Consider the following 72,089-nt stretch of genomic DNA (forward strand, 5'->3'; position numbering starts at 1 on the left):
TGTCATTATTGGATTTAGAGCGAGCTAAAGTTCTTATATAGACCTTCATGATCACTGCAAGTTGATTTTCGATCACCGTTGACACTCAAGGCCATTTTAGTAATTTTAAAATTTAAGTATAATTCGATAATTTATGATTTAGAGGATAATTTGATAGTTTATGATTTCAAGATTTTGGGGGTATTCTAATAATTTATGAATTTAGGTGTATTTTGGTAGTTTATGATTTGGACCTGATTATATTTTATGATTTCTTTTTTATTTTAGGCCGAGATAGCAATGCATTTTTGTTACTTGAGGATGTAAGGAGGTAAGTGAACTAGACTTCCAAGTGAATCATAATAAATAGTATATATATGTTTGATATGTTTGAAAAGTCTATTTTTAATATGCATTGATATAGATTTATATGTTTCTTCCTATGTGTTTAAGTCATGTGTTGTTATGTTTGAGTATGTTTATGGACATGGGCATATGCGTATGTGGAAGTTCAATGGCATAAGCATGAAAATGCATTATGTTTTGTATGAAATGAAAAAATAGATTTTAGCAAAAGCAATTTGAAGAAAGAAAGTTTGTTATTAGTTTTGCTTCGTTTCTTGAATTCGTTACTCGTTTAGTGGAGGCCACTCTGGAGTTATGTTATGTTGTATGGGTGAGGGATGTGTTTTTTTTTTTGTGTTAGAAACCACCAAGAAGGTAGGAGGTTAGGCAGAACCCCTACCTATAATATAAATTAGTAAATAAGAAAATAAATAAGGTGGGGACATGAACTAAACCTGCTAAAGTAAATGTAAGTATAAAAGAATAAAAAAAGAAGCATAAAACTAGCAAATGGAGTAATAAGCCATAAGAACTAACGTTTAACATCAGTAATAGCCTACACATTTGAATGGAGAATAATAGAAGACTTGCAGGAAGATCCCGGGAACATAAGAAACTTCTACTAATTTGATGGGTACAGGTCCCGGAAACACATGCCTAACCAAAATAGGAGAGGAAGAAATCAAAGCACACACCCGACTTAACGAATAAGCATAATGATAGTGGTCCCAGTCAAAGCGTAAGTGATTGAATATATTTCTGCTTAGGGTGAGAAATAAGACCATAGGATATATGATTTTTGGACAATAGACAATGCCTTTATTCATGCGTGTTGGAGCTTATTTATACTTGAAACAACTTAGCCAAACAATCTAACCATCACTCGAGATTGTAGGCAGGTCCTGAGCTAACAACTTGACTTATTCTCTTAGCTTAGCTAAACAACAGAATATGAATTAAACCAAATAACAAATCTCCATTAAATCAGTAAGTGTCATGAGCCATGTGATCGTTCGACTTCCAGCATCCATGCATAATTCAGACGTACCCAGCATACTTGTTGCTAGGCCTTGGAACCCTTGACGACCTCCGCGGACCTCTTTTTAGCCAACAAATATCAACAGTTCTGTCCGGTTCCAAAATAAGTATACAACTCTAGTCCTACATGTTTAGTCCTTGTAATGGAGTTTAAATCCTCCACATGGAACTCAATAAGTACTCCTCCAACATTAATTATTAACTTATCTAACCTAGAGGCCAAAAGCTCCATGTTAAGGGAGAAAACTCTAATTAGGTTCGAGTACACCTTATCCTCTACACTCAAAGCATCCTTCCATGGTTCAACATTTCCTTTAGATTACTTTCATAAACAACCAATTCCTCAAAATCATCTAATTCAACAAAAAAAAGAATCAGTTACCTTTCGATTTATAAAACGAGGGAAGTAGTGGGGAAGTGAATCTTCTCAAACTTATGAGTCTCCCTATGAGGTATTGGGTTCCTCCTTGGGGCAGATTTTCTCTTACTTCCAACCCTTGATGTGAAAATTGGGATTTATGAGAAATGATGAAAATAGAAAAAATTGAACCAAATAAAATGAAGATGAAGAGTAAAGGAAGTGATTTGGGTGATCATTTTGGCCAAAACTTGAAGAAAATCTTACCAGAATTAAAGAAAATCGTTCAGCTAACACTATGGTTTCAAAATGGGATTTTTGGATTTTAAGCTTGAAAGTAGGTTTTGATTGGTTAAAATTGTTCTGAAATGATAAGGAATGATTCTAAGGCTTCAATTCAGGAGGCAAATGCAAGAAAATATAGAAATTTTAGAGAGAGAGAGAGTTAAGTTGAGGGTAGAGAGTAAACGGTGAAGGGGCAAGCTGGAAATGAAGAAGAAACCCTTGGAATAGTGTCCATAACTGTGAGCCATATTCTGAAATCGACGAACCGTTATTTTCCAAAAACAAAATAACACGAAGTCGGTTCACCGTTTAGTGCAAACAATTAACCGTTAACTTAAACTGCCTCCCTATTTTTAATCAATAAACCATTAGTTCTAAACAGTTAACTGTTATCAAGTAATTTTCATTTCTCATGCTTCTGTTTTGAAACAGTAAACCGTTTATTTTCAAACAGCTATCTGTTCCATTTATTTAAACTATGATTTCACACATATGTTTTGATTTCTGGCCTATAATAGATTTACTCTAAAGTTATTCGAAGAACTTAAAATGTCTCAAAGACCATTTTTAATACATGAAGGCTAAATACAATCATCAAAGCAAATCATTCAATATTAATACCTATGCACTATAATAATAATACAATAGATAGTTTAATATCATATAAAGATATACTAATATGAAAACTTCATCATCCCAAGTTCATGTCGGATTTTGACAAACTGATCCTCACTAAGGAGTTTTATGAAGTTATTTGCAAGTTGTTTTTCAGTTGATATAAATTCTAATGTAATGTCCACTTTTTGAACATGACCTCTTAATAATGATATCTTATCTCGATGTTGGATGGGGTTCTTTGACAGGTTTATGGCACTAAGATTGTCACACATGATAAGTATATGATCAAGATTAATACCATAGTCTCAAAGGGTTTGTTTCATCCAAAGGGCTTGTGCACAACAACTACTGTTGGCAATATATTCAGCCTTGGTGGTTGAAAGTGCAATCGAATTTTGTTTCTTACTAAACCAAGAAACAAGTGAATGTCTTAGAAAATGACTTGTTCCACTAGTACTTTTCCTATCGACCTTGTAACCAGTAAAATTGGCATCTGAATAACTAGTTAAGTCTATATAAGTTCCTCTAGGATACCAAAGACTAAGAACTATGGTTCCACTTAAGTAACAAAAAATCCTTTTAACCATAAACAAATAAGATTCCTTGGCATATGATTGAAATCTTGCACATAAACATACACTGAAAATGATATCGGGTCTACTTGTAGTCAAGTAAAGCAAGGATTCGATCATCTTGATATGTTTTGACCTCAACTTTCTTACCTTTTTTCATCCTTGTCAACCTTGATTATTGAGCTCATTGAAGTGCTTTTAGTTTTTCCATCTTCAATTTTGAATCTTTTAAATAGATGTTTCAGATACTTGGCTTGATTAATGAAGATTCACCCATCATTTTGTTTGATTTGAAGTCTAAGAAAGTACTTCAGCTCTCCCATCATGCTCATTTCAAATTCTTTACTCATACGAGATTGAACCTCTCTAGACAAGGGCTCACTAGTAGAACCAAAGAGAATATCATCAACATAAATTTAAACATTGAGTATATCTTGATTCTTATGCTTAAAAAATAGAGTAGTATATGATTTTCCCATGGAAAAGCCATTATCTAATAAGAAATTTCTAAATTTATCATACCATGCTCTAGGTGCTTGTTTTAAACCATACAATATTTTTCACAATTTATAAAAGTAATTTGGAAATTTTTCATTTTCAAGACTAGGGGGTTGCTTCACATAAACTTCCTCCATAATGTGACCATTTAGAAATGCACACTTTACATCCATTTTATATAAAATGAAATCTTTATGATATGTAAATGCTATGAGCATCCTAATAGATTCTAATCTAACTAGTGGTGCAAAAGTTTCACCAAAATCAATTCCTTCTTCTTTGTTCTATCCTTGAACCATTAATCTAGCTTTATTCTTTAAAACCACACTGAATTCATCCATCTTATTCCTAAATACTCATTTAGTGCTTATGATGGATTGATGTTTTGGTTTAGGAACTAATTTCCACACATTATTTCTCTCAAATTGATTTAACTCTTGCATTGCCATAATCCAAGATTCATCATTTTCCGCATCCGAAAAGAATTTTGGTCCAATTTGAGATATGAATGCAGCATGCTCACAAGTATTTCTAATAGATGATGTAGTGGTTACATATCAAGAAGGATCTTCTAAGATTAATTCTTTAGGGTGAGAAGAAACATACCTCTACTCCTTAGGGAGTGTTTGAGAAGTACTTTCATTTTTCTCCATATTTGTTTGTTCATCTTCTTGTTGCTCCTCTTGATCTTTGCTTGGTTGATCATCTTGCTTATCTTTTAAGGACTTCTCTTTGTAACTCTTCATCTGCATCATCATTAACAACTTTTTTCATAGAGGAAGGGTTAAACTCATCAAATGTAACATGCATAGACTCTTTAACAACCAAGATCCTTTTATTATACACTTTATAAGCTTTGCTTGTATTTGAGTAAACCAAGAAAGATACCAACATTAGATTTTGGATCAAATTTACCAAGATTGTCTTTTGTATTCAATATAAAGCATTTGCATCCAAAAACTTTGAAATAACCAATGTTGGTTTTTCTATCTTTTCAAAGCTTATAGAGAGTTTTATTAAGATAAAGTCTAATCGAAACATGATTCAAAACATAGCATGCGGTATCAACAGCTTCGGCCTAAAACTATTTTGGGAATGCATTTACATTTAACATTGTCCTAGCCATTTCTTGAATAGACTTATTCTTTCTCTTTACTACTTCATTTCGTTGTGGAGTCCTTGGTGATAAAAATTGATGCACAATGCCAAAGTTATTGCAAAAACTTTCGAATGCATGATTTTCAAATTCTCTACTATGATCACTCCTAATGCAAGAAATAGCATAACATTTTCATATTGAACCTTTTTTACAAAAGATTTTAAAAGCATCAAAGGCATTATCCTTATTGGCTAATAATAATAACCATGTGTATCTAGAATAGTCATCAACAATTACAAATGCATAATACTTACCACTTAGGCTAGCATATTAGAAGATCCAAATAAATCCATGTGAATAAGTTGAAGTGGAAACATGATTTTTATGTTTGAAAGAAGTTTTGATTTTTTTTCCAAATTGACATGCTTTACAAATTGTATCTTTTTCAAAACCAATTTTTGAAAGAACTTTAACCAAATCATTTTTGAAATTTTTTTAAATCAAGTCCATACTTGCATGTCCTAATCTTCTATGCAATAACCATCTATCATCATGCAATGCAGAAAAACACTTATCATGAGACAATGCACAATCTACATTAATAATATACACATCTATGCATCTTTTTTCCAATAAATAGAACTCTACCAGCATTCTTAATAACACACAATTAAGCAAGTTATGTAATAATAGTTGAAGAATTTATACCGACATTTTCAACTCTAAGAATCTTCCCTTTTGAGTTATCTCCAAACGATACATCCTCACCATTTTCAACTTTGGTAAAACTTAAAAACCATGAATAATCACTAGTCATGTGTCTTGAGTATCCACTATCTGAGTACCATTTATTCCTTTTTCCTTTCATCTTTGATTCATCATCATGTTCATTGCATGATTCTTCTCCAATTGCTATAAGTGCCAGGTTTTGCCTTTGCCTTGCTGCTCAAATGATATTGTTTTACAATTACTTGGGCACTTTATGATAAAAATATTTTATTGAATCTGGGGAATAAATCACTTTGAAGCATATCTTCCGATTTCATATTATGTAGGTCATTTTTGTTTCTTAGGTTTTGCCTTTGCCTTGCTGATCATTCTGACAATCTGATTTTCACATATTGATTATACAGCTTCAATATAGTTCATAAAGGCATGTTTGGTTATAGTATTAAGAGGGTATTAAAATACTGTTCACATTAGTTTAATACCAATATCATGTTTGGCAAAATTTTGCAAGGGATTAAGGGGTATGCTAATGCAGCAAACTACCGCATTAGCTAAACCCGACTGGGGGTCAGGAAAAGCTAATGCGGCAGTTTGCCGCATTAGCTTTTGTGCTTTTGCATTTGCTGCTTCTTTTTTTACTTTTGCTTTTGCTTTTTTTTAATAATAATAAATAATATAACTTTTTAATATAATATAATATAAAATGTTATTTTCTTTCATTTTTATATCATAATTATTAATATAAATTAATAATTTATTATTCATATTTTAATTTTTATTATATTAAAAATATTACTAAATAATGTATTATTTAATTATATAATAATTAATATATCAAATTGATTAATAAGTACTTAAATAATATATAAAAATAAGAATATAACTTGATATTACATTATTTAATTATATTATAGTAATTAATATATAAAATTTAATATAACTAATAAAAATATTTATATACGAATAAATTTAAATAATATTAATTCAAAATAAATGTTATGCTGTCGATTATAAGGCTATAAGCTCTAATCTTTATGGAAAATTTATTTTTTTAATATTTATACTAAAAAATAATGTTAAATTTCTAAAATTTAAGACTTCTATATTTTGTATTTTTCTAGGTACTAATAAATATTATTTTCTATATATATAATTTAAGTTAATCACAAAAAAATTAATACAGTACAGTGTAGCACCAAACATTGTACAATATTATTATAATACAGTGCTAATACAATACAGCATAATACAATACACCAGCATTAAAATAATGCAATACAGCATAATACAATACAATATGCCAAATGCACCCTAAGGGCACTTGTCTCCTGTTAATTATTTTTCCCTAATAGCTATTCACTGTTGGTAGCTGTATAGCTTTGTCGTAAGGCAAGTTAAATTGCATAGATGACTTTCGCATGTCTGGTCGCACAATTAATATGTCTTAGCACACACTTTATATATGCAGGACTACTTGAGTGGCTCATATATGCATTCTTTTAAGAGAGTTGGAAACCATCCACATATGGCAATTATGCATGCTTGAATGCACTTTTGTGCAATTGGTAATTATTCTTGGTTGAATGCACTTTTGCATAATTGGTAATTATTTGTGCTAGAATGCACTTCGTTCTAATGATGATAATTTGTGTTTCATCTACACGTTATTTTGATGGTGATAGTTCATGCTTAATCTACATGACATTATCTGATGGTGATAACTCACGCCCAACCAGAACATAATTCTGATTGCAATAATTCATGCCTAGTCAACATAATATTTTGACGGTGATTAGTCTACTTCATCTTGCTCAGATACGAGCAATTCGTGTTTGCACTTTTACCCAAATGTATGTTTAAGTTGGGGCAATAAGCCAATCTTCCCATTTTTATGTAGATGACTCACAATCATCTACATGTTGTCTAGACAATAGTAACCAATGATTGTCAATGAGCAGTTGAATGGGTGATTATGGTCCATGAATCTTTATCCTCTGCTTGGAGGATATAATTGTTCGCACCTCATAGGATAGGATAATTCACAATGGTCGGAGGGTAGTATAATCCGTGCATTAAAGCGAAAAATAATTCGTGTTTAAAAGGCAACATAATTTGTGCCTCAAAGGGCAACATGATTCGTGCCTCATTGAGCAACATAATTTGTGCCTCATAGGGCAACATAATTCATGCCTCATAAAGCAATATGATTTTTGCCTTAATATGCAATATAATTCATTACTTAGAGTGAAATATAATTCGTGCCTTACAAGGCAGCATAATACATACATCGTATGATAGTTTTAATCCATGCCACAAAGGGCCATGTAATTTGTGGCCACGAAGGGCCATGTAATTTGTGCCTCATAGGGCAATATAATTCGTTCTTCGTAAGTCCATTTTAATTAATGCCATGGAGGGCCATGTAATTTGTGCCTTGTTGGGTAGTAAGGCAATTTTAATCCATACCACAAAGGGCCATGAAATTTATGCCTTGTAGGGCAATAATTACCCATCATATGTGTTAGGATCCTTTAAATGTGAGGACTTCTCGAGATCATTCAATTCCACTTGATTTAAGGTAGTAAATATTAGGATTCTTATTTTTCTAGGTTTCCTAAGTACATTGATTTTACTGCACTTCCAATCTTTAATTGCTGAGCAACGAAAAGGACAATTTTTGAAGTAAAAGAAGGGCTATAAAATAAATTCATAACTATAGCTACATTCCTTGCGTTGAGAGCTTTAAAACGGTATATTGAGGGCCCAAGTCTGACATGATATGCCCAAGTTACGGTCCGTTTAAGCTCAATGGCTCTGCAAGGCAAGGCCCATGCGGCTACGGGTTTTAATTTTAGGTTTTTTTTTGTATTTTTAAGTTAAATTAGGGTTAGCCACCTTTTATAAATACTCTTTTATGTTTTTTGAATGCACCTTTGATGATCTTGAGTTTGATATCAATGGAGAGGATTTTTTGAACTTGTTCTTGAAAGAACATTTGACTTATCAAAGGAGTTGCTAACCTTTGTGGTGTCTTGTTTAGCAATCCGGGTTCTTGAAACTTAGCTTCTCAAGGATTTGGATCTTTTATCCGAATTCTAATCATATCAACTTTCTTAGGTTCTTATCAATCTAGTTGTGGGTTTGTCATAATCGCCTCACATGGCTACAGAGTCATTCGGGAATCTCGGGTTTTTCTGCTTTCAATAAAGGACATGGGTCCTACCTTGTCTAAAGTGTGTTTTAGCTTTTATGCTTTTTAAAGTAAATTATTATGGTTTGCTTTTGCTTTTGCTTTTTCTTTATAAAAAGATAAGGGTCTTGTCTTATCTTTATCTTTTAGCTTTCCAGCTCTATTTAAGAGCTCTTCCGTCCTTATAAAATTCAGATTGCCATCAATAATATTTCTAAGTTTTTCCTAAACTTCTATGGCTTCCTAAGTCTCTCTTCTTCTTCTTCTAGGTAACGAAGAAAATACTTGAGTTATTAAACTAAGAGCGTTGATCTCTATTTTCTACACTGAGTATGCTCTACACTTGCCTTGCTTTAAGGATCCTGTGTATCAGAAAAGTCATGATTTATTTATAAAACCGATTTAAAATAAAATTATTTTCTCACAACGTTCACCCTCTTTAAAGGTCAGAGGTGACCTGTTTTCGGGTGGTATCGTGATCAATGGTTTTTGCTTTTTTTGGTTTTACATCTCAGGGACTACAGGTATATCGGCTGGAAACCAGAACTTGCGGACTACTGGTCCAAAGGATAGTCTAGCACTATCATAGTTCAGGTGTAACAACGTCACGTACCTGTATACACCCAAGGGGTTTTCATCATTTGTCATCAATTCTCTCATGAAGTTGCAGTATGAAACTCATAATTTGCTGTGTTTGAGGTCATGATCTTCCCATGTGGGCTTGCATGACGCTAGATCTTTCTTAAATGTAAATGCTTATGTAAGAACAAATGATTCCTTTAATAGAGAATACAAACTCTCTCAAAAGTAATTTGTGTTTAACGAAGTTAGCAAACACAATGATTAATTTCACATTTCCAAGTAAATAAGAAACAAATGCACATATAACACTCCCTAAACCAAGTTTTATTCTTCCCTTTCAGATGAGATTAACTAGCTTAGGTGGTGATTGTTCCAACATAGTGTATAACATAGAAAAGATAAATATTTCAAAATAGGTAGTAAGCATATTGATTTCTCAAGCTTCAACTTATAACAAAGTCAATCATACTAGAACTCATATAGTTTAATTGCGTCGATTCTCACGTTGCCTTTTTTCCATGCTTGATCATAACATTGTTGAATATAGGTTTTATGATATGATCAATTTGGAAGTTCCATACATGGGTCATGTAAAACTTATTGCAATATCTTTCTTTTGATCTCCCCTTTGTTTGGCTTGGTGTAGGGTGGAAACTGTGATAATTATAATAAGATGAAATTTGATGATGGAATTCTCCTTAACGAGACATAAAAAACTCATCTAACATAGTTTCAGCTTTGTAACGAAGGTAGCCATTTTGGACTTCTAATTTTGAGTTATAGGTGGAGCCATATTGTTACTCTCATCTACGCTCTGATTACTATGGTTGACTATTCAACGCTTGGCAAAAATAAAGTTGCGCTTTCTAGTTTCTTTATTATTCTTTTCTTTTTCTATGTAGGAAGTATCTTATCTTTGTGGAGCACTACGCTGACCCTTGCTTAGATAAAGGATGTTATTCGTACCTGTACGTTTTTGCCATTTAACAGTGGTAGAGCATTCTATCAAGCAAATGTTAGTTGTATATAAAACATATAATTTGATAATACTTGCTCTTGTGTATCTGATGCAAATCTGACTTTTCTTCCCTAAATTGGCGCTTAAAATCGAGCTTAGTGAATATCAAGACAGGTTAACGTGAAAAAAAATAAAGTTTTAACATTCCTTCTTCAGTGGTCTTATGTTAGACTAACACTGACAATGATGTATGCTACAATTAAAGATTTTAAAATTTCCAATCATGAGATTAATGCTCTCATAAATAGCTAACCATGCTATGTTTCCTAAGTTGTTAGGAGTTGAGTTTTTACCCTGCTTTAGCCAGCGGTTGTAATACCCCTATTCCCTTAACATATATGATTTTTTTTTTATAAGAGCATTTATGAATTAGTCACAATTGAAATTGTAAGTAGCTTCACATTGACATTTTGTTGTCCTTGAGTAGATAGTTTTTTCTTCCAAAACTTGAGCTTAACAATGCAAATGAAAAAAAAAATTGGTCATAATGATTTCTCAACTACACTATTGGTTAACAATTTTAATCCTTTTCAGCCATAGTTTTCATACTTTGCTTCCATAGCTTATCTCATAGCAAGCATAGACTTATCATATCTTTACCCCTTAAGGTGTCAAAATGTCACATTTCAGTTGGTAATAAGAGAACTTTCTACCTGCTCGAAGTGCCATTACATTCATCTCATAAATATGACCTTCAGGCTGAACTTCTAGCTTTAAGGTGGCATGCAATGAAATTTGCTTCAGTTATTATGATTACTCATGCAATGTAATTTACTAACAAGAAGCTATATACAAGTGTGCTATAATCTTAGCACTAATATATAAGCCTCCTTAAACTAGGTTAGCTTCACATAGCGTATGTTTATATGAAAATGTAATCATTATCAATTCAAAAGATTTAAGCACTAATAGATTCAAGAAAAACCTGGTGACCATTAAAATGGTCGCAATACTTAGCTTTTAAAGGAAAAGCTTGGGCAGCAAAATTTCATGGTTGGTGTAATTTTACTCTCCCAACGAAGCTAGAGTCATTAAAGCCTATGTTTTTATTTGGTTTTAGGTACGTCTTCCAATTTCTTGGATATTTATTTTTAAATCCTTTATTGTCTTCAAGCTTTTGCTTTTCTCGATTTGATTGTTTATTTTCCATCATTTCATGCAACAAAGTTCGACTAGAAAATGATATTTTTCCAGCCCTCTAGATAGACATTCTCTTCTTTTTAATCTTGCTAAAATTTTGTGAATTTTAGGACGACTTGTGTCTTAGAAGACATGTTCAAGTTAGAAGTGAATTGCTATGGCGAACTCGACAACGATGTGACTTGTCTTGTATCATTGTAATCAATGATTGTGTTGGCAAAAAGGCTCTTGTTCTCACACCAACTGGTGATGCTTGATTTTTTTTCCAGCCTGTACACATTGTAACAAACAAAAAGTGGAAAAATTGGCCTGGGAAAAGGGATTTCCGGCCATCTCACTCCAATGCTTAAGTCAGTGGGTGGAGAATTTAAGTTGAATCATAAAATTAAAGTTCTAGTGAACTTACCTCTCTTTGAGAGAGTAATTGGGTATTTATAGTATACCACATTTTTGGGTGTGTGGGTCAGCTTATTTTGGTGAATGCAAGGAGCTATTAACTTCATCTCCTGTATTTTGGGAGAGCATAGGATGGTGGCGTACCTGGCATAATTTGACACTTGAGGTCATTTTGAGGAGAAGATGAAGCACAATTTTTAAGATTGAGGATCATGCCCCTACTCTCGTGTGCTTGGTGGTCTGGTAGTCAATTTCTTCATTCATTTTTATCGTGCTTCTATGAATCTCTTCTATTAATAAGCCTTATCCCCACATTTTTGCCTTGCTAGCTTACTATCTTTGACCAATTCATGACCTCCATCAAGAGTTCCTTGTTTCTTACCTTTAGAGGTCCTTAATTCCCACCTAATAATTTTTGCTCTTACCTTTAAGGGATCCTAATTTCCCCATTGGAGACCCTAACCCCCTTAAGGTAGTACAAATGACTAATTTTCATATCAACAAATATTATACCAAAAGTCCACAAGCTGAATCCATATTGATATCCTGCTACAACTCATCTCAAGGTTCTTTTAATTGTTAGTAATAGAGGTGGCCAATAGGCTGGGCAGCACGCGGCATGACATGGATACAATATGTGTCTATTCAGCAAGATTAGAGATGGGCTAAAGCACAACACATGAAAAGACCCGTAATAAACACGTTTCATTTTTTAATGATTTTACAAAATGATTAAATTTTATGATTTTACAAATAACTTGAAATTGAATCTTTTAATATATTTTATTAGCGCAATTTTTTAAAATTCATTTAATTCTTAGTTTCAAAAAAAATACTCTAATTAATTTATATTTATAATTTATTAAATAATTAATTGATATCGTGATTTTATAAATACATATTAATGTTATTATGGACAATGATCTATAACTCTATGTAAGTTAACAATTAAGTTAACTCTTAAGAAAAAGTTATTATTAGGAAAATTATCCATCGACCATCTGTTTTTTCAGGCTTTTTTAAAAATACACAATTCTTTTTTTTCTTGCTAGAATCCACCTAAAGTTACATTTCTTTTCACTTGTCCACTTCTGTTTGGAGACCGTTAAGAAAACTAATGGAATATTGTGTACATGACTTTTTTACCCTCAAATGTAAAAGATAAATTATCCACTGACCACTGTTTTTTGTATTTTTTCAAAAATACACAATTCTTAATTTTTTTTTTGTTGAACTCCACTTGAAGTTAAATTGTTTTGCACTTGTCCACCACTGTGTTGTTGTGAAATGACAATTTTACCCTTGTGATGTCAGCAAAGTTCTAACGGTGTTATAACGAGAGTGGACTAATGAAAAAAATGTTAACTTTAGGTGGAGTGGTGCAAAAGGAAAAAAAAGATTTCCCGTATTTTTGAAAAACAGTGAAAAAACAGGTGGTCAGTAGATAATTTCCTTTATTATTATTGTTGTTGTTGTTAAGTATTAATAAAGAATTTCAATATCGTAGGGTCTAAGTTAGTAACTAATATTTCATTCTCTTATATTATCATTTACCATTATTGAATATGGACTTGAGTTTTGAATTTTTGATCCTATTGAATTTGATTAAAGGCACATGGACCCAATAGGCTTGAAAAAAGCACTGCTTGCCCTTTTAAAAAAAATTTAAAAAAACATTTATCATGCTTTTTTCTTAGGCACCGCATGACATAGCCCACAACACAACATGCGTGCTAGGTTGGGCCTAAGCAAAAAAATGAGGCACAACACACATGAGCACGAGCTCACAGGGGCCTTCTTTTGATAGTTGGCACAACCCATTAGCCATCTCTAGTTAGTAGTATGTAAATCTTATTAATAACATGATAGGATTTTATACAATTGAGTGTTTATTAACACTTTTATTGATTATTCTAGTTGAAGAAGCTGCTTTGGAGGGAAAGTTACCATGTGCCTATTGTGAAGCATGGTTGGGTTACTTTAATTGGTTTGGTATACAGTGCAGTTGTGGAAGCTAGATCACCCTAACTTTCAAGCTTCATAAAAGTAGTGTGGATAAGAGCACTATTAAAGTAAAATAAAAAGGGAACTCATTAGGTTGCCCTTAAAGATTAACTACGAACACTTGTGATGTTTACAAATATACTAATTATACGGTCATCTAAATATTAGAAAAGGAACTCACACAAGTAGCTACAAATTAAGAGAACATTAAGTATTTCCCTCTTTATGTGATTAAAATAGGATGTGTACCACAAATAAATGAGCATAAATTAAATCAACACAATTCAAAACAATAAATCAACCATAAAAGATAGATTTTTACATGAAAAATCCAAATCGGGAAAAATCATAAGATTATATTTTGATATAATCATCCACTATATAATAATGGGATTACAAAACAAATTCTCTCGAGGTAATCCCATCGACTAACAATATCAGGACTCTTGTAGAATAGCCTATCAATGAGAGGATAAAACAAAAATCAACACTAGTAGGAATGTAGAGGGTAATGTCAGGAACTTACCCTTTAAATTTGAGAGAAAACAGAGTTGAAATCATCTTTCGATCGTTCAATCAAACATTAAAACTCTTATTCCCAGCACCAAAATAACACCTACTTTTCTCTCTTCACTCTCTCATCTTGTTTATGGTGTTTCAATATGTGCCACCGCTTGTTTTTATTTTTCTTCATATATTATATTGGCTAATTTCATCCAAGTCCAAAGCTCAATGATAATTGCATATCAAGCAAACCTTTTGGACTTTGAGCTTTGGGCCGCCCAAACGAGATGGACTCGTCACTAATATCTAGAAAGAAAGGAGTACTCATACAAGTTCCATATGTACTTGGTTTTGGCATTGTAACTTTTATAGGGCTGTGCTTTGAATTGTGGGGATTTTGGAGTATAATGATAATGGAGGTTTTTTGTATTGAGTTCCTTCAAAGCTATCGCTTTGAGGGATTTTAAAGCTAAAATTTGACTGATCCCATCCTCTCAATGATTTCTATTGAGGCAGCTTCCAAATTTGCTATTTTTCTTAGATTATTCCATCCTCTCAACCCACATTACTAATGATTATGTTACAACTATTATATCACTTTATTATTTGTATCAATGTTTTAGTATGTAGAAACTTATATATTATCATCCTAAGATGCCTTTTAAATGAATCGTGTACGTTGTGATATTTTTAAGTGGTTATTTGATTGAGTTATTTTCTTCGATCTATATTTCACATGGTATATATTTGGGGCATTTTAAAATAATACATGTTATATTGCCAAAAATTTTAGAGTCTGTTAGCTATTTATATTTAAAAAATTGGTGCAAAAATTATAGTGTGCAATTTTAATATAGTGCAATTCAGTGCAACATGAAACAATTAAAAATTAATAGTGCAGTGTATCACCATCTCGTCTAATCCTAATGATTGTATAGAATTATTATAATATAATGCTAACGCCATATAGCATAAAAGAATGTACTTGCATTAAATAATGGAACATAATACATTACAGTGTGCCGAAAGCAGCCTTATGATTTGTTTGTCAAATTGTATAATTGAAATGTCTAAAGCCCAATTAAATCTGTTAAGAACAAGGCCTAAGATCTAATATGATAATTGATCTGATTTAGAGAAATTTCAACTTAATATTAAAAATCATCACAATGAAATTTATTATTTAAAAAACAAAAATATATATTCTTTGATCTTCACGATTTGGCTCTATTCTCTCAAAGCTTTAGTTTCTTAAGGGGCCTATAAGGAGAAATACTAAAAAAATTTCAAAAACCAGTAAAGGAAAGATTGTAAATTTTTCCTTTTTTTATATTTTATAGGTCGGCCATTCATTTGATAATTTGGTTACTACACTGTAGTTTATGATTATGACTAAGAAGATATTTGAATGAGTTTTGTGGTTGTTTAATGATGAGTTCTATAAGTTGCTTCAAGGAGCTAAACAAATCTCCTCAGCCAAAATAGCACCCTGCACCACCAGCTTGTTTACAGGCTGCAGAATCATACTTTAGATTTGCCAACTCCTCAAACTGCAAATTCTAAAGCTCTTATGATTATTGCGAGATTCCAACCATCATTCAAATACCAAGGCAGATTCCTCGCCAATAATTAATCAAATTGATGCCTTTAGAATGGTTGTTCAATTATGAACAATTTCATCAAAATTTTGAACCTCTCCACACTTCTGAAAGTCAATTTCAGAAAAATCTAGATGGAACTGTTTGGCTCACTTTTAAACTTCCACCTAGTTCTTCTTCGGAGCCACCAAGGTTATCTTTCACTTATTCTTCAATGATCACCTTTGTCCACACAGAATAAGAAAACCTACCCATTTCAACATTTACTACTCAAGGTTCTTCCATATACCCAGCAAAACTTAATGGACATTTCCTTTGGGATGTCCCAGCCTCTGGCAAATGTGATGTAGGCTGTCCTTGTTGGGATGACATAGAAGAAAATGATGAACCTCAAAGACGCAAGCGCAAGTCCAAAAAGATCATATATCCAGCTTGCAAATACCATGTTGCTCATCTAGAAGATCCACCTGAGCTTGATTCCCAAGCACCTTTGCCCATTTATCACAAAGGTCTTGCTTGGATCCAAAAACTTGAGCCTACATTTTTTACCTGCAAGACTCAATCATCTTGCAAATCCCAAAATGAAGCTCCTCCTCTCATACAATCTTGTATGATGTTTTCTCCCTCGACATCTACAGAATACCAAGCCCAATTTCCACCCTTAGAAAAATAGACTGACCAACAAAAGAATTTCATTTCTAAACCCTTTATTCCCTCCGCAGTTACCCCTGCTGGTCACTTAGAAGAACTCGTTCTTTTGAAGTGGTATTAAACTGGCAAACCCAAAATGTTGTTGCACAAAACCAAGCAATCACTACCTTACGCCACAAGGTAGATCACATCACCCATAAATCAAACCAGGTTGAAAAAAAGGTTGACACCATCTCAGAAAGATTAAATCAGATCTATCAGAATCTTCACAACAGAGTTAATCAACTTGACGTTGAACTCCGAGCCATGCTTACTCAAAGAATCTATAGTCCTGATTTTGATCAAAAGGAAGTTGAAATCAAAGCCCTGAAAGCTGAAATTGCCAGAATTGATTCAGAAAAGGTTCAACCCATTCTTTTCACCAGTTCTACTCCACTTCCTGTTCTTAACCCTACTTATCACCCTTTCCTTCCACCAACTTCCTCCAGAACGTATGATCCTTTTGAACTTTTTGGAATGACTCATACCCTTTTTCCCTCAAAACCTCCATCAAAACCAAAGAAAACACCCAAATTTATACCTCCGCAAAACCCTCAATCAACCAGATTTGAACCATCACCGTCTCCATCACCACCCTCTTTGCCAATGACTACCTCACTATCAATTCCACCTCCAGTTTCTTTAGAAAAACAACCCATGTACCAGTTTTCTGCTCATCAAATTTCCCATCCTTCATTTTTGCCTTCTTCCACTGAAGCTTCTGCTTTAGACTTATATTCATCCATAATTGATTCGGACACATCTGGTATTGACTTAGACACTTCTGATTCAATCTAGCATATATTTCCAAGCTTTTTATGGATGAACCCACTGAGACTACTGATCCTACCACTGAAGTTATTGATAGTGATGATGAGCCACAAATTGCACATGAAACTGGCGAGTCCTCTCACTCCGTTCCTCCCCAACCAAAAGTTCCCAAACCTTCAAATGGTCCCTGGTTTACTTTTGATGATATCCTTATCACGAAGTGGAGATAAATATTACAAGAATTGTCTGCCTGGATTGATGTCCAAATGCTAGCCTCTGGAGCTACAACCCAGTCTGTTATATGAGAATTCAGTACGCAATTTACTGGTTCTCTCCGAGATTGGTTTGACAGTTTAGGACAATACAGACAGCTGTAATTCATTTAGATTCCAGAAGTCTCTCAAGCTTTGGCCCTCCTTCACAATCAATTTATTGGAGAGCTTAGCGCGACTTTTGAAGCCGCCAGAAAAGATTTCTTAATATGAAGTGTTGGTCTCTCAACACAAAAGATCTTCATTATCATTACAAGCAGATGTCTTTGCTTTATTACAAGCTGAATGGATTCAATGATGCTACGCTCAGACATGTTTTCCTGGCTTCTCTTCCAGAAGAGTTACAACTAGAAATCCACCGACAGTTAGCAGCGCATAAGCTCAACATTGATGCTTTATCATTGGGGAAGATATTTCAGATCGCTATGGAATGTCTCGATAAGCTATGTGAACAAAAGAAATTCTTCCAAGAGCTTATCAAGGATAAAAAAACCTTTCAGATTTGCTTGCAAAAAGCCTTATCTGGCTATTAAATGCAAAGATCCAAAAAAGTGTGACTATTCCCTTAAAAATAAGTCTCATTTAAGAAAATCCAAGTTTTCATCCTCATCAGGGAAGCGACGCTGTAAACAATTCTGATTCTTCAGAAGAAAATAGTCCCACTCCAAGTATGCTTCTAGCCACAAGAAAAGCAGATACTTCATCTGTAAAAAGAAATGCCACTTTGCCAAAGATTGCCCTGTGAAACCTTGAAAGGCCGTTAAACTCATCCAACATTTGGCATCCATAACAGAGTTTTGTCTGTCCATAGACCAAGTTGAACACTTCTTTTCAGAATAAGAAGAGCCTAATGACCACACAGTCTTTGCCTTGCCAAATTCTAGTTATTCGGACAATTCAGATTTTGAGCTTATCTATACTGTCCAACCTCCATCCATTCTCATCCATGATTCTACTATTCCAATCCCTTCTGTCAAGATTCAAATCCTTCCTTGTAAATACCATAATCCTACCACAGCCATTGGGTTTCTTGATACTGGCTCCCAGTGAAGCATGATTAATCCTGATATTTTTCTTCCTGAATGTTGGAAACCTCAGGAAGAACATTTCAAAGCAGCCAATGGAAAGATCTTTCCAACTACATTGGCTACTAAACATCCAATAGGAATCCAGTTATTTCCTAATTGTGTTGTTTGATTAAAGCTAATTGGTTCCTCATTACCAAGCAAAGATTTTCTTGTAGGTTTTGACATTTTACATCAAGCAAAAAATGTCCATATCACCCCCTCTAGTCTTCGTTACAAATCCATGATCAAGCCATTTACCAGCATTCTAAAAATCTATTCCCTATTCAATCCACCACCCACATACCAAGTTATTACCGACCAAATCTTCAAATTTTGTCCAGAAAATCATAGCCTCTTTACCCATCCAAAACCTTTGTGGAAAAACCCGGATTTCTTCATATCCTTACCTTTTAAGTTAAATGAAGACAACAACCCTACCAAAGCCACACACACAGGAATGACTCCTCAAGACCTTATCTTGGCCCAACAAGAATGTGCCCAATTGCTCAAACAAGGCCTCATTGAGCCCACAAATTCTCCATGGGCTTGTCAAGCCTTTTATGTTGAAAAAAGGTCAGAAATCCTCCGCGGCAAAAAACGCCTAGTCATTGACTATCAGCCACTTAACAATTTTCTCCAAGACCAAAAGTTCCCTTTACCTAACAGGCACACCCTTTTCATTTACCTCAAGAATGCTCACATCTTTTCCAAAATCGATTTAAAATCTGAATTTTGGCAACTTGGCATTCATCCCTCTGAAAGATACAAGATTGCTTTTTGTATACCAAACGCCCATTATCATTGGACCGTCCTTTCTTTTGGCCTCAAAATTGCCTCTTCTATCTTCTAAAAGGCCATGACCACTATCTTTCAACCCATTCTTCACCATACCCTTGTTTACATTGACGATTTGCTCCTTTTTTCAGGTACTCATGATGAACATCACACGCTACTCCAGCAGTTTTTTCAAATCATTCAAGAACATGGCATCATGATCTCTGACAAGAAAAGTACAATTGCGATAAACTCTGTTGACTTTTTTGGTGTGAAAATCCAAGATGAATATTATCAGCCTGGACCCCATATTGCACAAGAGTTACTCCACTTTCCTGAAAGTAACTTTACCAAAAAGCAAGTTCAACAAGTCCTTGGAATTGTCAATTACATTCGTGATTTCCTGCCACATGTCAATCACCACACAAGCAAGTTGTCCGCCCTTCTCAAAAAGATCCCACCATCTTGGTCAGACACCCACACAGATGTTGTAAAGCAATTAAAGTAGATTTCCCAGAATCCACCACCTTTAAAGCTTATCACAGACGGTAAAATGATTTTACAGACAGATGCCAGTGATGAATCATGGGGGCCATCCTCCTTGAAGAATGCAATGGAAAAGAACACTTTATTGCCTACGCAAGTGGACAATTTCCTGATGCACAAAAGCATTATCACATAGTCTACAAAGAAATCCTAGCCATAAAAAATGGTATCAAGAAATTTGAATTCCATTTGATTGGCCATCGATTCTTGATTCGACTGGATAATTCAGCTTTTCCCAATATCTTGAACTTTAAGCAAAAGGTTGTTCCAGAAAAAACCTTACTTCGGCTTAAAGAATGGTTCTCAAGATATGATTATCATGTGCAGCATATAAAATGAGATCATAACCTCATCCCAGAGTTACTATTCAGACCCCCAAAACCTCCCCACTTCTTTTGTATCACTTCTCATATTTCCTTCCCGATTATTGCCTTGGCTAGTTCACTTCCTAAAACAGCCCTCACCTAGAAGTCTTTCCCTCTCATAATGACTTTTTCATCACCTCACCAAATCCAAGACTTTGCCTGAAAATCCTCTTTAGGTTTTTTATGAATATCTACATGATGAGTAAAGAACCTATGTTTTTTCCAAGTTTTCATCCTGATCATATTTTCCTTTGGTATACATGGTGTCTTACAGGATTAGTAATCACACCTCATAGAGATATTACCGAAGATGAACTTTGGTATACATGGTGTCTTACTATTCTGTATGCCACAAAAAATGGTTTTCCCAGTCTTACCCCCTCTCACTAAGCTCAATGATCCAAAATTTTCCACTTCTCTCACCTGGACTCTGTTTGAATGGTTTTCGCCATTACCATGGTGGCGTAGGAAGCTACAACAGATAGCTAACACACATCGTCTTCTGGAACTCCTAGACCAAGAAGGAAAATAATTCATTACTGGTTTTATCATCCACTGTCCATACTTCCAGCATCCTCAAACCAAAGATTTTTGGACACATAATCAGAATTATGAATGGATCACTGTTCCTCACATTGCCTATCTTGAACAAGATTTTCAGATCAAAATTTCCTTGAAAAACTTCCTCATAGAACTTAACCACATTCCTCCAGACCAGCCAGATATCCTCCACACATCTCTTGGACCAAAACATGAAATGTTCATGATCCCCACACCGTCTTTACATTCTCAACCTTGTAACCGAGGAATCATCATCAAAGAAGAAAAGGCAGACTACACTAACTTTTTATTTCAATATTCCCAAGGTCCTTATGAAGATTTTACCCCAGTACCTTCACCATCACCATATAAGTTCCCTGAATCATCCTCTTCTCCATATCCGCCATTTTCCTCTCAACCTGCACAGTTTCCTCAGCCAGCTCCTTCATCACCAAAAGGTCAATATTGCCCTTAGCCATGTGTTCCAGGATGTTCTCATCTAGAAAGAATCTTAAAAAAAAACAAGGACCCTGATCGTGATCCTGACGAGACAAAATCATCATCTGAAGATACCTCAATCTCTTTTTAAGATATTTGTCGTCTTATAATAATAATTGTCTTTAATGAGTGTTTTAACTTTTGCTTTAACTTTTTAAAGTTGTTTGTCCTTTTGTAATAAGTGTGTATTTTAGCTTTGTTGGCCACTCAGTCTAGCTTTTATAAAGCTATGACAGCTGGATTTGTCCTATTACAGCCTTTGTATCTATCACTCCTTATGTCTATATAAGGAGATCGTTTGAATAAATAAGATCAGGTGTTTTTTAAGAAAAAATTCTCCAATATGTTCTACTCCATGGAAACCTAAAACTCCACTTTCTATTCTTGAACTCCATTTCTATTCTTGATTCTTAACTCCTGAAAATCTCAAACTATATATACTATACCAACATCTGACATGAATGGGCTCTGATACCAAGACACTATAGAGGGTGCACGAGAGTGACATGGTCAGGTAGAACCAGACACTCCATATCTCTTTCTTATCTAAGAACCTAGACAATCCTGTTAGACACCGACTCTATTGGTCACTTAGTCTAAAAGATAGGATTCCGTCTCTTACTCAGATTAAAGAAAGAGCAGGGTAATTTGCGTTTTGTTGCACAAGATCCTTATTAAGGCAAGTGCAGAGCAAACTTGCAGAAGACAAATATTGAATAAGGGTAAGAGTTCTAGACCTAAAGGAGTTTTGAATCAAGAATAGAACATATTTTCATGGCTTCATCATCATCCTCAACTATTATTCCTTCTTCATCTACTCCAGTTACTTTATCTTCTACTCTTTCCTTACCTAAATCATGTACTATGCAAATAGCAAATAAGATCAAAAATCTTGTTGAATATTCCTATGTTCCCGAGTTTGCCCCGATCACTTAATCTTCTTTACCTCTTATCAGTCCATACCATATGTATAAAAAACCATCTTCTTTTAGTAAAACCATCAAAACCCTGATTTCTACCAACGCCCCTCTCCTAAAGAATATATCCAGTCATCCAAACTAGATCAGTGTGCTTTAAAGGCTATTGCAGCTGAACAATATGTGACGCTTCAGATACCCCCATAATTAATCTCTACATGGAAAAGAGAAGGCTATACACATCTTCATCTTGCAGGTGTTTGCCTTATCCTTACTCTCCATGGGAGAAAAGGTCTAGCCATAACAGCCCGAATTGCTTTACTTGACACCAGGTTTAAGCAATATCAACATGCCATTATTGGCACAGTTCTTACTACTCTCCATGCCGGAAGTGCTTTGCTTATATTCTATCCTAATTTCAATCTTTCTCTTCTTGACTCTAATCTTTTCAAAGTAGGTTTTAATGGTGTTCAGAAACATAACATCACATTAAGGAATCATTCTTTTATTATTATCCCCAAAAAAAGTTCACCTTCACTGATAACTCTAAGAAATGAGAGTTATTACATCAATTCTAGACTTGAATCAAGGTCACTTAGAGAACAAATAAGGTGTTTTTATTACATTTTGAGTACCTTTTGCATAAACATTCATTTTAGTTGAGTTTTAATAAGTTTTGATTGAATCATAGTAATTTGTTCTAAAAACAGGTTTTAAATTGTGGGTTTTAAATTCGTGAGAGGATGTTGAGGCATTGGAAGAGCAAGAGGATGAAGGAAGATGGCCACAAAAGAAGTAAAGCACAATCGGGAATAAAACAGTGTTGTAGCGGCTGTTATAGCAACTAGTACTGTAGCAATTTGGGAGCAGTGCGGGAGAAAATTTAGGCGCGAGTCAGCCCTAAAGTCGCAATCTGCATGTTTCCTAATTTAAACACATGCACACTCATGGGCTTTAGTTTTAACCTAATTTGCAATATAAAAAGGAGGCGTTCACCGCATAGAAGGGCGACAAGGAATTATCATAAGAGTAATTAGAAGGAACGAAGGAGAAGAAGATCAGAATTGAAGAGTATTGTTACGGCAACATTGGACAATCGTGAAGACTTACTTGACTTTGACTTTCATTGTGCTCAACTTATATTTATTTTTTTCCTTTAATTGATTTGATGTATTATGAGACCAATATAATTGTGTTTATTTTTCTCATCCAGATTATGAACTAAATTTACTTGTGGTTGGGTGACAAATAATCCAATGGGTTCTTGACTGTTCGTTTATGTTGTTATGGTAATGCTGTAGCATTATACTCTAGTAGTTTTTATGAATGCAACTGTTATTTCGGTTGACTACCCATTTAATAGTTTCAGTTAAGATAGAGCAGCAGAAGGGCATGTCTTAGCGGACATTATTAGGGTATTACTTGTTCTTAAGTCGAGTTTCCTAGATTAGGTTATCTTGAATCCCATAAGGGCAATACTTGAAGTTAAGATTTGTGACACTCTAGACATAAGTGTTCACCTTGTAGGGTAGAGAGATTAAAGGTTATAATGCCATACCATAAATGTATGAGCAACTGGTCATTGTTAGTAGATTTAAAGGTATGAGATTTCCAACATGCGATAGCTGAGGATGCAAATTTATCCTACTCATTGCTGCAGCACTTATTGTAACAACTGGTACTAATTTGGTAAGCAACAGTCATCCCATTATGAGAGTTTGATCATTCAACTACTATATTCTCAATTGAATCTTAAACACATTCAACTCAGTTTATTTCATTACAGTATTGTTTTATTTTCAACTATTAGTTACATAAAATTATTCGATAATTATTTGTTTCGGTCCTTAATTGATTTGCATTATTGTGATTTGCTTTAGCATTTTGAGTAACATCAATCCCTGTGGAGACGATCTTGAATACTCATCACTTTATTACTTGTTGTGTATACTTGCACATTGGCATTGATAATAATTGCTTATAGAAATTAACCAATAAGTTTTTGGCGCCGTTGTCGGGGATTGATTGTTTATTTTTGAAATGTGAAGCAAATCTTGATAGCGCCAAATTTGATTTGATTTATTCTAAATATTGGCAAATCGGTACATGCATGCGCAAAGATAGATCTGTGGCATTCCAATTCGATCCTGAGATTGAAAGGACTGTTAGGAAACTACGAAGAGAAAAAAAGAAGTAAGAAATTGCTTCAAGCATGAATAATTTACAGGATGCGCAAAATTTGAATCCTCACGGGCCTCTACAACCAGTCAACATTCAAGAAGAACAGAATGAACATGCCAACGGGAGACAGGCAGGCAACAACAATATTATTTACATGGCTGATGACAGAGACAGAGCTACAAGAGATTACACTGTACTAACTCCGCAAGTTGTACACTCTGGGATCGTCAGACCTGAGGTAGAAGCAGCAAATTTTGAGTTAAAACCAGTGATGTTTCAAATGTTACAAATAGTGGGACAATTCAATGTATTGCCTAATGAAGATCCTCATCTCCATCTCAAATTGTTCTTGGAAGTAAGTGATGCTTTCAAGATTGCTGGTGCGACATAAGATGCCTTAAGGCTGAGGCTCTTCCCTTATTCCTTAAGAGATCAAGCAAGAATATGGTTAAATTCGTTACCATCTGATTCCATCACTACATGGAATGATTTGGATGATAAATTCTTAATGAAATATTTTTCACCGACAAAAAATGCAAAGTTGTGGAATGAGATTACTTCCTTCCACCAACTTGAAGATGAAAGCCTGTATAAGGCTTGGGAAAGATTCAAGGAATTGCTCAGAAGGTGTCCTCATCATGGTATCCCTTGTTGCATTCAATTAGAAACTTTCTACAATGGGTTGAATCCAAGCACAAGGTTAATGGTGGATGCTTCAGCAAATGGAGCTCTGTTATCCAAATCTTACACTGAAGCCTATGAAATTCTGGAAAGAATTGCCAACAATCATTACCAGTGGCCTTCAGCCAGGGAACCAGTAGTAAGAGGATCAGTAGGGGTACATAACATTGATGCAATTACAGCCTTATCAGCTCAAGTAACCTCATTGACTAACATGGTAAAAGCCATGACAGCTGCTCCAGCAACAGTAAAGCAAGTTACTGAACTTTCTTGTGTCTATTGTGGTGAAAAACATAATTTTGATAATTGTCTTGGAAATCCAGCCTCAGTAAACTATGTGGGTAACTTCAATCGACAACCTCAGAACAACCCATATTCAAATACTTACAACCCAGGCTGGAAACAACACCCAAATTTTTCATGGAGCAATCAGAATCGAAATGCTCCAGCATTCAATCGATAGAATAGAAACACACAGCCACCTGGTTTTCATCAGCAGAGTCAAGGGCAAAAACAAATCAGTCAGGATCCAATCGCTTCATTGGAAACACTAATCAAGGAGTATATTGCAAAGAATGAAGCAATTGTGCAGAGTCAAGCTGTATTCTTGAGAAACCTTGAGAACCAAATAGGACAACTAGCTACAGCAATGAGCAGCAGAACTCAAGGGAGCCTGCCTAGCAACACAGAAGATCCTAGGAGAGAGAGCAAAGAACACTGCAAAGTAATTAGTTTGAGATCTGGAAAGAATATTGATATACCAGCTGAGATAACCAAAAAGGGGATGGAATGCAATTCAGCAAAAAAACCAACTCAAAATAGAAGCTTTCTACACCAAAATCCCCATCAAGACACTGAATTATTGGGCCGAGCTACAGTAACTGCAGAAGAAATGCAATCAGATCATGCTGAAAAGGAAGCTGCCACACCGGTAGCTATAACCTACACCACCCTAAACAAACAGAGTTTGGTACCTCCTGAATCTAACCAGCAGTTTAGACATCCACCACCATTCTCTCAAAGGTTCCAGAAGCAAAAACAAGACAAGCAGTTCAGCAAATTCCTGGAAGTGCTGAAGCAACAGCATATAAATATACCTTTTATAGAAGCTTTGGAATCAATGCCAAATTATGTGAAATTTCTAAAAGATATCTTGGAATGAAAAAGAAGGCTGGGAGAGTTTGAAACTGTTGCTTTAACACAGGAAAGCAATCATATGTTCCAGAGTAAAATTCCCACAAAATTGAAAGATCCAGGGAGTTTTACAATACCCTACTCTATAGAGACTAGGTATGCTGGCAGAGCACTTTGTGACTTGGGAGCTAGCATTAATTTGATGCTATTATCTGTATTTAAACAACTTGGAGTATGAGAATGCAGACCAATAACAGTCACTCTGCAATTGGCTGACAGATCGCATGCATACCCTGAAGGAAAAATAGAGGATGTACTGGTGAAGGTTGATAAATTCATCTTTCCAGTGGATTTCATTGTACTGGATTTTGAAGCTGATAAAGAGGTACCCATTATACTTGAAAAACCTTTTCTAGCAACTGGAAATACTCTGATAGATGTTCAGAAAGGAGAGCTCACCATGAGAGTGAAAGATCAGCAAGTCACATTTAATGTACTAGAAGCTATGAGAAACCCTGATGAAGTAGAAGACTGCAACTTCCTAAGTGTAGTGGATTTTGTTGTAGTAGACAGAATGGATAGATGCTGCAGTGAAGCATTTCACAGAGTCAATACCTTTGATGATGTAGAAGAGGAAAATATTGCAGCAATTCAGACAGATTGGATGGAAGAAAAGCAATCTAATAGGCACACCAGGTTCATTGAGCTTATGAATCTTTCAGACAGGGAAGTAAAAACAGCTTTACCATCTATTGAATCACCTTCTAGTCTTAAATTGAAACTATTACCTTCACATTTAAAATATGCTTATCTTGGTCAAAATAACACGCTCCCTGTAATCATCTCTTCTACTTTGGATGCAGGTCAAGAATAGAGTTTAGTAGATTTGCTTGGAAAATACAAAAAAGCAATTGGATGGACCATGGCAGATATAAAGGGGATAAGCCCATCAATTTGCATGTATAAAATTCTGCTAAAAGATTGTTCCAGCAATTTAGTTGAGCACCAGAGAAGGTTGAACCCTATCATGAAAGAAGTGGTGAAGAAGGAAATCATCAAATGGTTAGATGCTGGAATTATATACCCAATATCAGACAGTTCATGGGTGAGCCCAGTTCAATGTGTTCCCAAGAAAGGAGGGACAACAGTGATGGCTAATGAGAAAAATGAACTTATTCCTACAAGGACAGTGACTGGATGGAGAGTGTGTATGGATTACAGGAAGCTCAACAAAGCCACACGAAAAGACCATTTCCTACTTCCATTCATAGATCAGATGTTGGACAGACTTGCTGAAAAACAGTACTACTGTTTCTTAGATGGGTATTCAGGCTACAACCAGATTGCTATAGCTCTAGAGGATCAAGAGAATACTACATTTACTTGTCCTTATGGAACATTTGCCTTCAGAAGAATGCCATTTGGGCTATGCAATGCTCCAGCAACTTTTCAGAGATGCATGATGTCTATATTTTCTGAAATAGTAGAGCAAACTTTGGAAGTTTTCATGGATGACTTCTCAATTTTTGGAGAAACATACAATGATTGTTTACACAACTTGGAAGAAGTTCTTAAACAATGTGAGATGACCAACTTTGTACTCAATTGGGAAAAGTGTCATTTCATGGTGCAAGAAGGAATAGTGCTGGGTCACAAGATATCCAAGGATAGTATTGAGGTAGATAAAGTCAAGATAGAGGTAATAGATAAACTGTCACCTCCAACATCAATAAAGAGTGTTAGGAGTTTTTTGGGTCATACTGGATTCTACAGAAGATTCATTAAGGATTTCTCCAAGGTAGCTAAGCCTTTGTATTCATTACTGGAGCATGACAAACCATTTCACTTTGACACAGAGTGCCTTAAAGCATTTGGAGAACTAAAGAAAGCTCTGATCACTGCTCAAGTAGTTATATCTCCATATTGGACTTTATCATTTGAATTGATGTGTGATGCTAGTGATCATGCTGTGGGGGCAGTATTGGGGCAAAGAAATGATAAGGTTTTTCATTCCATATACTATGCAAGCAAACGTTCACTCCAACTCAGATCAATTACACCACTACAGAGAAAGAGTTGCTAGCAGTAGTTTTTGCGTTTGACAAATTCAGAGCTTACCTGGTGGGTACCAAATTAACTGTTTACACAGACCATACAGCCATCAAATATTTAATTTCAAAGAAGAATGCCAAACCAAGATTAATCAGATGGATCTTATTGCTTCAAGAATTTGATCTGAAAATTAAAGATAGAAAATGGACTGAGAATCAAGTGGCAGACCACTTGTCACGGCTGGAAGCAGACACTAGTATATTGACAAGGAAGGGCATCACCAAAACTTTTCCTGATGAACAGTTGTTGGTAATACAGCAATCACAGATGATGCAGCAGTCAGAACCTCCATGGTATGCAGACTTTGCTAACTACTTAGTAAGTGGGTTGCTACCACCTGAGCTGAAGTTTCAAGAGAAAAAGAAATTTCTTCATGATGTTAGAAGTTATCAGTGGGATGATCCACATTTATATAAGCTATGCTCAGATCAAGTAATAAGAAGATGTGTTGCAGCAAAAGAAATACCTCAAATACTGGAGTCATGTCATGCTGCAGCATATGGAGGATATTTTGGTGGTCACAGAACAACTGCCAAAGTTATGCAATCAGGTTATTATTGGCCTACTATCTTTAAAGATGCTTATGAATTTGTTAAATGTTGTGATAGGTGTCAAAGGACAGGGAACATAACTAGCAGACATGAGATGCCATTAAATAACATACTGGAAGTGAAAGTTTTTTATGTTTGGGGAATAGATTTTACAGGACCTTTTCCCCCATCTTTTGGGAACTTATTTATTCTTGTTGTTGTAGATTATGTCTCCAAGTGGGTAGAAGTTGTAGCACTACCTACCAATGATGCTAAAACAGTGGTGACTTTTCTTCAAAAAAAATGTCTTCTCCAGGTTTGGCACTCCTAGAGCAATTATTAGTGATGAAGGCACACATTTTTGCTACAAAATCTTTGCTGCATCAATGATGAAATATGGACTCAGACACAAGATAGCAACAACATATCGCCCACAATCCAATGGTCAGGCTGAAGTGTCCAACAGAAAAATTAAAAAGATCCTAGAAAAAGTGGTGAACCCAATAAGGAAGGATTGATCTTTACATTTGCATGACACTCTATGGGCTTACATAACAACATACAAAACTGCACTCGGCATGTCTCCTTACCGAATTGTTTATGGCAAAGCATGTCATTTGCCACTAGAGCTAGAGCACAAAGCCCATTGGGCACTGAAGAAATTAAATTGGGATATGCATGCTGCAGCAGAGCAAAGGAAACTTCAACTTTGTGAGCTTGATGAATTACAACTATTTTCATATGAAAATGCAAGAATCTATAAAGAGAGAACAAAACACTGGCACAACAAGCATATTCAACATAGGAAATTCACCCCTGGTCAATTAGTGTTGCTTCACAACACAAGACTAAGATTGTTTCCGGGAAAACTCAAGTCACGATGGTCTGGCCCGTTTAAGTTGTTAAAATCTTACCCTCATGGAGCTGTTGATCTTCTAGATGAACAAACAGGCCACTAGTTCAAGGTTAATGGGCACAGGGTTAAGCATTACATACATCTAGCAGCAGAATGTTCAAAGGAGGTGTTACTCCTTAAAGAACCCAGCTATTGAGCAAAGATAGAAGGTCAGGCTGAAGGACCTTAAATCAAGCGCTTCATGGGAGGCAGCCCATTGAGGAGACAGCCATTTCAAACCAATTTTGATATCCTTTGATTTTATGGACATCTCTCCCTCTTTACCATTTTATTTAATCTTAATTTTCCATGTTAACCATTTATTTTTATCTTTTTCCATTATGGCATACTTTAGTTTCACTTTAATTTGATTTATCTATGTTTTTTTTAATAATTTTAGACTTGAATTTAATAAATGTGACAATTGAATTCTATATTGACACGTGAGAATGTATGGTGGCAGAATCCAGAGGTGAACCACGTGTCAGAAGCTTTTAGTGGGGAGAATGTATCCGTTGTTAGAATAAGCAAGTGGGTGCTGCAGCAGCTAATTGTACCGTTACAGTAAACTAACGCTGGAGCCTTTCACTTACCGTTGGAGATACAATCGTGACAGATGGATGCATGGATATGGATAGAAATTGCGGAAACAAATCTCTGAAAATAGAGCTTTAAATTCACTGGCCGATAATTTTGGGATATGCACATTTAATTCAAAAATATTTTATTCCCTAAATTATTTCAAGTTACCGTATTTATCTCCAATTAAAAGTCCACTATATAAAGGAGTCACTGTGCTTAGTACTCTAAGCCACTATTCCCCATCTCCTTCGCAAAATCCAACTCTCCTAATTCTTAACCTCTTCTTCTCTTTTTACTCTCAGGAACAGTAACCTCAATTTGTTACTGCTACAGTAATGCCGAGATACAAGAAAACAGTAAGCTGCCTCAAAGATCCATCACGATTCTAGAGTTATCACGCTGAAGAAAAATATGAAGAATTCATAGAGCCGCGTCGAATTCTAGAAGAAAAAGGGTTTCAATTCCTAGACTAACTCACGGGAATTGTGCAAACCATTTATAATGCTGTGGCAAAGCGAGGATGGCTAGAGTTTTGCAACCACCCTCGAGATCCTGTGCTGCCTATTGTCAAAGAAGTTTATGCCAATTCGGTAAGCCCTGATCAGCACAACGTGTGGGTAAGAAATACACTTGTCCCATTAGACTCCCGTGTGATCAATGTTTTCTATAACTTACCTGCTGAAATTGCATGTGAGTATGCTAAGTTGCGTGATAAGTTGACCCCGAAAAAGTGGAACACCATTTTCAAAACTCTTACCATCGAAGGGGCATCATGGGTTAACGATGAAGGGCATGTAGTTAATAGAATAGATTTGAAACCTATTGGTAAGGTGTGGGTGAAATTTCTGAAATCTAGGCTTATGCCCATCACTCACACTACTACAGTTTCGCAAGAAAGGTTGGTCTTGTTATATGTCATAGTTCGAGGACTTCCTATAGATGTCTATAGCATAATTGTGCAGTCAAAACTCACCGAACTACTACCTTGCTATTTCCCTCTCTTGTCACTAGCATTTGTGTAGTTTCAGGTGTTCGTCTTGACACTAGAGATGAACATGTAAAAAATGATAGTGCCTTTACGGCACGTACCATTGACAGAGTTGCTGGCGAGAGTGCTGGAACAACCACTGAGCCAGTTGTTGTCACTAGAGCAAGACGAGCTATTGGGTTAGAACAGACTATCCAGGCACTCAGCAGTAGTATAACTCAATGTGTAGAAGCTTAACAGAGGGAAAATGGTCGATTTTGGAGCTATCTACATCACCTGGATAACCAACTACACCAATTTGCTCTGTACATGAAACGCACTCACCGGAACTTTCCTGATGCACTGTTCCAGCAGTTTAATTTTGACACCAACACCACAGGTGCTCCAGCAGTAGCCAGTGAAGAAGCCACTGCTTCAGATGAACCAGCAGAGGAAGCTGCCACTGAGCCACAAGCAGCAGTCGACTCAGAAGAGGCTAAACCATCTGACCCACTTGAGGACGAATGTGACAAGTCTGAGACTGATAGCTCACCCTCAGAGGCAGAAGACAATTCAGAAAAAGAAAATGAGGAACCAACCATCCCAGTTCAACCCAAAATAAGAAAAAAACACATTATTCAAGAAGAAGAGGAAGAAGACCCTGAAGAGGAACCCTCTATTCCAGACTTTGCGAGTAAGAGGAAGGATAAGGGTAAAGCTAAATTGGCAACCCCTCCAGCCTCTGAAGATGAGATGGAGCGAGTCGATGCTGAGTTGGCTGCTGCAGCAGCCAGAGCTATGCCTACATCTGAGCAAGCCAAGCAACTACTTGCAGTTATTGCTGCCATCACCGCTGAGGGCCAGGCAGCTGATGCATTGACCCCAAAGCCTCCACAGCAAACTCCTAGCCAGCCTATCCACACCAGTCCAAGACAATCCAGCAAACGAAAAGGCAATATGTCTACAGGTACTGCTACAGTAACCCCAGCCACCACTCCTCTCACCAGCCCCGCAGCGAAAAATACCAAGACATTGCCAGCCACCTCCCCTAAAGCTTCACCAAAGGATAAGCTGCGCAGTGCATCCAAGAAGCACTGATGAGCAACATTTCCTATGCTGCAGTCCCCACCCCAGGGGAGTACTCTTTCTTTCCTAGTTCATTTCAGTTTTAAAAAAAAAAGCTTTACTAGTTTATTGTTTGTCCGTTTGTGAACTGTTGTTCTGTATGCTTGTGAGGACACAATATTTCTCAAGTTTGGGGGGTTGTTGCCGAATGCATGTGATTTATGTATGTGTTTATGTCTATGTTGTGTGAAGCTCTGTTATCTGGTATTTTTATATGGATTTGAATACCTAATGAAGATAAATTGAGTGTTATTAAGTATTATGAGAATGCCAAGTAGAGATAAGTTATAGATGAAAGTGAAATTATGTCCTGACACTTAGACTTTAGTTGAATTGTACGAGACTCCTAGAGCAAAGCCAGAAGAATAGAACAGACCCTAAGTTTGGGGGGAGAAACACGTTTTTACATTTCAAGTCTTACTAACAACCCTTACTTTTATGTTTTTAACATTCTTGTGATTTAATTACGTGTGTTTTATTTTAATTAAGTAATTTATGTATTTTAGGGGCATTATAGTCATTTCACAATAAAGGAGAGATTAGACGGCAAAACGGACATCACTTTTGAACTCAGGACGGTCGAAAACCTTAGGAGGAGCATAAAAGGAAAAATGGCACTATTCACATCATATCAGTGGACGAAAAATCTCGCGTACGGTGCATGCATCACACTGGATTATTTTCAACCAAACCGCGTTACTGTTCATCCGGGTCAAACTGTGTTACTGTTCATCCGCGTGGTCAAACCGTGGACTGTTGACTGATGACGTGGCGCAATCCTGAGCGTCCAAACTGTTTTTAATCCGATTGCCATAATTTACTCCATGTATCTATAAAAAGGGGGCCTCCCCCCCTAATTTGATAGCTCTGAATCCATTTTTGGGATCCATTTTCTGTAATTCCTTCTCCATCTTGTATTTTCTTCATATTTTAATAAATTCTCATTTTGCCCCTAGTTCAATTATGAGTGGCTAATTTTCTTTCAAGCTTGGGTTGAAGGTGAAGTCTCAACATGTGTCATGGGCTTTATCTGGTAAATTTATCTTCCCCTCTAGTTTTTGTGGATGTTTTGACTTCTCGTCGACAAATAATACTAATCTTGTCTAGTACCGCCTTGGTTTCACCGGCCCTCTAGTACAAGGTTATTATTATTTGGCACGATAAGCCCTTAGCACCATATTGATTAGAGCGTGGTTCATGAGGTGTGGATTCCCCCCTTATGATTTAATTGGCATTAATACAGATTATTTAGCCCATGATACATGTTGATACGGATCCAGATACCCAAGTACGTCATTTCAATAGAATTCTCTTCAATTTATTCTCACCATTTCAATACCAATTTTAGAATTTATTCTCGCCATTTTAATTTAAGTTTTAGATATTCCAAATCATTTCCACCACAAATCCAATCACCCATTTACAAAATTAATTCTACACACAATTAAAATCCACCTCCTCGTGGGATCGACACTCGTCACCATTGATCTATACTACAATAGATTCGTGCGCTTGCGAGTACATTAAAATTTGCACAACAAGTTTTTGGCACCGTTGCCGGGGAGGTAAGTAATTTTAATTCATAGAATTAATTTTTGTGAATAATTTCTTTTATTTGTTTTCTTGTATTTTTTTTAATTATTAAAAAAAAAAGTGAATCTACATTTAAAGGTTAGTATTTTTTTTCTTTTTCTCTTCTTTAAAATTCTGTAATTTAATTTTCAATTTATTTTTTAAAATTCTGTAATTTAATTTTTAATTTATTTTTCTTTGTAATTTTTTTTGTTTATCTTATTAATTTATTTTTAGTTAATTTCACGTATTTGTTTTTGTGTATTTTTATAGAAAGGTTGTAATAGCGCAATAAGGTTAGTATCGTAATTTCTCTCTTTTCTTTATTTTTATTTGTTTTGTTCCCATCTTTATTTTTATTTTATTTGTTTTGCATGCATGGTCGTAGGTCATTATTACCTAATATTGAACCTATAGACCTTGAATTAGAAAAAACACTTCGCACACAAAAGCACATTAAAAATAAATTTGGAATAGATTTACAAGCACCATAGGAGAGGCCATTTAAGGACTATTTTAGTCCCTTAGCTAATTTGAGCACATCATGCATAAGATACCCAAATGTAGCTGCTAGGAGTTTTGAATTAAAACCTAGTGTGCTAAATTGTCTCCCCACATTCTATGGCTTAGAAAATGAGGACCCATATAATCATCTGAATGATTTTCATGCCATTTGTCAAACTTTTAAATATGAAAATTTTTCAGACGATGATGTTAAACTCAGATTATTCCCATTTTCTTTAAAGGATAGAGCTCGTTCATGGTTAAATACTTTGCCTGCTAATAGCATCACATCATGGGAACAAATGGTTACAAAATTTTTGAATAAATATTTCCCAGTGCATAAAACCAATGCTATTCGCAGGGAAATTTCAGAGTTTACCCAGAGAGAGGACGAGCAGTTTTTCGAAACATGGGAGCGATTTAATGGGCTACTCTTGAAGTGTCCACATCATGGGTACGAGAAATGGCACCAATGCCAATACTTTTTGGAGGGATTACTACCAAATGTGCAAGAATGGCTAATGGCAACAAGTGGAGGAGAGCTAATGTCAAAAAGTGTATCAGAAATTTGGAAATTCTTCCAGCGACAAGCGGATAATTCCCAACAACAGAGTCGATCACTTAGGAATACTAGAAGGATTAAGGGAGTAAATGAGGTTCACATTGGCGAGTCAAGTTCAGAAATTAAAGAAGTCAAAGCGATAATTGAAGGTCTCTCTCGACAAATAGCATCGTTATCGACTGCTAAATCAACAGAGCCACATGACCATGACTCATACTCAGATCAAGCCAATGCCATAGGTGTAATGAGAAAGCCATCGAATTACAACCCATACTCCAACACATGTAACCCTAGATGGAGAGACCACCCAAATTTTTCATGGTCTCAAGGACTCCAACAGAATGGACCAGCAGCTCTAGTTCCACCAATTCCACAAAATCCTCAAGCCTCTCAGCCCCCATTTAGACCATACAATCAGAACCAGAACTACTCTCAACCCAGACCATGGGAGGATTCATTCCAGAATTTCAAGAATGTTACTCACTCCACGATTGAGCAACAGAACCGTACCATTGATGGACTACGAAATGAGTTGAGAGCAGGCTTCAACTCACAAGCTCAATCAGTTTCAAGCCTTGAGAAGATGGTGGGACAACTTGCTTCTTCAGTTTAGACCTTGGCAATGACTGTTGAGAAAGGCAAGTTTCCAAGTCAACCAGTGCCTAACCCTAAAGGAGTACATGAAGCAAGTACTAGTTCACCACAGCAACATGGAGAGGTCAAAGCAGTAATGACCTTGCGAAAAGGAAAGGAAGTCGACAACAAAGTGGAGATGCCGGTGACAAAAGAAAATTAAATTGTACCTGTGAATGTTGAGGACTCATCATCGGAGGAGAAAGAAGAAACCAACCCACGAGCATACGTTCCCAAAGCTCCATTTCCTCAAAGGTTAGCTAAAGGAAAGAAGGGAAAATCCACAGGTGAGATTCTCGAAATCTTCAAACAGGTAAGTGTTAACATCCCTTTACTTGATGCTATAAAGCAAGTTCCATCTTATGCCAAGTTTCTTAAAGACCTTTGTACTAAAAAGAGAAATATGCATGTTCAAAAAAAAGGCATTTTTAACAGAAAACGTTAGTTCTCTACTCCAACATAAAATTCCTTTAAAATGCAAAGACCCAGGTTCCCCCACTATCTCATGTAGCATAGGGAACCACACAATTGAGAATGCTTTGTTGGATTTAAGAGCTAGTGTAAATTTGTTGCCTTATTCAATATTTGTGAAACTTGGACTAGGAGAATTACACCCAACTCCAGTGGTGTTACAGCTTGCAGATCGGTCCACGAAAATACCTCGTGGTATTGTGGAGGACGTGCTTATCCAGGTAGACAAGTTTTATTTTCCTGTTGATTTCATTGTAATTGACACTCAACCAATACAGGATTCAAGGAAGCACATCCCCATTATTCTAGGCCGACCTTTCTTGGCAACTGCGGATGCTCACATTCTATGCAGGACCGGAAATATGCAGTTGTCCTTCGGCAACATGACTATGGAGCTGAACATCTTCAACATTGCCAAACAACCTCACAGTGCAGATGATGGAATTGTTGATGTGGATTTAATTGAAGCATTAGTTGATAATACTTTTGTTTCAAACCTTAGTGATGATCCTTTACAAACATGTTTAACTCACTTTGGTTTGGATTTTGATATTGACAGCTCGGTCGATGAGGTCAACGCCTTGCTTGACTCAGTACCATCTATGGACACTAATAAATGGAAGTCAAGAGTTGAGCAACTAGCACCATCAGAGAAGAAACTCATCCCATCATCAGAATCACCACCGAAACTCGAGCTCAAACCATTACCCAACACTCTGGAACATGCATTTTTAGGAGAAGAAAATACTCTACCGGTAATCATCACATCATCCCTAAATGACGAACAAAAAGGTAAGTTGTTGGATGTTTTAAAAGAGCACAAAGGAGCATTAGGATGGACCATAGCAGACAAAAAAGGTATAAATCCAGTAGACTGCATGTAACACCCCAAATCTAACACGTGCGGAGCACGTGAAGAAGGAGGTTACTCACAAATCATAATTTTTACTCATAAGTTTCAAACTGAAATTCCTCAAATTCTTATTCAAATAAATCCATAAATCCAAACGTCAAATACTAAATAATCTCTCTCGAGGACATATAAAAATAATAACAAAAGTCTCAAACTCCAAATTACACGTTCATAATAAAAGTAACTAAATAGAAACACAAGTTTATTCCTCCTCTTATTCAATAGCAAACGGAAACTGGAAATCACTAACTCCAAAGCTAAGGGCACCTCTAAAAAGAAACTTAATCTGCAAAAAGTAATGACGAGGGGTGAGCCGTCAACTCGGTAAGTAAAACCATTCCTAACACACTAGGCCTATCGATACCAAAAATATTGCAAGCCTTCTTTTGTTTAAAGCATATATCATAATCCATAATTTTCATAAAACGATATATCACAATAACATAAGATAAATTCTTAATAATTCAGAATATTCAAAAGCATATTTACTTACCAAGCAAATCATGTAATACGTATACAGAAAACAAACAGGTTAGCTCATGTCACATAGTGTCACCTATAGTCCCGGTGACCCGGCCAGAAACATAATCAGAATATCGTGTGCACATTCAGAACAGAAACCCAGTACTGGTCCAGACAGATATATCGTATATTACGATCAGAATTAGAATCAGAATCAGAATAACTATGGACAATGAGCCAAAACATTAAGAATCTCATACAATCATCAATAATTGAAATCAAACATAGGTACAAAACATTCGTATCAGTTTCATAAAAGTTCATATCAATAATTTAGGCTTGTATAACATTTTAAAGATAAAATCATAAAAGGTTGTCATGTCATAAAATCATTTACATATTAAAAAGCATTTATAAAATACTTTGTTAAAAAGAATGGTTTGAAAACATTTACATAAAGCTAATTTTGTTATCAAAATTAGTAATCCTTTAAGTAGTATCAAAACATTTATACTTATAATAATAATATCAAAATACTTCTACATATCCAGTACATTAGGAATGAAGTTACTTACCTCGACAAATGAACTTGGATTAACACACCTCTAAGCTTCTAAGAGCCTCAAACACCTTCAAAACCTTAAACAAATACAAGATATGACAATCAATAACTTATTCTAAGAATTTGATTTTCTAATTCATACCCGTACAGGTCTGATTCTCAGAATTTTAACTCTTAATCCAAGACTCAGAATGATATAAAATCCTATGGAACCATTCTGGACATCCATGAGTACCCCATGTAAAATTTACAAGAGAATCCGATATCAAAAACATTTTAAAAACTATTTACTTCTCAGCAAATTCGAAACTGTTTTCACATAATCTAAACCAAACAGAACGAGTTCCGTGATTTTTATAAAATAAAATACTAATCAGAAAATTATGAAATTAAAACTGCGAATCCTAGACACATATATTAACATACATATAAACTTTCAGAATTTTTTGAGTTCATTTGGTGGTACAAATAGTCTTGTGAATCTGATCACAATACTGGAATCGTGATCAAAATACGTATAAAATTGAAAACGAAGTTGAATTTAATGAAATAAAATTTAATCAAGAAGCCCTACATGTCTAGTTTCCAGAAATATAAATTTTATAAGAAAATTCGTTCAGAAAATATAGCTTTAAAAATTCGAGATACTCATGCTGTTCAGAATAAACGTTGTGAACTTACCCGTCGCTTTGAGTCTCTCCTAAACAAAGGTTTGAATCCTAAGATTTGGGTAGGAGCGTAAAGAGCAGCAGAGAAGAAGAATAAACGTTGTGAACTTAGGGTTATGGAAGGGGGAAAAGTATGTATTTATAGGGGATCTTAAGAAACCCTATTCAATAAGGAAAAAATAGCCATTTTCCAAAATGATCTCATAAATAACCTCTATTTAATTAGTACCCCTTTCTAAATAAGGGTTATAGGCCACCCATAATTCTCAATGAAAGCCCAATTTCCATAATTTAATATGTATGGGAATTTGTGGCGTTACAATTTCTCCCCTCCTAACAAAAATTTCGTCCTCGAAATTAAAAGGTTACCTTATGCATGGAAGAGTTGAGGATACTTCTCCAACATTTCTGCTTCTCTCTCCCAAGTGGCTTCCTCAATAGAATGATTCATCCATTGTACCTTCACTAGGGGAATAACTCTATTCCTTAATACTTGTTCGTCTCGATCGACAATCTCAATAGGTTGTTCCTCATACGACATGTCTTCATTTATCTGAATCGGTTGATAGTCTAGCACATGTAAAGGGTCTGCAATGTACTTTCTTAACACAGACACATGAAATACATTGTGAAGCCTAGACAGACTTGGTGGTAAAGCTATGCGATAGGCCACCGGACCAATTCTCTCTAAAATCTCAAATGGTCCAATAAATCTAGGGCTAAGCTTTCCTGTCTTCCCGAACCGAAACACCCCTTTCCATGGCGATACTTTCAAGAAAACAAAATCTCCTTTTTCGAATTCCAACTCACGTCTACGACGATCTGCATAACTCTTCTGTCTGCTCTGAGCTGTTTGAAGACGTCCTCTAATCAACTTGATTTTATCAACAGTAATCTGTATTAATTCTGGACCCAAAAGTTTTCTTTCACCAACTTCATCCCAGCAGATTGGGGACCTACACTTTCTTCCATATAATGCCTCAAATGGTGCCATGCCAATACTCGAATGGAAGCTATTGTTATAAGCAAATTCGATCAACATTAGGTGCTCTTCCCAACCACCACTCAAGTCTAGGACGCAAGCTCGAAGCATATCCTCAAGGGTTTGAATAGTCCTTTCGGATTGCCCATCTGTCTGTGGATGAAAAGCAGTGCTAAATCTCAATTTCGTCCCTAACTCTTTATGTAAGCTAGCCCAAAATCTTGAAGTGAACAGTGGATCTCTATCAGACACTATTGACACTGGAACCCCATGAAGCCTCACTATCTCCTTAATGAACAACTTAGCTAGTTGCCCTACATTGTCTGTACTCTTCCTTGCCAAGAAATGAGCTGATTTCGTCAATCGATCAACAATTATCCAAATGCAATCACATCCCCTCCTAGAACGAGGTAATCCAGAAACGAAATCCATTGTTATGTGTTCCCATTTCCACTGAGGAATAGGAAGCGTTTGTAAAGTTCCTGCTGGTCTTTGATGCTCAATCTTTACTTGTTGGCAGACTAAACACCGAGACACAAAAGCAGCAATATCTCTCTTCATATTCCTCCACCAAAAACTTTGCTTTAGATCACGATACATCTTAGTACTACCAGGATGCATACTGTAAGATGATTCATGAGCTTCTCTTAAGATCTCCGCCTTCAACTCTTCGTCTGCTGGCACGCATAACCTTTGTCCCAACCATAATCCATCCCCATTATCAAGTCTAAATCCGGGCTTATGTCCTTTGCTCACATCTTCACGGATTTTATTGAGTTCTATGTCATTCTTCTGAGCTACCTTAACTCTATCAATTAGAGTGGGTTGGACTATCAAATGTGCTAACACGTCTGCTTGCCCATGAGTAACTACCTCAATCCCACATCTCCTCAAGTCTTTTACCAAATGAGATTGCATGGTGATAAGATGAGCCATGCACCCAGATGATTTCCTACTCAAGGCATCCGCTACCACGTTTGCCTTACCTGGATGGTAATTAATAGAACAATCAAAATCCTTTACCAACTCCAACCATCTTCTTTGCCTCAAATTCAATTCCTTTTGAGTAAACAAGTACTTCAAACTCTTATGATCGGTGAAGATCTCACAAGTCTCCCCATACAAATAGTGTCTCCAGATTTTTAGAGCAAACACTATAGCAGCCAATTCCAAATCGTGTGTTGGGTAGTTTTGTTCATGATTCTTAAGCTGCCTAGAAGCATATGCTATAACCTTACCATGTTGCATTAAAACGCAACCCAAACCTTTTCTGGAAGCATCACTGTAAATCACAAAACCTCCACCTTCAGAAGGGAGAGTTAAAACAGGGGCAGTCACCAAATGACTCTTGAGCTCTTGAAAGCTCTTTTCACATGCCTCATCCCAATTGAACTTCACATTCTTCTTAGTCAAATTAGTCAATGGTGCTGCTATGCTAGAAAATCCTTTGACAAAGCGCCTATAATAACCTGCCAATCCTAAGAAACTCCTTACTTCAGTCACACTAGCAGGCCTTTCCCAATTCACAATTACCTCCACTTTGGCTGGATCTGCTGAAATACCATCCTTCGTCACTATATGTCCCAAAAACATCACACGATCAAGCCAAAACTCACATTTCTTAAATTTTCCATACAACTTCTTCTCCCGCAATGTTTCTAATACAATCCTCAGGTGCGTCTCATGCTCCTTCTTACTCTTAGAGTAAATTAATATGTCATCAATAAAGACGATGACAAACTGGTCAAGATAAGGTTGGAAGATCCTATTCATCAAATTCATGAACGCTGCAGGAGCATTAGTTAATCCAAAAGGCATAACTAAGAACTCATAGTGTCCATAACGAGTTCGAAAAGCTGTCTTCGATACATCCTCACTTCTTATTTTCAATTGATGGTAGCCAGATCGTAAATCAATTTTAGAGAATACCGCTGCACCTCGTAATTGATCAAAGAGGTCATCAATTCGGGGAAGAGGGTATTTATTCTTGACGGTAACCATATTCAACTGCCGGTAGTCTATACACAACCTCATTGAACCATCTTTCTTCTTTACGAACAAAACGGGAGCACCCCAAGGCGACACACTAGGACGAATGAAACCCTTATCTAGTAATTCTTGTAGCTGGACCTTTAGTTCTTTTACTTCAATGGGTGCCATCCGATATGGTGCCTTGGATATAGGTGTAGTACCAGGAACTAATTCTATAGTAAACTCAACCTCTCGATCTGCGGGTAGTCCCGGAAGATCTTCAGGAAATACATCAATAAACTCCCTTACAATAGGTATGTCTTCAAGGCACGCCCCATCAGGATGGTCAGCAACTATATACGCTAAAAATCCTTCACACCCCTTCTTTAGCATTTTCATTGCCTTAACCATAGAAATCAAAGCTTTATGACTCTTATGATTCCCTTGAAAATGAAATTCTTCCTCGCCAGGTAGGCGAAAAATAATTTCCTTAGCAAAACAATCTATTGAAACATGGTAAGGTCCTAACCAATCCATCCCCAAAATCAAATCAAAATCGTGCATCTCTAAGGGTAGGAGATCCACAAGGAATTCTTTATCACACAATCTGATCACACATGACTTATAGACATGATCTATAAACTGGCAATCCCCCATAGGGGTACTAATTGTCACGTGAACATCCAGTGGTGTGATAGGCACATTAGCATAACGGGCAAACACACAAGATACAAATGAATGTGTAGCACCAGGATCAAAAAGAACTTTGGCTTCTCTAGAGAATAAGGACAATGTACTTGATACTACATCATTGGACACCTCAGCATCTTTTTCTGTTAGTGCAAAAACACACCCTTGCACCCTCGGTTTCTTCCTCTGCCCTTCGTTAGTCGGAGTATTTGTAGTCTCGCTACGTCTCTTTGGGCAATCTATAATCCTATGCCCAGATTCTCCACAAGCAAAACAAGCTCCAGTTTTCCAATGGCATTCACCAGGGTGCCTCCTTTCACAATGTCGACAAATGGGGTAGTTCCTCCGAGCGGTGTCACCAGTAACACCCTTGTTATCCCATTTGTTACCTCCACCATTATACTTCTGGGAGTGAGTGCCCTGCCTAAAGGAACTTCCATTTCGCGGTCCACCTTGTTGATTCTTCTTATTTCTCTGATCCCTTGTAACTTGGGCTTCAAGAATATCCTTCTCCGCAAGAATTGCTCGGTCCACCAAATCGGCATAATTGTTAATCTTAAGGATGGTCAATCGCCCTTTAATGTTAGGACGTAACCCTTCCAGGAACTTCCTACACTTACTACCTTCATTAGCAACCAAGGTATGAGCAAAACGAGAGAGGGCAGTAAATTGTTCCTCATACTCCGCAACAGACTTTGTTCCTTGAGTCAACCTCAAGAAATCAGCCTCCATCTGATGTCGAACTCGTTCAGGAAAATACTTTTCATGAAAAGCCTCCAAAAATAACTCCCAAGTAATGGGTGCATCTTGCAAGCCAGCCCTTATGAGACGAGATTTGGCATCCCACCAGTGGTCTGCCTCACCCTGAAGGACAAATGAGGCTAATATTACCCTTTGATCATCATTACAACCCATAGCCACAAATATCTTCTCCATCTGTTTTAGCCATGCCTCTGCAACCATGGGATCGGCAGTCCCCTGAAAGGTAGGTGGTCCCAATTTCTTAAATCGTTCTAAGTTCACCATAGCCCCATGATCTCTTGCGCCACCTTGCCTTTCAACTGGCACATTCTCTTGTGCCCCAACTCTGCCTCTAGCCATATCTTGAATTAACTTACTTTGTTGTTCCATCAATCTAAGCATTGCGCGCATCATAGGATTTCCTTCGTTAGCCATCTCGTGCAAGGTTGGGTCAGCGTCGTCAGCGATACCTAAAACATCTCTCGAGCTAGAGGCATGCCTAGCACCTCCCTTACGTGACATCTCTTGACTATAACACGGAGAATAAATAAATAATTAAAAAGGGGTAAATAATTCATAGCTAAAGGTCGTGCAAGCGCGCAGAGTACTGAATAAGTAGTGTAACTAAGAAAATTTGATATTGTAAACAAGAGCAATAAATATTTCATTCTACATTAATACCAAAGATCATATAACAAGAGTTATCACAAAGTCGCAAGCAACATAGAAAGCCAAAAAGACCAAAATAGAATTACTAGTCATAAATGATTACTCCTTGCCTTAAAATATTAACCTCAATAAAGTCTACAGAGTTTCATGTCCTACAGCCACAAAGTTCATAGGTGTACTCAACCGGATAGGAAAAGGATCTATCTTTACTTTCCTTTCCTTAGTCGTGACTCCATCTGTCTCGATTTCCTTAGGAGTTCTATAAGGTAGTTTATTTAGACCTGGAGATACCCATCCTTTGCTATAGTAAGGCTTAAATCGAGGTCCTGTCCAAAATAGGCGACGTATTACAAGCTTATTCTTGTTAGCTCCCTTGCCATAAACACGTAGTCCACGTATAGCCTCATTGAGCTTCTTTCTTGAAGCTCCAGGTCCTGGAGGAGTATCGATGTAGACCTCTATAGTCCGTCTTAGTCTATCATCCATTCGCTGCTTATGAAGTCTCCTAAGATCTTTGACAAGAACTCCTCCTAAGATAAATTGTTCGGTCCTATCAATTTCTGTCCATCCCTTATTCTTGACACTTTTCATACTCATATTGTCCTTCTTCATGTCTACGAAACAAATGTAATCGATATAATTGGACAATCTAATTAAACCGTAAAAGAAAGTCTTCAGAATCCTAACCTAGTTGCTCTGATACCACAATTGTAACACCCCAAATCTAACACGTGCGGAGCACGTGAAGAAGGAGGTTACTCACAAATCATAATCTTTACTCATAAGTTTCAAACTGAAATTCCTCAAATTCTTATTCAAATAAATCCATAAATCCAAACGTCAAATACTAAATAATCTCTCTCGAGGACATATAAAAATAATAACAAAAGTCTCAAACTCCAAATTACACGTTCATAATAAAAGTAACTAAATAGAAACACAAGTTTATTCCTCCTCTTATTCAATAGCAAACGGAAACTGGAAATCACTAACTCCAAAGCTAAGTGCACCTCTCAAAAGAAACTTAATCTGCAAAAAGTAATGACGAGGGGTGAGCCGTCAACTCGGTAAGTAAAACCATTCCTAACACACTAGGCCTATCGATACCAAAAATATTGCAAGCCTTCTTTTGTTTAAAGCATATATCATAATCCATAATTTTCATAAAACGATATATCACAATAACATAAGATAAATTCTTAATAATTCAGAATATTCAAAAGCATATTTACTTACGAATCAAATCATGTAATACGTATACAGAAAACAAACAGGTTAGCTCATGTCACATAGTGTCACCTATAGTCCCGGTGACCCGGCCAGAAACATAATCAGAATATCGTGTGCACATTCAGAACAGAAACCCAGTACTGGTCCAGACAGATATATCGTATATTACGATCAGAATCAGAATCAGAATAACTATGGACAATGAGCCAAAACATTAGGAATCTCATACAATTATCAGTAATTGAAATCATATATGGGTACAAAACATTCGTATCAGATTTATAAAAGTTCATATCAATAATATAGGCTTGCATAACATTTTAAAGATAACATCATAAAAGGTTGTCATGTCATAAAATCATTTACATATTAAAAAGCATTTATAAAATACTTTGTTAAAAAGAATGGTTTGAAAACATTTACATAAAGCTAATTTTGTTATCAAAATTAGTAATCCTTTAAGTAGTATCAAAACATTTATACTTATAATAATAATATCAAAATACTTCTACATATCCAGTACATTAGGAATGAAGTTACTTACCTCGACAAATGAACTTGGATTAACACACCTCTAAGCTTCTAAGAGCCTCAAACACCTTCAAAACCTTAAACAAATACAAGATATGACAATCAATAACTTATTCTAAGAATTTGATTTTCTAATTCATACCCGTACAGGTCTGATTCTCGGAATTTTAACTCTTAATCAAAGACTCAGAATGATATAAAATCCTATGGAACCATTCTGGACATCCATGAGTACCCCATGTAAAATTTACAAGAGGATCCGATATCAAAAACATTTTAAAAACTATTTACTTCTCAGCAAATTCGAAACTGTTTTCACATAATCTAAACCAAACAGAACGGGTTCCGTGATTTTTATAAAATAAAATACTAATCAGAAAATTATGAAATTAAAACTGGGAATCCTAGACACATATATTAACATACATATAAACTTTCAGAATTTTTTGAGTTCATTTGGTGGTACAAATAGTCTTGTGAATCTGATCACAATACTGGAATCGTGGATTCCAGTGCAGTGGTTTCTATATCCAAAATACGTATAAAATTGAAAACGAAGTTGAATTTAATGAAATAAAATTTAATCAAGAAGCCCTACATGTCTAGTTTCCAGAAATATAAATTTTATAAGAAAATTCGTTCAGAAAATATAGCTTTAAAAATTCGAGATACTCATGCTGTTCAGAATAAACGTTGTGAACTTACCCGTCGCTTTGAGTCTCTCCTAAACAAAGGTTTGAATCCTAAGATTTGGGTAGGAGCGTAAAGAGCAGCAGAGAAGAAGAATAAACTTTGTGAACTTAGGGTTATGGAAGGGGGAAAAGTATGTATTTATAGGGGATCTTAAGAAACCCTATTCAATAAGGAAAAAAATAGCCATTTTCCAAAATGATCTCATAAATAACCTCTATTTAATTAGTACCCCTTTCTAAATAAGGGTTATAGGCCACCCATAATTCTCAATGAAAGCCCAATTTCCATAATTTAATATGTATGGGAATTTGTGGCGTTACACTGCATGCATTACATTCACCTTGATGAAAATGCTAAATCTACTAGGGAAATGCAACGTCGGTTAAATCCTAATATGAAAGAAGTTGTTAGAACAGAAGTCCTTAAGCTATTAGATGCAGGTATCATTTACCCAATTTCTGATAGTTCATGGGTCAGTCCTGTACAAGTTGTCCCCAAAAAGTCAGGAGTCACAGTAGTTACCAATGCCGATAATGAATTGATACCCACTAGAGTAACTACAGGATGGCGTGTATGCATTGATTATAGAAAGTTAAATTCTGTCACACATAAAGACCATTTTCCTTTACCATTTATTGATCAAATGCTTGATAGATTAGCAGGCCATGAATTTTATTACTTTCTAGATGGCTACTCAGGATACAATCAGATCCCCATAGCACCAAAAGATCAAGAGAAGACTATTTTCACTTGCCCTTTTGGCACATTTGCATATAGGAGAATGCCATTTGGATTATGTAATGCACCTGCTACATTTCAACGATGCATGTTGAGCATTTTTTCTGATATGGTTGAACGATTCCTTGAAGTCTTTATGGATGATTTTTCTGTCTTTGGTGACTCGTTTGATCAATGTTTACATCATCTAACACTAGTTCTACAGAGATGTATCGAGAAGAACTTGGTCTTAAATTGGGAGAAGTGCCATTTTATGGTAAAACAAGGTATTGTTCTCTGTCACATCATTTCGAGCAAAGGTATTGAGGTTGACAAAGCCAAAATGGATCTCATTTCTAATCTTCTTCCACCCAAAACAGTCATAGAAGTAAGATCTTTCCTTGGGCATGCTGGTTTCTATAGACGTTTCATTAAAGATTTTAGTAGTTTTTAGACCCTTATGCAATTTACTTGCTAAGGATGTACCTTTTATCTTTAATGATTCATGTCTTGTGGCATTTGAAAAACTAAAGCAATTATTGACATCATCACCCATCATTCAGGCCCCAAACTGGAGCTTACCATTTGAGCTAATGTGTGATGCATCTGATTATGCAGTAGGAGCAGTATTAGGACAAAGAGTTGATCGAATTCCCCACGTTATTTACTATGCTAGTATGACATTGAATGATGCACAGTTGAACTATTCAACTACTGAAAAAGAAATGCTAGCAGTAGTGTTTGCATTAGAGAAATTTCGATCTTATCTCATTGGTTGTAAAATAATTATATTCACAGATCATGCTGCTCTTAAATATCTTCTCACAAAGAAAGATGCAAAAGCTAGACTAATTCGTTGGGTGTTACTTTTGCAGGAATTTGACTTAGAATTCAAAGATAAGAAAGGGACAGAAAATATTGTGGCGGACCACCTCTCTCGTCTCTATTTTGACACAATTACAGAATCATTACCATTGAATGAGTCATTTCCAAATGAACAATTGATGAGTGTGGAAGTATTACCATGGTATGCTGATATCGTTAATTATCTTGTTACAGGTCAACTTCCAGAGCATTGGACCAAGCAAGACAAGGATAAATTCTTTGCGGAAATAAAGAATTTCTTTTGGGATGACCCGTATTTGTTCAAGTATTTTGCGGATCAAATTGTTAGACGATGTGTCCCAGAAAGTAAAATTCATAATATCCTTTCATTCTGCCATGAACAAGCTTGTGGAGGCCATTTCAGTGCTAAGAAAACAGCGACTAAAGTTTTACAATGTGGTTTCTATTGGCCATCTATATTTCGAGACGCTTACACTTTTTGTTCTTCATGTGATAGGTGTCAACGAATGGGGAGCATTACGCGAAGGAATATGATGCCACTAAATCCAATTTTAGTGGTTGAGATTTTTGATGTATGGGGTATCGACTTCATGGGACCCTTTCCCCCGTCTTTTGGCCATCAATACATATTGGTTGCTGTTGACTACGTATCGAAATGGGTAGAAACAATTCCATATAGGACCAATGATCACAAGGTGGTGATAGCATTTTTGAAAAGCAACATTGTTTCATGCTTTGGATTCCCTCGAGCGATAATCAGTGATGGTGGTGCCCACTTTTGTAACAAAGCATTCAAAGCTCTTTTGAAAAAGTATTCAATCACACACAAAGTGGCAACCCCATATCATCCGCAAACCAGTGGCCAAGTTGAGATAACCAATTGAGAAATAAAGCACATATTAGAAAAAACGGTGAGGCCAGACAGGAAAGATTGGTCATTAAGACTTGATGATGCATTATGGGCATATAGAACGGCTTTCAAGACCCCGATTGGGATGTCACCCTACAGGCTAGTGTGTGGAAAAACTTGCCACCTACCTGTGGAACTCGAGCATCGTGCATATTGGGCCATCAAGAAATTCAATTTTGACATGCAGCAAGCCATCTCAGAAAGAAGATTACAGCTGGCAGAACTTGAAGAAATTCGTAATAATGCATACGAAAATGCCAAGATTTACAAGCAACGAATGAAAGTCTTCCATGATAAGCAAATTATGAGAAAATCGTTCACTCCAGGTCAGAAAGTGCTTTTATTCAATTCTCGCTTGCACCTATTCCCAGGTAAGTTACGCTCTCGATGGTCTGGTCCTTTTATTGTTCATACTATTTTTCCACATGGGACAATTGAAATTAAGGACCTAAAGAACGGTGTCACGTTTAAAGTTAATGGTCAAAGATTAAAGCCATATCTAGAGTACCAACCACATGGAGAAGACACCGAAATAAATTTGAGTGACCCACCAGATTTGAATTGATTTTTTTTTCTCTTTTCGTTGATTTGATTTTTTTTTTTCTTTATATTATTCTTCTGCTAATTGAAATTATTTTTGCATAAATGTGTTTGTTTAACTATTAAGTTTTCTTTTATCATTTTTAATCATGAGTACATTACTTAGACCGTTCCTCCTGAACATTCTTAAACCACTTCAACGTGTCAAAACTCATCTCAAAAGGCAGATTCAATTTTGTAAAACACATCGCATTTGGGCTCTACAACCACCAGAGTTAGTAGCCTATGTTGAGGGTTTAGAACGCCAACTCAGAGACATTGAGAGAAGTGTTTACGACATCCAGTTGGAGCTTGAAGTAAATTCAATAAGAGGACGATTTTAATTTTCTTTGTGTATTTTAATTTGTTTTTCTGTTTGTGTGCTTTAGTTTATTACCCCGGTGAAGTGGTGGATAACGGTATTCCGTGACAATCAAGTCGGTTACTTCAGTTTCCCATAATAACTGATATTCTGAAGTGAAGATATGGACAGAAATGAGACTCTAGCGAAGCTTCACAAGCGATTTCCTTCACTTCCTCAGAATGCCCTTCGTACGATCTATAAAGCTCGGTCCGAACACATGCGATTGCTCATGAGAAATAACATACCTGCTGACATCCGTTGGTTAATCGAGGCTAAAGTACGATCGGCAGGTGAGTTACCTCCAAAATTTATTGCATACATGCCTGGTTGTGGTAAAGGAAATTATGCAAGAAAACGACGAGCTCGACGAATTTCTGTTGCTTGTCATAAGTGTGCCAAAATGAGTTGCAATAAAAACCCATGTTCTTTAGGAATGGTGTCTGATAACAGGGAAGATAAGATTCAATTCATTAGGGATGGCTTGAATAAGGAGTCATTGGATGATATCCTTTTGTCTCTTGAAACGCATCCCAGTAGATATAGGCAAGGAACGATTCTCCAGTTATGGCCATTATTCCAGAAAGAGCATGCACGATATAGTCTCGGGAATCTGACTATAAACGACCCTGTTTGCCAGTTTATAAGAAAACCGGATATGAAGCCTATCCTCGACCCATAGAGGGCGTTCAAGCCGTTTCTAAACGTAAAACCAGAGGAAGATGTGAGCCACAGTCGCAACTACCTGTAAATATCCTTTTACTTTACTGTTATTTCACTATTGTTTTATTATTTGCATTATTGTCTTTAATAATTTTATTACTGTTTGTTTTTTCCTTATTACTGTTTGCTTTTTCCTTTTTTACTGTTTCCTTTTTGACTCGCGAGCCACGTGCTTTACGCGTTATTTGACACTGACATATTACCTCATACACAACTATGACCCATTATCACCAAGACTCTTAAATGTGATTTCTTTTGTCAAGCACTCACAAATTATTTTTGAGAAGTATCGCAATGGCAGCTACTCCCAATAGACAATTCAAGAACATTTGTGTGCTTTTTGGATTTACCTATGGCAAATATAAAGAGTTCGTTGAGGCAGCCATAGATCTTGGTCGAAGCATAGCAGCAAGAAAATTACACTTGGTGTATGGAGGAGGTAACCGAGGGTTATCAAAAATGGTCTCAGAAGCAGCTTTTATCAGAGGAAGTCAAGTGTTAGGCATCATCCCAAGAGTCCTAAAACCATTGGGCAGTTCGTCTGACTCATCAACTGGAGAAGAGTTAGTCGTCTCAGGTATGCAAGAAAGAATAATTGAAATGCTTAATCATGCTAATGCTTTTATTTTCCTTCCAGGAGATCTTGCAACACTGGAGGCACTTATCACACTAGCATCTTGGGCCCATCTGCACATCCACTAGAAACCCATCGGTTTGTTAAATGTTAATAACTTTTATGATGGCTTTATCGCATTTCTTAACCATGCAATAAAAAACTATTTCATTCCCTCTAATGCGAAAAAACTCTTTATTTATGCTCACACTGCTAATGAGCTACTTGATCTGTTACAAGCTTATAGACCAGAGCCAGACCCCTGGACCTTTGTGTTGGAGCATCCAAATAATGATGGTAACAGTAGCCGCAGTAAGAAGTACAAATTAGATTTAACTCTCCGCTTGTAAATATTTTCTTCTGTGTTGCACCACCCAGGTGATGTATTCTAAACTCTACTTCTTTTCTTTCAAACATTGAGGACAATGTTTCATTCTGGTTGGGGGGAGGGAATAGTCGACAATTGTGGAATTTTGGTTAAGTTTTTACTAATTTTTTGTTGAAGAAACTAACTATTGCTAACTTTTTGTGTTGAAGATGGCTGAATATGGAGGGTAGTGACTCTAGAAACGCATCTTCATCGTTTAAAAAAAAATTAAAAAACTAAAAAAAAAATTCAGACATTTTCTTTTTCTTTATTATGTTTTTATATTTATTTGTCTTCTTTTTAATTTCTCCTCTATAAATATACATTTTCCAACTTGTGAGTCGAAGATGGCTGAATATGGAGTGTAATGCCTCTAAAAACACATCTTCTTAAAAAAAAAATCATTTTCGTTTTCCATCATTTTACATGTAACTTTTCTAATTAGTTTTTATGCATCATTTTCACATTTCTGCACGCATATTTTCCTTTCATGTTTAGAACAGGTTGGGGGGTAGAATGTTGTTTAAACAAAAAATTTGTGTGATTTGTTTTAACATTGGATGACATGATTAATTTCAAATTTTAGTATTTGTATTATCTTTGGTCTTAAGTGATGTTACGTTATGTTTGCTACTCTACATGTTGATGTCGGAGACAAATGTGAGTTGTTTGAAGGAATGAACATGTCATAAATAAGTACCAAGTGAGTTGTTGAGCCTATCATTTTCTTGGAGAGTAACCCTTTTGCCCATTCTCTATACAGCTTAGCAGTTTATTATTTTATACTCGATCTCTAGATTTCTTTTGAGTTAACCCTTAAAAAAAATGATAAAATTAAAAAAAAAAAAGAAAAAAGAAAAAAAATGTGTTGCTACATTGGGAGGCCCATCTAACTAGTAGATATGAATGATTATTTAGAGCCCTAAAAGACGATGGAAAGGCCATCTTTGATCCGTTTGAGCCTTTCTAGCCATCCCTTTTATTAAATATCCATAGTTACCCCTTTTGAGCCTTAAAAAAAATAAAAAATAAAAAAACATTTTCTTTGTCAACTTATCATCTTGACCCACTCCGATTTGGAGTATTACCCGATGTCTTATAAGTTCCATCACCTATTTATGTTTGAGAAAAATGTAAATAAACATTTTGTACAATGAAGTTATGCCTAGTTAAAAAAAAAATTGTTGTTGCTAAAAAAAAAAGAAGAAAAAAAATTGTTGTTTCAAAAGAATAAAAATAACAATAATAGGTGAAATCCACCTTGCAACTCACAAAAAAAATAAAAAATCCTCTTCATTTTTCTCAAACATATACTTTGTTTTCCTTATTTCCCTTCTTTGTTAACCATGTCCCTAGCCTACGTTACATCCTAATAAAAGTTCTTCCTAATTTTAGGGAACTATAATTTGAAGTAGAAGCTAGTTATATGGGCTAAAAAGATGTAGTGGTGCATAATAAAAATAAATAAATAAATAAAAGAAAAAAAAGATAAATAAATTGGGTTGACTAGCATTTTTATTTGACTTGAGATCGTATTATTTCTAAGCTAAGGGCATATTTATTTCATCTTGGTGAGAGCATGTGATATCACTTCTTTATTATTTTCTCTCTCAATTACCATTCATTGGAGTGACTATTTTTATTGGGTTTAATTTATTTGTGAGAGTGTCACTATTTCCAGTGAGATTTTGGGGTTTGACATGTCATTCTTGAAAGTAACTATAATAAAGTCTACTGGGCTGATTCATATGGATGGTTAATATGGATGTGATATTTCTTTAGACTGGAGATAATGCTTATACTTTTATTTGATTGCTATCATTCATCTAATTGAATAAATACGAGTGTTTAAAAAAAAATCATTTTGAATTTGAATTTTGTTTTCACTTTATTTACTAGGGACTAGCAATAAGCTAGTTGGGGGGTGTGTTGAGTGTTAGAAAATGCATATTTATAAAGGAGAAAACCGTCATTTTACATTTCAAGTCTTACTAACAACCCTTACTTTTATGTTTTTAACATTCTTATGATTTAATTACGTGTGTTTTATTTTAATTAAGTAATTTATGTATTTTAGGGGCATTATAGTCATTTCACAATAAAGGAGAGATCAGATGGCAAAACGGACATCACTTTTGAACTCAGGACGGTCGAAAACCTTAGGAGGAGCATAAAAGGAAAAATGACACTATTCACATCATATCAGTGGACGAAAAATCTCGCGTACGGTGCATGCATCACACTGGATTATTTTCAACCAAACCGCGTTACTGTTCATCCGGGTCAAACCGTGTTACTGTTCATCCGCGTGGTCAAATCGTGGACTATTGACTGATGACGTGGCGCAATCCTGAGCGTCCAAACTGTTTTTAATCCGATTGCCATAATTTACTCCATGTATCTATAAAAAGGGGGCCTCCCCCCCTAATTTGATAGCTCTGAATCCATTTTTGGGATCCATTTTCTGTAATTCCTTCTCCATCTTGTATTTTCTTCATATTTTAATAAATTTCCATTTTGCCCCTAGTTCAATTATGAGTGGCTAATTTTCTTTCAAGCTTGGGTTGAAGGTGAAGTCTCAACATGTGTCATGGGCTTTATTTGGTAAATTTATTTTCTCTTCCCCTCTAGTTTTTGTGGATGTTTTGACTTCTCGTCAACAAATAATACTAATCTTGTCTAGTACCGCCTTGGTTTCACCGGCCCTCTAGTACAAGGTTATTATTATTTGGCACGATAAGCCCTTAGCACCATATTGATTAGAGCGTAGTTCATGAGGTGTGGATTCCCCCCTTATGATTTAATTGGCATTAATACGGATTATTTAGCCCATGATGCATGTTGATACGGATCCAGATACCCAAGTACGTCATTTCAATTGAATTCTTTTCAATTTATTCTCACCATTTCAATACCAATTTTAGAATTTATTCTCGCCATTTTAATTTAAGTTTTAGATATTCCAAATCATTTCCACCACAAATCCAATCACCCATTTACAAAATTAATTCTACACACAATTAAAATCCACCTCCTCGTGGGATCGACACTCGTCACCATTGATCTATACTACAATAGATTCGTGCACTTGCGAGTACATTAAAATTTGCACAACAGTAGCACTGTTAAAAAAAATTTTAAAAAAAATTCCTCTGTCTAAGGCATCAAGTAGTCAGGTCTGTTCATGAGCCCCATGTTCAGCCTTGAGTAAACGATACCTCTAGATAAAATTACATTATAGTTACTGCTGCAACAACTCTAATCTGGGCATGGTTTGAGTAATTGGGTGTCATCATTACAAGTGATTGACATTCACATGAAAGATAAATATTACAGTGAGAAGGCTGATGACTTCCCAGTTTAGCAATATTAGACCAATCACAGTTTGCATATATGAAATTTATGCTACCCCTTTTATGAATAAAGTATATCACTGCTGAAATTTCTGCAGTCCATTGGTGATGTTACAGCATATCTGGAATTTAATCAAAGTAGCACACACACACTATAGACAGAAAGAAGCTTAAGTCTAGAACTGATTTACTATAGGCATTTTGTATGATTGAGATTGTGATCTGAAGGTGGAAGAATCTTTGCAAATTGGATAAAAGAGCTAAAGTTGTGTGCATGTTTGTTTCCGAGAAATATTAGTATATGTCATTACTTGAGGGCAAGCAATGGTTTAAGTTTGGGGGTGTGATAACTCTAGAAAATGAGAGTTATTACATCAATTCTAAACTTAAATCAAGGTCATTTAGAGAACAAATAAGATGTTTTTATTACATTTTGAGTATCTTTTGCATAAACATTCATTTTAGTTGAGTTTTAATAAGTTTTGATTAAATCATAGTAATTTGTGCTAAAAACAGGTTTTAAATTATAGGTTTTAAATTCGTGAGAGGATGTTGAGGCATTGGAAGAGCAAGAGGAGGAAAGAAGATGGCTACAAAAGAAGTAAAGCACAATCGGGAATAAAATAGTGTTGTAGCGGCTGTTATAGCAACCAGTGCTGTAGCAATTTGGGAGTAGTGGGGGAGAAAATTTAGGCACGAGTCAGTCCTAAAGTCGCGATCTGCATGTTTCCTAATTTAAACACATGCACACTCATGGACTTTGGTTTTAACCTAATTTGCAATATAAAAAGGAGGTGTGCACCACATAGAAAGGCGGCAAAGAATTATCATAAGAGTAATTAGAAGGAACGAAGGAGAAGAAGATCAGAATTAAAGAGTATTGTTACGACAACATTGGACAATCGTGCAGATTTACTTGACTTTGATTTTCATTGTGCTCAACTTATATTTATTTTTTCCTTTAATTGATTTGACGTATTCCAAGACCAATATAATTGTGTTTATTTTTCTCATCCAGATTATGAACTAAATTTACTTGTGGTTAGGTGACAAATAATCCAATGGGTTCTTGACTGTTCTTTTATGTTGTTATGGTAATGCTGTAGCATTATACTCTAGTAGTTTTTATGAATGCAACTGTTATTTCAGTTGACCACCCATTTAATAGTTTCAGTTAAGACAGAGCAGCAAAAGGGCATGTCTTAGCGGACATTATTAGGGTATTACTTGTTCTTAAGTCGAGTTTCCTGGATTAGGTTATCCTGAATCCCATAAGGGCAATACTTGAAGTTAAGATTTGTGACACTCTAGACATAGGTGTTCACCTTGTAGGGTAGAGAGATTAAAGATTATAATGTCATACCATAAATGTATGAGCAACTGGTCATTGTTAGTAGATTTAAAGGTATGAGATTTCCAACATGCGATAGCCGCGGATGTAAATTTATCCTACCCATTGCTGCAGCACTTATTGTAACAACTGATACTAATTTAGTAAGCAACAGTCATCCCATTTAGAGAGTTTGATTATTCAACTACTATATTCTCAATTGAATCTTAGACACATTCAACTCAATTTATTTCATTACAGTATTGTTTTATTTTTAACTATTAGTTACATAGAATTAGTCGACAATTGTTTGTTTCGGTCCTTAATTGATTTGCATTATTGTGATTTACTTTAGCATTTTGAGTAACATCAATCCCTGTGGAGACGATCTTGAATACTTATCACTTTATTACTTGTTGTGTATACTTGAACATTGGCATTGCTAATAATTGCTTATAGAAATTAATCAACATTCACCAACCCCCTCATTTACCCTTCTTCTTAGCTATCCTTATGTGCAATCCATACAAGTGTTCCCATTTCTCATGTCTTTAACTCCACTTTGTCACCAAATCCAATGGCAGAAAATCAAATATAAATATATGACTATCAATCTCTTTTAAAACAAGAGAACTCAAGTATGTATTATCGAGAACCAAATTGGTCTTAGAAGTAAGGCTAGCCATATTCAGTTTAGTTTCATTCAAAATAGGAACTCAAGTAGTGACTTTATCTCCAAAATGTTCTTTACTGAGAGATCAAAATTTTGATGAATTTGGAGCTAAATAACCACAAGAGAACTAGTGGACTCCAGTGAGCAATGTCAAAATACGATATCATCAGATAGGAGAATAACATTTTGGCATGCTTTTGGAAGCTAAACTAATGTGATCTAGAGTGCTCAGAGCATTAAAGATCTGTTGCTTATTCTAGAAGGGCCAATTACGAGAGCATAAGTTAAGAAGATTAAGGAAGTAATGTAAGGATTTGTTCAAGCTACTTTGGATGAATTCAATTCAAATTCAATTTGTAAAAGAGCAATATTCAAAATGGGCTTGAAAGAGGAGGAACCAGCGTAAGGATGGGCATTGTGTTTGGTTCCTTAGAGATCAATCCATGCAGCAAATTCTTGAAGATGAAAAGGCCATTTGTGACGTGGAATGTCATCAAATGTAAACCAAGATACTGAGGAAGGTTTGGTGGAATGGTCAGTAATCGGCGGAGGCATTTGTGGAACCGGTTCTTCTAGGAAATCAAAGAAGTTTATTTGGAATTTCTAATGATACCACCTCTGCTTGGGACGCTTGGCTCTGATACCACTAGGGTAGTTGTACGTGGCGTTGTTACACCAAATCTATGACAGATCAAAGTCTGTCCTTAGGGCCAGTAGCCCGTAAGTTCTGGTTTCCAGCCGATATACACATATCCATTAAGTACCAAATCCGAAAATCATATTGAAAACAGTTTTTCATGATACCACCCGAAAACACGGCACTCACGGCCTTAAAGAGGGTGAACGTTGTGAGAAAACAATTTCGTTTTACAAAAATCAATTTTGGAGGATAAAAACAGGACCTTTCTGATGCACAAGATCCTTAGGTTTAAGGCAAGTGCAGAGCATACTCAGTATTAAAATTAGAGATGAACGTATCCTTATTATTCCAAATAATTTCTTGACTCCTAGAAGATAGAAAGGGTTTAGAGAAACATGATGTAAGAAAATTAAATTTTATTTCTGATTAACGCCTGCCTTACAAAAGGGAAGAGAGATCTTTATATAGAGATCTCGAGGAGAAAAGAGATAAGGTGGGACCCTTATCTTTTACAAAAGGAGAAACATAATTATGAAAGCAATAAAGCACTAAAGCACACCACGCCAAACTAGAAAAGCAAAAGCAAACTTTAGACAAGACAGGACCCTTGTCTAATTATTAAAGCAAACTTTAAAAGCAAAAGCTAAAGATTCCCATATGCTTATCAGTGATTACGGAGTGGAGGGACATCTGGATGGAGACACGTCACCGGTCTCTTTTTCATAATGGCACTGGGCTCGGTGCATCCGTCTTTGGTCAAGATATGCTTCAGCTTGCAGATATTTGTCTTTATCTGCATCAGTCATTTTGGATGTGGAAGGACCAGGAGAGTCTGGATTGGTGACAGTATATGGGGTATTTTTAGTATGGAGAAGAGACTGAAAATCTTCCCAAGGGTCTTGAGCGTCTTGGAATAAGACATTAGTGTAATCAGGACGTTGTTCCATGACAAGAATTCCATGTGGACTTGAACTTGAACCTGGAGTACAGGCTTGTATCTTTGGAACTATTTCCAAGCTGTGTGATGGTCCGACAGAGGTGTGGTGGATGTTTGTGGAAGGTGGTTGAACATTGTTGAGTTCTATAAGATAAGCTTGAAGAACAAATGTGACTGATGTATCATGGATGAGAGGATAAGGATGGGGATAAGTTTTTCATTCATAAGCCATGTCTTGAGTCCAGAAGTCTTTAGTTTCTGGGTGTTTGGAAATATAGCCGGTAAACAATGAAAACTGTGGTGAGCATGTTTGCTTCGTGTTCTGGCATCCTATTTAATCCATGAAAAGTACACAGATTTTGGAGCTGTTTTCGCCACCTTATGGGGGGTGAATACCATTCTATGAGTGTCCATAGAAGGTCAGAGGAAAATTCACGAGTGGTGATATGGCGGAAGACTGGTTTAACAGGGAAGACTAGCTTTGTAGCATATAAGGTGGTGAGACACCACATGTATCATAACTCATCTTCTAAGATGGACAGGTGAGACAGAGTGAGTCCTGTGAGAAACAAGTTTTCCATACAGAGTATAGGAAAACGATTAAGAGTCTTACTGTGGACATTGAAGAAATACCGGTAAAGGAATTTCTTAGCAAAGTTTTGGATTTGGTAGGCTGAAGAAAAAAGAATGTTCATGGGAAAAGATTTTTGGTTGAGAGCTTTGAAAGGAAGTTGTTGATTCATGGCTATGACTGGGATCATATGAGTTGAAGAGAGGAGTGAGGGTTTATTTATAGCCGGACGTGTAAGGAAGTCTAGGATGAGGTTCTGTTTACCTTTGATGTGCTGGACAGTAAAGTCATATTTGGAGAACCAAGTTTTAAGGTTGAGCAATTGCTTGTCAGGGAGCAATTTGTTCTTAAAATCAAAGATATTGATCCATTGGACCTTTTTCTTTTTTGAGAGGTTTTAGAGTGGCTTTTGGTGAATCTTCTCGAGGTACTGGAGAAGAAGGAGAAGCCTTTCACTGTGGCTCTGAGATTTTGACCTTGGGTTTTGATTTTTTGGGTGAAGATGGTTTAAGTTGAGGGGTTGGTTGTAGATGTGAGAATCAAAAGAACTGGTTGTAAACAGGCTGTTGAGGTCTGGATGGTGTGTAGAAAGGTACATAAGTGTCAAATATTGGAGTGGGCGTTGGTGTGGACGTTGTGTGGGTGAAAAGTGATGGCCGGGTTTTTTCAGTATCAATTCTGGCTAGCTCAGTTTTGAGTCTTCTTATCTCTGCTTCTTTTTTGTTGAATTCTAGACCCCAGATGTGATTGTTGATCATTCGTCTGAGATCATTGTCAAGCTCAGAGATTCTGTCTTGAAGATGTATGTACATCTGATAAAGTCGATTGCTAATCGAATCCACTTTGTTTTCAGTCAGGGAGACTTGACTCGCTACTTGGTCAATTTTCTTTCCAAGTTGGTGGAGGGTTTGATTCTAAGCACTAGTGTTTTTAGTTTGCCAATTGAGAACAGCTTCATACTACATCATGCACTAGACCTAGAAGAAGATTTCAAAACATGGAAAGAACTTCAACTTCATCCCTAACTTCTTCTTCTTCCTCATCTCATATTTCTCTTTCCTCTACTCTGTCACTCCCAAAATCTTGTCAAAAGCATGCTACCTCTCAAATAGAAAATCTTATTGAATATTCCTATATCCCTGAATCTGCTCACATCATGCACTAGACCACTTCCAAAAGAATACATCCAGTCTTCTAGACTAGATCAGTGTGCGTTACAAGCCTCTCAAAGTGAACAATATGTCACTTTAGAAATCCCTCCAGATCTTGTAGCAAACTGGAAACGCGAAGGGTATACGCATCTTCATCTTGGTGATGTTAGATTGATTCTAACCCTCCATGGCAGAAAAGGCTTGCCAGTCACAGTAAGAATTGCTCTTCTAGATACTCCATTCAAATAGTATCAACACGTTGTTATAGGAACCATTCAAATGACTCTCTATGCTGGTAGTGTCCTGTTAACCTTTTACCCAAACTTTAACCTTTCTTTTGAGGATCCTAACCTGGCTACCACTATTAAAGTCCAGATCCATCTCCAAGGAGCAGAACAAACACCCACGTCCAAGATTGCAACCCTTCATCACCAAATAGTGTATCGATTACAAAATCATGCACTAGACCTACTTACTCCCCATACTACATTAGATGCTCTCATGATCCTTGCTGACACCGATACAATTCCAACCATCATCCATATTCCTAAACAGATCCAAAAACAAGAGTTGCTCACACTCATGCCTCTTGAATGGCTGACCAATTATGAGCATTTCCATCAAAACTTTGAACCAGTTCAAACAACAAAAGCCACATTTGAAAGAAGACAAAATGGCCAAGTCAAATTGTCTTTTTAAACTCCCAATCAAGTTTCAGAAACTCCAAGGCTTTCCTACACTGCAATGATTACTGCAGATCAAACTGGTCAGGAAAAGAACCTTCTAATCCATGGTTTTTCTTCTCAAGGGTATCCAGTGTACCCTGACAAACTCAATGGTCACTTTCTATGGGATGTTCCTGAAGCCCATATGTGCAATCCGGATTGTCCTTGTTTGGATGATGCAGATATTGATGATGAACTTAAGGAAATGCGGCGAAGAAAAAAGAAAAAGAAAAAACCTTCTTTTCCCAAGACCTCTTGTAAACCTTTTCCTCAACAACCTCCACTAGATCCAAAACCTCTTGTACAACCAATGAGATCATGCCTAATGTTTTCAAGGCAATCTTATGAAGAATCGTTTCCTCTACTTGAAAGACAGATAGATACACAAACCAGAGTCATCTCAAAACTTTATGTCCAATCTCCAGTTACTGCTGCTCTCCAACCAGAAGAACCCAAACAATATGAAGTTGTTCTCAATTGGCAAACTAAAAACGCCAGTGCTCAGAATCAAACACTCCACCGACTTGGAAAGAAAATTGACCAAGTAGCCAGTCAAGTCTCCGAGACTGAAAACAAGGTGGATTCGATTAACAATCGACTTGATTAGATGTACATACATCTTCAAGACAGAATCTCTAAGCTTGACACATATCTCAGATGAATGATCAACAATCACATCTGGGGTCCATAATTCAATAAAAAAGAAGCAGAGATAAGAAGACTCAAAGCTGAGTTAGCCAGAATTGATACTAAAAAAACCCGGCCATCACTTTTCACCCACACAGCGTCCACACCAATGCCCACTCCAATATTTGACACTTATGTACCTTTCTACACACCATGCAGACCTCAACCGCCTATTTACAGGTGTTCTTTGGATTCTCACATCTACAACCAACCCCTCCACCTAAACCATCTTCACCTAAAAAATCAAAATCCAAGGTCAAAATCTCAGAGCCACAGTCAAAGGCTTCTCCTTCTTCTCCAGTACCTCCAGAAGATTCACCAAAAGCCACTCCAGAACCTCCTAAAAAGGACAAAGGTCCAATGGATCAATATCATTACCATACAGTTCCGGCCCAAGACTCCTTTTCCTCTGCATCTGAGTCCGAACCATTATATGACTCTAATCCTTCAGACTCTACTTCACCTTCCTCTTCCTCATCCCTAAACACAGCCCATACTCTCACTGATTCTGAATCTGAATATGCTAATCTTACAAGCATACTGATGGCAACCAAAACTGAAAACCCAAGTGCCTCAACTACAACGCCTATTGTAGAAGACAGTTCTTCTGATGATCAAACAGAAGCTCCAACAGAACCGGTTCCACAAATGCCTCCGCCGGTTACTGACCATTCCACCAAACCTTCCTCAGCATCTTGGTTTACATTTGATGACATTCCATGTCACAAATGGCCTTCTCGTCTTCAAGAATTTGCTGCATGGATTGATCTCCAAGGAACCAAACCCAATGCCCATCCAGAAAATGTTCTTCGTGAATTTATAGCCAGTTCAACGGGTTCTTTATGAGTTTGGTTAGAAAGCTTGGGAGAATACAGACAGCTCCAATTCATACAATCCCCTATTGGCACAGCTCTCAACATCATCCATGAACAGTTCATAGGTGAACGCACAGCGTCCAAAGAAGCAGATCAAAAAGAATATCACCAGATGAAATGTTGTTCTCTCAGAAGACATCTCTTGGAATCTCATTACAAACGAATGAGTATTCTATTCTATAAGCTGAATGGTTTCAATGAATTGTCCCTCAAGCATGTCTTCATCGCTTCACTCCTTTCAGAACTTCAACCTGATCTTCAAAGATAACTCACTGCCACAAATCTCAGCATAGCTGACATTTCTCTTGGAAAGATTTTTCAAACAGCAATGTTATGCCTTGACAAAATCTGTGAACAAAAAGAGTTCTTCAAAGATCTCATGGCAGTTAATAAACTCTTTTCTCAAGCTTGCAAAAAACCCTATCTCCAAATTGAATGTAAAGATGAGAAGAAATGTTTTTGTCCAACCAAGAAGAAAAAACACTTTTAGAAACACTTCCACAAAAAATCATCCTCCAAAAAGTCTCTCTGGTATTTCAAGAGAAAAGATGTTTCTCAGTATAGAAAAAAGAAGTATAATCGCTGTTTCATCTATAAGAAACGCGGTTACTTTGCTCGAAACTGTCCTCATAAATCTGCCAAAGTTGTTCGTCTCATCAAACATCTACAACATTCTTCATTGTTATCTGAAAACGAAGATGTTGAATCCAACTTCTCAGAACAGTCAGAACAAAATGATCAGACTGCTTTCATCCTTGTAGAATCTTCCGATTCTGATGATATTTCAATCATTTCTACAGTTCAAAATGTCAACCAAGTTTCAACCATTCCCAGACCTTCTCTCAAAATGTCAATCCTTCCTTCAAAGTTTTATAAACTTGTTCCTGTCATCGGGTTTATTGACATTGGTGCAGATACCAGTATGATTGATCCTTTTGTCCTTCCCTCAGAATGTTGGGAAAACCATTCTAAATTATTTAGAGCAGTCAATGGTGAAACATTTGAAACAACTCTAATTACCAAAAAACCCATTGGTATTCAATTATTTTTGAATTGCATTATTTGGAAACAGATTGTAGCATCCACTCTTCCAGATAAAGACTTGCTCATAGGTTTTGATATCCTTCATTTGGTCAAAAATCTATTCATTACTAATTCTGGAATTTGCTACAAACAGATGTTCTTGCCTTATACAAATATGCTCCGTCTGTATACACTTTCTGACGTCCCAACTCCATACAGTCATATTTCACAAAAACTCCTTGAGTTCTGTCTAGAAAATCATTCTCAATTCCATCATCCTTCCCCTCTGTGGAAAAATGAACAGTTCTTCATTCACCTTCCGTTTAAACTCAATAAAGACATAAACCCTACAAAAGCGTCTCACCCGGGTATGTCTCCTTCAGACCTCTTACTTGCTAAGTAAGAATGTTCTCAGTTGCTTGAGCAAGGTCTAATTGAACCAACTGATTCAGATTGGGCTTGTCAAGCCTTCTATGTTGAAAAAATATATGAGTTAGTTCGTGGTAAAAAGCGGTTAGTCATTGATTACCAGCCACTCAATTTTTTCCTTAAAGATGATAAGTTCCCCCTTCTAAAAATCCAGACCCTGTTTTTCTATCTTCAAGGGGCACGTATCTTCTCTAAGTTTGATTTAAAATCTGGCTTTTGGCAACTTGGTATTTCACCAGTTGACCGTCCCAAAACTGCTTTCTGCATTCTTGATGCTCACTATCAATGGACTGTTATGCCCGTTGGTCTTAAAGTTGCTTCGTCCTTATTTCAAAAGGCCATGACAAAAATCTTCAGTCCTATCCTCTACACTGGGGTAGTTGTACGTGGCGTTGTTACACCAAATCTATGATAGATCAAAGTCTGTCCTTAGGGCCAATAGCCTGCAAGTTCTGGTTTCCAGTTGATATACATTTATCCATCAAGTACCAAATTCGAAAATCATATAGCTGGTTTTTGGCAACTTGGTATTTCACCAGTTGACCGCCCCAAAACTACTTTCTGCATTCTTGATGCTCACTATCAATGGACCGTTATGCCCTTTGGTCTTCTTGACAAAATATGTGAACAGAAAGAGTTCTTTAAAGATCTCATGGCAGATAAGAAAACCTTTTCTGAAGCTTGCAAAAAACCCTATCTCCAAAGTCTGAACAAAATGATCAGACTGCTTTCATCCTTGCAGAATCTTCCGATTCTGATGATATTTCAGTCATTTCTACAGATCAAAGTCTTTCTTAAGGGCCAGTAGGCCGCAAGTTCTAGTTTCCAGTCGATATACACTTATCCATTAAGTACCATATCCGAAAATCATATTGGAAACAGTTTTTCACGATACTGTCGAAAATGACAATTTTTTAACTAGAAGAAGGGTTGGAAAAACAATTCAAAGTTGTAATTGCATTTCTTACGCTGAAAGCTGCAAAATGGTTTATTGTGACCCAAATCCGACATCATATACCCAAGTTACTGTCAGTTTAAAATCAATGGCTCTGCAAGCCATGGCCCATGTGGCTTCGAGTTATAATTTTAGGGTTTTTTCATGTTTTAAGTTAAATTAGGGTTACCCATGTTGAGTGTTAGAAAATGCATATTTATAAAGGAGAAAACCGTCATTTTACATTTCAAGTCTTACTAACAACCCTTACTTTTATGTATTTAACCTTCTTGTGATTTAATTACATGTGTTTTATTTTAATTAAGTATTTTATGTATTTTAGGGGCATTATAGTCATTTCACAATAAAGGAGAAATCAGACGGCAAAACGGACATCACTTTTGAACTCAGGACGGTCAAAAACCTTAAGAGGAGCATAAAAGGAAAAATAGTACTATTCACATGTACGGTACTATTCACGTGTACGGTACTGTATACGTTACTATTCACGACACTGTTCACATAGACGGATGATGATGTGGCATTGACCGATGATGTGGCATTGACTGATGAGGTGTCACGATCCTGTTGGACTAAAATTCTTATGTACTGTTGATGGTAACGTGGCAGCATATCAGTGGACGAAAAATCTCGCGTACGGTGATTGCATCACACAAGATTATTTTCAATCAAACCGCATTACTGTTCATCCGCGTGGTCAAACCGTGGACTGTTGACTGATGACGTGGTGCAATCCTAAGCATCCAAACTGTTTTTAATCCGATGGTCATAATTTACTCCATGTATCTATAAAAAAGGGGCATCTCCACCCTAATTTGATATCTCTGAATCCATTTTTGGGATCCATTTTCTATAATTCCCTCTCCATCTTGTATTTTCTTCGTATTTTAATAAATTCCCATTTTGCCCCTAGTTCAATTATGAGTGGCTAATTTTCTTTCAAGCTTGGGTTGAAGGTGAAGTCTCAACATATGTCATGCGCTTAATTTGGTAAATTCACTTTCTCTTCCCCTCTAATTTTTGTGGATGTTTTGACTTCTCGTCGACAAATAATACTAATCTTGTCTAGTACCACCTTGGTTTCACCGGCCCTCTAGTACAAGGTTATTATTATTTGGCACGATAAGCCCTTAGCACCATATTGATTAGAGCATGGTTCATGAGGTGTGGATTCCCCCGTCATGATTTAATTGGCATTAATACGGATTATTTAGCTCATGATGCATGTTGATACGGATCCAGATACCCAAGTACGTCAATTTAATAGATTTTCTTTTCAATTTATTCTCTCTATTGCAATTCCAATTTTAGAATTTATTCTCGCCATTTTAATTTAAGTCTTAGCATATTCCAAATCGTTTCCACCATAAATCCAACCACTCATTTACAAAATTAATTCTACACATAATTAAAATCCACCTCCTCGTGGGATCGACACTCGTCACCATTGATCTATACTACAATAGATTCGTGCGCTTGCGAGTACATTAAAATTTGCACAACAATTTTTTGGCGCCGTTGCCGGGGAGGTAAGTAATTTTAATTCGTAAAATTAATTTTTTGTGAATAATTTCTTTTATTTGTTTTCTTGTATTTTTTTTATTATTAAAAAAAAAGTGAATCTACATTTAAAGGTTAGTATTTTTTTCTTTTCTCTTCTTTAAAATTCTGTAATTTAATTTTCAATTTATTTTTCTTTGTAATTTTTTTTATTTTATTTTAATTAATTTAATTTTTAGTTAATTTCTTTCACGTATTTATTTTTATGTATTTTTATAGAAAGGTTGTAATAGCGCAATAAGGTTAGTATTGTAATTTCTCTCTCTTCTTTATTTTTATTTGTTTTGTTCCCATCTTTATTTTTATTTTATTTGTTTTGCATGCATGGTTGTAGGTCATTATTACCCAATCTTGAACCTATAGACCTTGAACTTGAGAAAACACTTCGCAAACACAAACATGTTAAAAATAAAATGGATTTGCAACCACAGGAGAGGCCATTTAAGGACTACTTCAGTCCCTTAGCTAATTTGAGCACATCATGCATAAGATACCCAAATGTAGCTGCTAGGAGTTTCGAATTAAAACCTAGTGTGCTAAATTGTCTCCCCACATTTTATGGCCTAGAAAATGAGGATCCATATAATCATCTGAATGATTTTCATGCCATTTGTCAAACTTTTAAATATGAAAATTTTTCAGACGATGATGTTAAACTTAGACTATTCCCATTTTCTTTAAAGGATAGAGCTCGTTCATGGCTTAATACATTGCCTGCTAATAGCATTGCATCATGGGAACAAATGGTTACAAAATTTTTGAATAAATATTTCCCAGTGCATAAAACCAATGCTATTCGCAGGGAAATCTCGGAGTTTATCTAGAGAGAGGACGAGCAATTTTTCAAAGCATGGGAGCGATTCAATGGGCTACTCTTGAAGTGTCCACATCATGGGTACGAGAAATGGCACCAATGCCAATACTTTTTGGAGGGATTACTACCAAATGTGCAAGAATGGCTAATGGCAACGAGTGGAGGAGAGCTAATGTCAAAAAGTGCATCAGAGATTTGGGAATTCTTTCAGCGACAAGCAGATAATTCCCAACAACGGAGTCGATCACTCAGGACTACTAGAAGAATTAAGGGAGTAAATGAGGTTCACATTGGCGAGTCAACTTCGGGAATCAAAGAAGTCAAGGAGATGGTTGAAGGTCTTGCTTGACAAATATCATCGTTATCGACTGCTAAATCAACAGAACCACATGACCATAACTCATACTCAGATCAAGCCAATGCCATAGGTGTAATGAGAAAGCCATCAAATTACAACCCATACTCCAACACATATAACCCTGGATGGAGAGATCACCCCAGTTTTTCATGGTCTCAAGGACTCCAACAGAATGGACCAGCAGCTCCAGCTCCACCAATGCAACCAATTCCTCAAATTTCTCAAGCCTCTCAGCCCCCATTTAGACCATACAATCAGAACCAGAACTACTCTCAACCCAGACCATGGGAGGATGCATTCCAAAATTTCAAGAATGTTACTCACTCCACGATTGAGCAACAAAACCGCACCATTGATGGACTACGAAATGAGTTGAGAGCAGGTTTCAATTCACAAGCTCAATCAGTTTCAAGCCTTGAGAAGATGGTGGGACAGCTTGCTTCTTCAGTTCAGACCTTGGCAATGACTGTTGAGAAAGGTAAGTTTCCAAGTCAACCAGTGCCTAATCCTAAAGGAGTACATGAAGCAAGTACCAGCTCACCACAGCAACATGGAGAGGTCAAAGCAGTAATGACCTTGCGAAAAGGAAAGGAAGTCGACAACAAAGTAGAGATGCCGGTGACAAAAGAAAATGAAATTGTACCTGTGAATGTTGAGGACTCACCACCGGAGGAAAAAGAAGAAACCAACCCACGAGAATATGTTCCTAAAGCTCCATTTCCTCAGAGGTTAGCGAAAGGAAAAAAAGGGAAAATCCACAGGTGAGATTCTTGAAATCTTCAAACAGGTAAGTGTTAACATCCATTTGCTTGATGCTATTAAACAAGTTCCATCTTATGCCAAGTTTCTTAAAGACCTTTGTACTAAAAAGAGAAATATGCATGTTCAAAAGAAGGCATTTTAACAGAAAACGTTAGTTCTATACTCCAACATAAAATTCCTTTAAAATGCAAAGACCCAGGCTCCCCCACTATCTCATGTAGCATAGGGAACCACACAATTGAGAATGCTTTGTTGGATTTAGGAGCTAGTGTAAATTTGTTGCCTTATTCTGTATTTGTTAAACTTGGACTTGGAGAATTACACCCAACTCCAGTGGTGTTACAGCTTGCAGATCGGTCCACAAAAATACCTCGTGGTATTGTGGAGGACGTGCTTATTCAGGTAGACAAGTTTTATTTTCCTGTTGATTTCATTGTAATTGACACTCAACCTATACAGGATTCAAGGAAGCACATTCCCATTATCCTAGGCCGACCTTTCTTGGCAACTGCGGATGCTCACATTCAATGCAGGACTGGAAATATGCAGTTGTCTTTCGGCAACATGACTATGGAGCTGAACATCTTCAACATTGCCAAACAACCTCACAATGCAGATGATGAAATTGTTGATGTGGATTTAATTGAAGCATTAGTTGATAATACTTTTCTTTCAAACCTTAGTGATGATCCTTTACAAACATGTTTAACTCACTTTGGTTTGGATTTTGATATTGACAGATCGGTCGATGAGGTCAACGCTTTACTTGACTCAGCACCATCCATGGACACTAATAAATAGAAGTCAAGAGTTGAGCAACTAGCACCATCAGAGAAGCAACTCATTACATCATCAGAATCACCACCGAAACTCGAGCTCAAACCATTACCCAACACTCTGGAATATGCATTTTTGGGAGAAGAAAGTACTCTGCCGGTAATCATCTCATCATCCCTCAATGACAAACAAAAAGGTAAGTTGTTGGATGTTTTAAAAGAGCACAAAGGAGCATTAGGATGGACAATAGCAGACATAAAAGGTATAAACCCAGTAGACTGCATGCATTACATTCACCTTGATGAAAATGCTAAATCTACTAGGGAAATGCAACGTTGATTAAATCCTAATATGAAAGAAGTTGTTAGAACAGAAGTCCTTAAGCTATTAGATGCAGGTATCATTTACCCAATTTCTGATAGTTCATGGGTCAGTCCTGTACAAGTTGTCCCAAAAAAGTCAGGAGTTACAGTAGTTACGAATACCGATAATGAATTGGTACCCACTAGAGTAACTACAGGATGGCGTGTATGCATTGATTATAGAAAATTGAATTCTGTCACACGTAAAGACCATTTTCCTTTACCATTTATTGATCAAATGCTTGATAGATTAGCAGGCCATGAATTTTATTGCTTTCTAAATGGCTACTCAGGATATAATCAGATTCCCATAGCACCAAAAGATCAAGAGAAAACTACTTTCACTTGCCCTTTTGGCACATTTGCATATAGGAGAATGCCATTTGGATTATGTAATGCACCTGCTACATTTCAACGATGCATGTTGAGCATTTTTTCTGATATGGTTGAACGATTCCTTGAAGTCTTTATGGATGATTTTTTTGTCTTTGGTGACTCGTTTGATCAATGTTTGCATCATCTAACACTAGTTCTGCAGAGATGTGTCGAGAAGAACTTAGTCTTAAATTGGGAGAAATGCCATTTTATGGTAAAATAAGGTATTGTTCTCGGTCACATCATTTCGAGCAAAGGTATTGAGGTTGACAAAGCTAAGGTGGATCTCATTTCTAATCTTCCTCTACCCAAAACAGTCAGAGAAGTAAGATCTTTCCTTGGGCATGCTGGGTTCTATAGACGTTTCATTAAAGATTTTAGCAAAGTTTCTAGACCCTTATACAATTTACTTGCTAAGGATGTACCTTTTGTCTTTGATGATTCATATCTTGTTGCGTTTGAAAAATTAAAGCATTTGTTGACATCATCACCCATCATTCAGCCCCCGAACTGGAGCTTACCATTTGAACTCATGTGTGATGCATCTGATTATGCAGTAGGAGCAGTATTAGGATAAAGAGTTGATCGAATTCCCCACGTTATTTACTATGCTAGTATGACATTGAATGATGCACAATTGAACTATTCAACTACTGAAAAAGAAATGCTAGCAGTAGTGTTTGCATTAGAGAAAGTTCGATCTTATCTCATTGGTTGTAAAATAATTATATTCACAGATCATGCTGCTCTTAAATATCTTCTCACAAAGAAAGATGCAAAAGCTAGACTAATTCGTTGGGTGTTACTTTTGTAGGAATTTGACTTGGAATTCAAAGATAAGAAAGGGACAGAAAATGTTGTGGCGGACCATCTCTCTCGTCTCCATTTTGACACAATTACAGAATCATTACCATTGAATGAATCATTTCCAGATGAACAATTAATGAATGTGGAAGTATTACCTTGGTATGTTGATATAGTTAATTATCTTGTTACAGGTAAACTTCCAGAGCATTGGACCAAGCAAGACAAGGCTAAATTCTTTGCAGAAATAAAGAATTTCTTTTGGGATGACCTGTATTTGTTCAAGTATTGTGCAGACCAAATTGTTAGACGATGTGTCCCAAAAAGTGAAATTCAAAATATCCTTTCATTCTGCCATGAACAAGCTTGTAGAGGCCATTTTAGTGCTAAGAAAACAGCGACTAAAGTTTTACAATGTGGTTTCTATTGGCCAACTATATTTCGAGACGCTTACACTTTCTGTTCTTCATGTGATAGGTGTCAACGAATGGGGAGCATTACGCGAAGGAATATGATGCCACTAAATCCAATTTTAGTGGTTGAGATTTTTGACGTATGGGGTATCGACTTCATGGGACCATTTCCCCCTTCTTTTGGCCATCAATACATATTGGTTGCAGTTGACTACGTATCCAAATGGGTAGAATCAATTCCATGCAAAACTAATGATCACAAAGTGGTGATAGGATTTTTGAAAAGCAATATTGTTTCACGCTTTGGATTCCCTCGAGCGATAATCAGTGATGGTGGTGCCCACTTTTGTAACAAAGCATTCAAAGCTCTTTTGACAAAGTATTCAATCACACACAAAGTGGCGACCCCGTATCATCCGCAAACCAGTGGCCAAGTTGAGATCTCCAATCGAGAAATAAAGCACATATTAGAAAAGACGGTGAGGCCAGACAGAAAAGATTGGTCATTAAGACTTGATGATGCCTTATGGGCATATAGAACGGCTTTCAAGACCCTGATTGGGATGTCACCCTATAGGCTAGTATATGGAAAAGCTTGCCACCTACCTGTGGAACTCGAGCATCGTGAATATTGGGCCATCAAGAAATTCAATTTTGACATGCAGCAAGCCAGCTCAGAAAGAAGATTACAGCTGGCAGAACTTGAAGAAATTCGCAATGAGGCATACGAAAATGCTAAGATTTACAAGCAACGAATGAAAGTCTTCCATGATAAGCAAATTATGAGGAAATCGTTCACTCCAGGTCAGAAAGTGCTTTTATTCAATTCTCGCTTGCACCTATTCCCAGGTAAGTTACGCTCTCATTGGTCTGGCCCATTTATTGTTCATACTGTTTTTCCACATGGGGCAATTGAAATTAAGGACCAAAAGAACGGTGTCACGT

At 36.3% G+C, this 72,089-nt stretch overlaps 1 protein-coding gene and 2 non-coding genes across 3 annotated transcripts; 1 reads left to right on the forward strand and 2 right to left on the reverse strand.

The window, feature by feature from the left end:
- Positions 1 to 25,112: 25,112 nt before the first annotated feature.
- LOC112101384 lies at positions 25,113 to 25,219 on the reverse strand. The gene has a single exon (XR_002907510.1). It is a non-coding gene; the product is annotated as a small nucleolar RNA R71 (small nucleolar RNA).
- A 685-nt stretch (positions 25,220 to 25,904) lies between these two features.
- Positions 25,905 to 27,263, forward strand: LOC112100764. The gene is made up of 3 exons (XM_024190241.1): positions 25,905 to 26,387; positions 26,481 to 26,545; positions 26,636 to 27,263. The coding sequence occupies exons 1-3, from the start codon at positions 25,905 to 25,907 to the stop codon at positions 27,261 to 27,263; spliced, it is 1,176 nt and encodes a 391-aa protein (XP_024046009.1).
- A 7,766-nt stretch (positions 27,264 to 35,029) lies between these two features.
- On the reverse strand, positions 35,030 to 35,133 carry LOC112101327. The gene has a single exon (XR_002907453.1). It is a non-coding gene; the product is annotated as a small nucleolar RNA R71 (small nucleolar RNA).
- Between the last annotated feature and the right edge of the window lie 36,956 nt (positions 35,134 to 72,089).

Source organism: Citrus clementina, unplaced genomic scaffold, assembly GCF_000493195.1.
Source record: "Citrus clementina cultivar Clemenules unplaced genomic scaffold, Citrus_clementina_v1.0 scaffold_2, whole genome shotgun sequence".
Taxonomy (NCBI): domain Eukaryota; kingdom Viridiplantae; phylum Streptophyta; class Magnoliopsida; order Sapindales; family Rutaceae; genus Citrus; species Citrus x clementina.

Coding starts and splice junctions, on each gene's coding strand:
- LOC112100764 (XM_024190241.1), top strand. CDS start 25,905: ATGAGCAGCAGAACTCAAGGGAGCCTGCCTAGCAACACAGAAGATCCT. Junction 26,388..26,480: donor TGGAATCAATGCCAAATTAT/GTGAAATTTCTA, acceptor CATATGTTCCAG/AGTAAAATTCCCACAAAATT. Junction 26,546..26,635: donor CCCTACTCTATAGAGACTAG/GTATGCTGGCAG, acceptor ATGAGAATGCAG/ACCAATAACAGTCACTCTGC.